The following is a 54,687-nucleotide window of genomic DNA, read 5'->3' as shown; positions in this document are numbered from 1 at the left end:
ATGCTATGCCTGGGCTGGGGGGTGGCAGAGTCAAAGTTTTGCCTCTTTTCGGTGGATTTTTCCTGTAAGGTGTAGCTGTAGTGACTCTCCAAGATTTTACTTTAGGAAGCATGCTTTCTGCTTCCTCCCTCTAGCCACCATCTTGGAATCTCCTTCCAGACGTGCTTTTTTACTGACAACTAGGTACTTTAAATTCTGCCCTAGTCTGGCCCTCTTACCTCCTTCAGAGCAGAGGAGGGGAGTTCTCCATCACCACCCTGCCTTGCCCTACACTGCTCCAGGAATAAGAAACGGGTGTCTGCAGTCATTGTCTTTTTGGAGATACCTATACGTAGAGCAAAAAAAATATGCAGTGGAACCAAATCAGTTTTTTTTTCTTTTTATTAAGTAGTCTCAAATTAAGCAAACAAGAACAAGAAGCAATAAAATTCAACTACTGAAATACAAGTAGTTGAGCTTACTGTTAGCTTCATCCAGCGTATTTGTGTATCAAGCACCCAACTAGGAGGGCATCAGATGCGGCAGAATGAACAATAGATCAACTCAGAGCTTTTATTACAATACAGGAAGGAGACAATTTCAGGTTGGATAGATGCTTAAAAGTACCCAAATCAAGGTACCAAGTATTCTAAAAACTGGGGATTGAGGAGTTAAGGCTGGGACAGAGTCTATAGGACTCCTTCTGGAGGTGACAGCTGAGTTAATCTAAGGGTGCTGAACATTAAAGTGGTTCTCAGTGTGGAATATTGCAAAAGGACAGGTTGCTGTTGGCTTCATAACTGAGGACAGTAACCGGCACTGAGCAAACACAGCTAGGTGCAGAACAGGTGTCCTGCACTGTACGACTGTCTAATGTCCTGCTGGACATCTATGTAGGACCTGCAGCTCGTCTGAGAGAACAGAATGCATTGATTTCCTCTGAGACGATCTGTCATTTGTCCTGCCCTATTATCCTTATTTCAATAAGGTAATTTCGGCCTCTCCTTTAACACAGACAGGTAAGGTATATGGTTTGTTATGACTTTCCTGTTCTTCTTTACAGGAAGTAGCCCTTACTCGACTCTTAAGTTCACATTTAAGAATAAGTATCTGTTTCATGGATTATAGCATAGTCATGCCTGAGTATTTGCATATGGTAATTCATTCTATTTTCCTTTCAAAGTTCTTACCTTCTATGTCTCCATTAAAGAGTTAGGGCATAAATTAATTTTTAAAGAAATTCATGTGTAGATTGTACTCCTAAGAATCATCTTAGGACAGCAAAGGGGATGTTACAAAATTCCTACTCTGAAAAGGGTGAACAGGTCTGACAGGGCTTGTAGTTGTCAAGCTTGGGGACAGGGACAAGGGAGGGTCGCTACTGGCATTTAGCATGTGAGAGCCAAGTATGCTGGAAGTCTTGCAATACGTTGGACGCTTTCTCACAGTAAGAAATTGTTCTGCACCCTATACGACTTTTGAATGTCTCACTAGACATTCACGTAAGTAAGACCAACAGCTCGTCTGCAAGAATGTAGTATGTCTTAATTTTCTGTTTTAATAGTCTGGACATTCTCTTGCATAGTATATTTCATGGAAGGTTACTTCGTTCTCTTATCACATATCCATAAGTACTATCATATGCAAATAAATCACATCACTACTTTTTATTCTAATGTCCACTCACAGCTCTGCTTTCCATTTTCTTGTACACAATAGCTTCTGATCTCCTACTTTCTTTTAAGGTCATATTTACCCACTGTAAGTAGGTGTAGGCATCTGACGACTTATGTCATTTAGTACTATAAAGTTGTGCCCAAGTTATGTGCCTTTCAGATCTTCTTAGTTTTATTTAATTTTATTTCTACAATTGTGTTGTAGTTAGTATATTACCTCTGAATTGCATTTTAACAATAACAAAAAAGGTAGAAGTGGCCACTGAGAACCATCAAACTAGGATTAAGCAAGGCAAGAAGGATACCAGAAACTGCAAGGCAACTGGAGTGGCTTGTGTGGAAGAACGTAAGTGCCAAGGGGAGGAAAGAAGAGTCACGTGGGGCCATTATGACTCTGAACTTTATCTTAAGGGTATGATCTTATTTGTGTTTTAAAAGAGCCACTAGTAAATACAACTTTAAAAATATGACCAATCTTACTGCTAAGTAATGAACAAGTTAATAGGGGGAAAAATATTTAAGAGGTAAAAACGGAACTTACAAATGATTTAGTGTATAGCGGGGAAGGAAAGCAAGGAGTCAAGGATGACTTTGGGATTTGCTTCTGTCCTTTGACAGGGAGGCAGATAGAGAGTTCCACTGTGGACGTGGTCAACCAGAGACACCCAGCAAACATCTAACTCGAGGTGTCTAATGGGCACTTGGATAAATTGCACTCTACAGTGTGAGGGTCAAGGTCAGGAAAACATTCCAAAGTGGAAGCTGCCATAAAAAAAAAAAATTGAAGTGAATGAGAATTAACTATTCATGGCAAGCCTCCCAGAAAAGAACCCTACTCTTTAAAAAAAAAAAAAAACTACATTTGTGACTGGTAGAAACCTTTAGACCAAGGAACTTTGCAACTTTTTGTATTGATCTAAAATCTGACTGATAGAAAAGTCAACTCTAATGCTAATTATTTTGAACATGTCTGCTGGAAGGAACTGTAACAGGAAATTTGGGCAACTGGAAGGGATGTTGGAAAAGGAAAACTGGGGGAAAAACTTGAATCATAATAAGGAAATATTGCTCTAAACACTGACTCTACTAAAATTCATACAATCCGTTATATTTATGAGCAGAAGCCTTGCAGACACAAGGTCTGGTTGAGACATTGTTCTCTTTGTTCTGCTTCTGTGCAGAAGGAAGAAAACAAATCCAGCCTCCTTAGGAGTCGAGTCCCATCCTTCCATAGGGATGGCCCTGCTCCTCCCCTCCGGCTGAGCCTCATCTACCCCAAAACGACTAAAATAGCACTCAGGTTTATCAGTCATGCTTGTATGCATCTGGTTACTGCAACTCAGTCCTCCTAAAATACCACTCTTTCATGAAAGACTGACCTGAAGAAAGCTTTCTCTATAATCACACTAACCAGATCATAAATGTCTATCTTTCCGTGATTCCATGAAAAACCCAAATGGGCCATTAACTCCAGTTGGTTGTTTCTGCCTGGGCCATAAGTGGAGGCTCTTACTCCATTCAATCTGTCTTCTAAATAAACGTAGAGCTAGAGAAATGCGTGCCCCAAATAAGCTGCGTTACATGACAGGTTCAGCCCTGCAGTTATGTTTGGAATGCCACGGAAATTTAATGCTTAACTTTTTCTCAGCTAATCTTTCACCTTAGGTTGTAATGTCTCACGTTCTTATTTCAATGGGTGTTATTAGATTTCTCTCAAATTTCCCAAATTAATTTTCTTTCAATTTAACCAAAACGAAAACATGCTGTACAATAAACTCAAGAGTAGATAAAAGAAAGGTTGATGTCATTACAGAAAATTTAGAAATCAGCCTTCACCAGGTACCTCTAAGACAATAAAAACATTCCAAAACACTGGATTCACTGGGTGGGCGCTAATAAACAGCACTGTGGGATTCTCATGCCTAGGAGTGACTTACTGGGGAAGGGATGCTACCTGGGCATTGGAATTTTTGTGCAGCAAAGTTCAGGAGCCACTGATTTAAGGCATTAGATAACCTGACCAGGGAATGTAAAACTCTTAACTATTGTCTGGGGTGATTTGGTCCTATAGGTGCACAGGAGGATCCCTGCATGGCTTCTGGCATTCGTGATACTCATCATTTCTAACTAATCACACAGGCGGCTTTATCTGTTTCTGAATATTCAATCACATATGCCGGGTAAATCTGATCTTTGTGGAAGATGACAAAGACAGAAGGATTCATTCTCCTGTCCACACAGCTGTCGTACTGTAGAGGGGGGCTCGTGTACATCATATTTCCTTCGATAAAATCTCCAGTCAGGACACGGGCAACAAACATAACGGTGTTTTTGGCATCACACGAGTAACTTTTGTGGGAATAGATGGCTTCTTTTGCAAAGTAGTGTCCTAGAAATAATAGAAGAAGGTTGAGAATACTACAAAAAAAGGGCACGTAGTGTCTAAGTCTATTTACAGACAATCAGATGATGGTGTGAACTACGTATATGTCACAATACCTTACCAGTACTTAAGAAGCCTTCCTTTGCACTTTTATGTTTGTGACACGAATGCACTTGAATATCGTATGGAATCCCCACTGAAGTGACAGAGAAACATTTGCTGGATTGTGGGGTTCACAGCCATGGCGGGAGCCACTGGGTACAACAACACATGTGACATCACAGGGGCCCCATCCATGCAGCTCACGAAAGGAGAGCTGAGTGGGAAGTGATGGGCCAAAGATCCTTCAGAGAAGATTTTATGCCACATACATCTGAAGGAGCAAAGGTCGTTTACTACCGATGGGAGGGGCTTGGAGAAGATCAGAGAGAAGCACGGGCAAGGAGTTGGGCCAGACAGCTGATGCACTGTCTTCAACATGAACGCACCCCAGGTAACCACAGAGATCTACACACCCAGCAGGCCAACAACTTCCTGATCTACGAAATGGTCCTGTTTATTCCTCTCATTGCCAAGTGCGTCTCTGCCATTTTAAAGAAAAATGCATATGTACTTGCAAAAGCTGATTTCCATGCAAAAATCAATACATAATATGAGTGTTTGACTTCTGGTAAAAAAAATATTTAATATGTTATTCATATATTATATTTGTTATTATTTTTATAGTAAGATGTTTGAACTCCAGGAACATTGTTTATCTGATCAGATATTGAATATTCTGGTAAAAAATGCTCTACTGTATTTAAAGTTAAAAAAAAAAAACCCAAAAAAAACCCCTCACCTGTAGCCAGGCAGTGGTGACACATGACTATAATTAATTCTAGTTACTTGGGAAGCTGAGATCTGGAGGATTTTGGTTTGAAGCCAGACCTGGCAAAAAGTTTGTGAGACCTCATCTCAGCCACTACTGGGCATGGTGACACATGCCTGTCATCTCATCTACACAATCGGTTGAGATCAGAAAGTTCAGTGTTCTAGGCCAGGTCAGCCCAGGCAAAAGAGTTGGAAAGACCTCATCTCAGAAGAAAAAAAGCTGTTATACTGTGGGAAATGTAAAATAAGATGACTGTAGTCCAGGTCATCCTGAGCGAAAAAAGCAAGACTCTGTCTTCAAAACAACCAGAGCACAAAGAGCTGGAGGCATGGCTCAAGCCATAGAGCGCCTGCCTAGCAAGTGCAACATGCTGCTTTTCTGAAATCTACTTTTAAAAAAAAATTCAATGTAATTGATGTAATGAGAAAATATTATTAAAAATGTTGAGCTCCTGGTGTAGTGGTTCACACCTGTAATTCCAGGACTCCGGAGTAGGATCACAACTTTAAGGCCAGCCAGGGCTACATAATGAGATCCTGTCTCAAAAAACAATTCCTTATTTATAACTACTTATATATAAAACCATCCTTTTATTTGGCCAGACACATTCTTGCCTCAGGGAGAGTTAAAATTATCAGAATGAATGCAAAGAGAAAGAAAGAATCCTGGTCAACTTGTATTGACCAAAACAGGATTTAGAAATCCACTGCAAAAAAAAAAAAAAATAGGTTTTGCTAACTAGAAAAAACTCTGAATCAGGCCCTGAGAAGGAACCACCATTTCCAGGTTGAGTCAGAAAGGGCCAACCTGACTCTAACCCAGCCATTCAGGGACCCTGGGCCCAGAGTGTATGAAGAGGAAAGAAGTCAGAGAGGAAGGCACCCAGAGAGGAAAACTAAGTCCCACTCCCTGTGTAAAATCAAGGTGGGATGCAGTGACTCATCCCTGTTATCCTAGCTACATGGAAGGCAGAGATTGGGAGGATCACAATTTGAGGACAGCTAAGGCAAAAGCACAAGTCCCTATCTGAAAAATAACCTACAACAAAAAAGTCTGGAAATGCAGTATCTGCAGAATGTAGGGAGAGGGTAGAGATGGGATCCCACAGTGTCCTTGGTGTTAAATGTCCCCTGGCCTCCATGCTTCCCACGTGGCTCCTAGAATCCAGTATGAACCAGACCAGGGCAGGTCCTAGTTCCTTAGCTGCCATTCTCACGCACACTCCCTCCTCTAATTTCACCTTGCTTTACTGTGCTGTCCAAACCTGCACTGAGTTCACACTCTCCTCTGGTTGTTGAGTTGAGGGATTTCCCCTAATGGCTACAATTCCTGTCTCTAGTCTAGACCCATGATCGATTCTGGCCCAGCTTCCTTGCTCTGGTGGACTCTTATGAACCTGCCTTCTACTATCATATTCCCTCTTCCTTCAGATTCCTAGCCTCCTCCCCCAGTTTATTTGGGTTCTGTCTTCTCAGGCATGCCTTACGCTCTCATTCCCCTTAAACACCCTCAAATACCAAACAACAGCCTAATGGACTAGCTTCACATACTCACTAGTAGCTTTTCTTCCCTCCAGAGAACAGAAGCATCTTTGCGTGTAGATAACTATAACTGGCCTCTTTTAGGAAAACTACCTGACCTTTAAGATTATGGGCCCAGGTCCCATACCAGTTCATGTAGTCCATACTAAAAGCGTCATGAGAGATGGGGATGAACACTGACACTAAAGTAAACACAAAACAAAGCAAGACACCTCCTAACTCTACAACGGGAGACAGGCCAAGATGAACAATCCATCACCTGTTGACCTTCACAAGAAGGGCGGCATGGGGAAAGAGGGAAAGGGTTCAGAGAGACACCTCATCTGTCCTGTGAGAACTATGAAGTGGGCTGCTCTCTCTTTTCTTCACACAGCACAAGGGATGTTACACGGGCTGCCAACAACTCTCTCCTTTTATCAAGTGCTGTGGTTTAAAAATGGTTTGAGTGTATCCCACCAAGGATTCAAGCTGGAAGCTTGGTTCAGTATTAAGAGGTGTGGACCCTTTTAAGAGGTGGCCTAGTGGTGGGGGGCATCTTCTCCCATCCTTCACTAGAGCCCACCAGTGGCTACTTTGAATGACTTTGCAGCAACCTGGGACAGGAAGAGCCATCTCTGGTGAGTAGTAAGGGCAGTAGGCCAGCCAACAGATGGAGCAGATCTCAAGCAAGTGTCACTCTGAGAAGAAAACAGGAGACAAGAGCAGGGCTAAGGCCCCACACTAGAGCCCCAAGTCAATGGAACCATGTTAACACAGGCATTGATGTTCACTGTGAGCTTATTTTCTTTCCATGCCTGCTAAAGCCTGGACATGCTAGTGAACACAAAATCGTTCCATCTACCTCTTCACAGAAGCATGTGTAGACCTGGAAATGGAGTGTGACCCTACTAGTTAGCACAAACCTTTCCCGTATTTGCTTTCATGAGCTCCATGTAGGAGCCAGTCGAAATTATTTGCACAGATAGAATCCACATGGGCACGGCTTGTCGCATAGAACAGGAGTTTCTCCTCTTGGTTCTTCATCATCTTTTTCCTCCTAAAATAGGGAAATGTGAGACTTAGCACCAAGGACATTTCCAAAGTTAAGAACACTCCCCAAATTGCATCCTCTTTCAAAATGGAAAACTTAGGGCAACCACTCTAGAGATTGGCGGGGTGGTTCATGCCATAGAGCATCTGCCTGGCAAGCGTGAGGCCCTGAGTTCAAACTCCAGTACTCCCCTCCCCAAAAAGAAGGCAACCACTATAAAATAATAAATCTATGAAACTTTTAAATGATAAAGAGATAAAATCATTGAATTGTTAAACCAGAAAGCTAAAAGAGGGACGCTCAAGTTTCCACAATGAAAGAACAATTAGAGACAGAAGAAATTGTTGGCTACTAAAAGAAACCAGTAAATATAAACCTTGAAGGACACATCTGAAGTCATCCAGCTTTTATGGAAGGAAACCCGACAAGATGGCCACCAACCTTTGGAAAGTGTCCAGAAGTTTGGGGTTCTCGATCTTCTTTATCTTTTCAATCTTGAAATTTTTCATGGATAATTTAAAATAATTGCTTATTATGTCATAATCCTGACACTGGCTATTGAGCTCCAACAACTAAAAAAAAAATTAAATATACAAATGTGAAACAGGAAACCCTGAAAGCATGCTGCACCCACATGTGTGGCCTCCCACTCTGGGAGAATCACTGTCAGTCTTAGGCAGCAGATGGGACAGGCTGTCTTAGCATATCCACATCTGGCTATTTGTTCAATCCAGTGGTAAACAGTTAGGCAGTGGGCCTGTCAGCTCAGGCTGACTCAAAATTAACAAAACATATGCCTAAGGACAAATGGAGGTACCTTGTGGGGTCTGATTTAGTCCAGAGATCTGGCAAGTTCTTTGCTGAAAGCTCCAAAACCAGCATGGTGACATAGGAATTAGAGGAGCTCATATGGTCAGGAATGGCCTTGCACCAGCCAGGCAAGGTGACAAAGTGAGATGCCCTAAACTGAGTGACTGTTACTCTCTGGGTTCCAGTTTTCTTATCTGTAAAACAGATACTATGATCTACCCTACAGGATTGTCGTAAGGATCTGCCAGGATGAGATCACGTGTGACTGAACCCTGAAAATGATGACAAGTCCTAAAGGTCAACTGTTCTCAGAGGAAGCAACTCAATCACACTTTAAAGTCTGCCTTTGAACCTGAATTCCAGAATTTTGGAGAAGCAATTCATTCATTCAAATAAACAAGTGTACACTTGTAACAAAATTCTTCATCCCACCATTAAAGGATCCACCCACCAATCAAGTAACAACTAAATACCTCATATCCATTCCAAGAGTTGGTGCTAAGGCCCGACTGAGAAACAAATTTTGATGTTAGAGCCTCTGGCCGCGTCTGCACAGGCTGATGGCTACAAATAAAGAGAGGAAGAGAGAAAATTTACTTAGGAAATTCCAGTGTTGAAATTGCCCAGTTTCTTTAAAAAAATAAATAAATAAATCATATGAAAAAAAAAGTGGAGCAGGGGAAACTGTAATAGATTAAAGGAAGCTTAAGAAGCCAGTGCATCAAATGCAATGTACAGACCAGTCTGGATACTGACGGAAACAAGTCAACTATAAAAGGTCACTTACAAGACAATGGGAAAACAGAATGCGAACCGCTTTATTAGTGATAGTAAGGAATTGCTGTAATTTCACTAGGTGGGTTAATTGTGGTACACAGTATTTTTAAAAAACCCTTATCTGTTAGACACACCTGAAATATTTACCAGAAGATACAACCTGTGTGGGATTCACATTAAGATATTCCAGCAATAGAAAAAACTATGAGAGACGATGGTGAAGCTGGATGAAACAAGACGGTTGACGGTCGTTGAAGTTGGGTGTTGAGTACATGCACTTTCTATTTAGTGTCACTATGTGCCATACACGATACCATAGGATATTTCAAGAGCTCTGGGGAGACAATAATTAGCTGTGAAAGGGGAGTAATGGGGATACAGAGGAAAGGTTTGGCCAGGGATGTCATCTATACGAATAACTACTACAGACATGCATTGCTTAGTGACAGGCTAATTTTGAGAAATGCAGTTAGGTGACTTTGGTGTGCACAATTCTTGGACTGGACTTACACAGTCTATATGGTGTAGCTTACAACATGCCTAGGCTGTATGAGATCACCAGCACATGCATGTCCACGGTGGACCAAAACAACACGCAGCATGTGACTGGATTACAAGGTACTAGGGTGCGGTAAGTGCTGTAAAGGAATTGCATTCCTGGAGGGCAAAGGAGAGAACGAGAAGAGTTCAAATCAGGTTTGTACAAAACAAACCTACTTGAACTAGGTCAGAAAGAATGCTGGATTACTAAGAATGATGGAAAGGAATGTTCCCGAGAGAGGAAGAACAAGTGGGAGAGCAGGAGGCAACTGTGACATAGTGAAATGATAGAGACAGACAGAGGATTGACTACAGGCTGTATGTGGTAATACGTCACAGCAATTTGCTCCCTTGGAAGTAAAGGTGCATAAAAAGAACTGCTTAGCTTGGAGACGGGAAGGGCTGCCATACTTTAACAGTTGCTGCTGTCCAGAAAGGCAAGGTAAGTCTAAAGGGATGGGCAGATTGGAACCTGGAGTGTAAAATTCAGTCTTCTTAGTTAGCAGTCCCATCTCATCTGCGGGGGATGTGTTCCAAGACCCCCAGGGGACTGCCTAAATTGTAGCTAGTACTGAACCCATATTTGCTATGGGTTTTTCCTACACATCCATATAACAGTTTAATTTATAAATTGGGCACATTACCAACAATAATAGGAGAATTGTAACAACATACCATAATAAAAGTTATGTGAATATGATTCTCTCTCTTAATATCAATAAGCCAGTAAATCGGTATCCTTTTGTACTGTACTATATTTTCAGACTGGTTGACAGAAGGTAACTGAAATTGCAATAAGTGAAACTGAGTAATGGAGACTGCTTTGTGTATGTGTGTGTGCTTGTGCAATGTGTACAAATGCACACACACACAGAGTCACGACTGTTAATGCCAGGGGAATAAAACAACGACCAGAGAAGGTACCATTTACTGAACACACTGATGAGTTAATCACTGTTCTTAAGGAGGGGGTGGGGGCAGGGGGGAGAAATGACCCAAGCCTTGTATGCACATATGAATAATAAAACAATAAAAAAAAAAATCACTATTCTTAGTACTATTATCAAGCCCATTTTACAGAAGAGAAGTGCAGAGGGACTGACTTGATCAAATCCCCACAGCTAATGAGCAGAGGGCAGAACCTGAACTTAGGTGACCTAGAGCCAGAGTCAGCTCTCTGCTCCGTCCCAGGCCAGTGTATCAGAAGTGGAACTGACTCTCATGCCGAAATAGCTCACTTCCTCTGCTTGTTCCAGAATTCTTGTGAGCTGTTGTTTTCCAAATTTCCTCAGGTTTATCCTTTTAGTAACGTCCTTTTTCATGAAACACCTTGAATTCTTACAACCAAAAGAATGCAGAACAACTTGATTTTTCACTGCGTTGAAACTTGTTTTACTCAATCACATATTAACCGCTCAGGGGAAAAAAAAAGTCCAACTCCAAGAATTTTTAAGAACAATGTAGGTTTTACTGAGTTTCATGAGCAGACAGTAACATTACAATGAATCTCCCACAGCAAAATTACTTTTAAAAAATCCCCCTTTACTACAAATGGGTACAAACATTATAAGTCAATTAAAATAAAACTTAAAAAAAAAAAGCCACCTCCATTAGACAAGGTGACCTTTCTCCCTTATCAAGTGGCACTTCTACCCATTTTTCTCAGGCTCCCATCCTCGCTAAATCACACGACACAGCCAAAGACACACCAAAGGACTCACAGCAAAACAAAAACCTAGCACACTGATTAGTCCTTAGGCCCACCTATTCATCCAGCCATTCAGCCACAAGTGGAGGCCCAAGGACTAAAGGACTTGCCAAAAATCCCCGGGAGTCAGGTGGAAAGCCTGGCTTCCTGCTCTACTGCTTCCTTCTTTTCCAGTGTGGGGATGGGACCTGATGCACACCACAAACACACAACCCCACTAAGCCGCTGTTCTAGCCCCTCTGTCTGGTCTTCTTTCAGTCACTCCAAGCTGCTGCACAATCTCTGTGCAATCATAGGCAACGTCAAAGGAAAGTGCAGTGTGACACAAGCAGGAACTTTCCAAAGACAGGGTCCAGATGCACAAGCGACTGCATAAGCTCAAGGCACCAACGCCTCAGACCTCTGCCAGCTAGCAAGGCTTCAGAACACTTACTCTGGCCCTCTCTTCATCCGCTCCACGTCCCGCAGGGAAACAAATGTCGGCCTTCTGATGACATCCTTTTGAGTCTTGGAAGCTACATTTGTCTGAATCATCCCTTTAGACAGGAAAAAAAAATCAGACAAACAAAAATCAACAGTCCTAGATAATGACTCATTTTTCAGAGGCTATTAACACTGGATTGTTCAGAGACAATCCTTCTGAATGAAAACTGCTCAGGATAAAAAGCAAAACAAACAAAACAAAAACACCCTCTATCCTTCTCTGTCCTTATTAAAAAGATTCAGAATGGAAAGTGGTGAATGACATTTAGGAATTAATCTATTTTTCTTTTTGCTATACTGAGGTTTGAACTCAGCTCCTACACTTGAGCCACTCCACCAGCCCTCTATTGAGAAGGCTTTTTTTCAAGACTGGGTCTCATGAACTATTTGCCTGGGCTGGCTTCAAACCACGATCCTCGTGATCTCTGCCTCCTGAGTAGCTAGGATTACAGGCCTGAGCCACCAGCACCCGGCTAATCTTTAAATCAAAGTCAGATAGTAAAAGAGGTGATGGAGGGCAGCCAGATAACAAGGTTATCATCCGTTTGAGCTGCCCTAAACCAGACATCCGTGATTATGAGATGGAAAGTGGGACCTTTATCATGAAGATTTTTTTTCTTTTTTACATCAAATGATGAAATGTCATTTGAATGGGCTCCAAACTGTTATGAGTGATCCTTTTTTAAAAAAGTAAGTCATCATGCATTGCTAGTAAGAGTATAAAAGAGTATAAAGTGGGCAAACTATTTAATACCATAATATATAATGTAACAATATCTCTTTCCAAAATAGTTGGTATAATGATCCTTGACAGCTACATTAGCACACACTAAGTGGTACAGGACTCAGATCTCAGGCACCACTTGGGAAGCTCAAGGACCTGATAAAATCTCACTTCTCTCAAAACACCTTCAAGGCTGGGCCTGAAAGTACAAGTGTTTGACCACACGCAAGGAGCGTCCCAACAGTGTGTGAAAGGGACAGTACTTGCAGAGCGAGGACAGTTCTTGCCCTGAGTTCTTAGTAAACACAGCAGATAGGCTGGAAGATGCTAACCAGGAGACCTTTCTAGAACGGTCCAAATAAACATGGCGGAAGGCAAGTACTTCAATCAATGTGATGGCTGAAATCATTGACCTAGGAGACAGTGCCTGAAAGGATCAGCAAGTTTCTAAAACTCTGAAGGTGCCCACCTCCCACTGTAGTCATCAGTCCCTAAAACTTCAGCTGCCCCCCCAAATGGGCAGAGCTTGAGGTATCCCTGGAGACTACTTGGTCCAATCCTCTGATTTCCAGATGAGGGAAGTGGTCCTAGAGAGGCCAGGTGCTCTTCCTGGGGTGGGACAGCAGGTGTTTGTCAGCCAGGATTCGGGACTACCAGTCTGACAGCCGGCAGCTGCCACTTCCCAAGACTGCTCGCTTTGCTTCTTAAAAACAACCTTGACCCTGGGTGTGGCAGTGTATACCCATTGTCCCCACTCCCACATATACATAATGCACTGGACTGCAACAGCACACAACACTGCCAAACACAAGCACTCACCTTGGAAACTCAGCTCGTAGTTCCGTGGGCCTGCCTGAAATGTCACAACTCCCCTGGGACAGGACTGAAACAGAGACTCCAGGTATGATGAGTCGATGTTTGAACTGGGCTGATTGTTGTGCTAATTAAATAAAATTGAAAATACAGAATGGGTCATACTCCAGGGAAATCTCTTCTATCTTGCTTCCCAAGTCAGACTATAAGGTTGGCCAAGGAGGGACCCAAAAAGTTATCAGGAGCCATCATGGGATCTGAGAAAAAGCACTCCATCCTGCAGAAACTGACTACACACTTGGTGGATGCCTGAAAAATGCAGGTCTTTGCAATATTCTTTTTCCTCCTTCCATAAAATAAGGGTGCCACCTCTCTTGCGGTGCCTGTCTGCACCTATGATCTAGCAGAACCTGACAATGAACTCTTGTGTGAAATGAAACATCGGGGCAGTTCAAGTCCAGCATGATGCAGGGCTGTGGTGAAGGCAAGTAAAGAAGGCCAGCTGCTCCAAAAGGTGTACCGGTGACCAAATGTAAATGATCCAATCTCTTCTGTGCCCTCAACCAGAGTAAGCCTCCAGCCAGGCAACAACACTGAGAACAGACTTAGACTTGCCACCAACTGAGGCCATAATAAAAGGTGAAGGAATACTCAAAGCTATGAAGATCTACTCTCAAGGCAGATATGAAGGCTTTGAATGCCAGAATGGGTAGGTAAGGGGGAGGGGCATGGAGGCTAAGCCTCCATTCAGCTGTCCCCGCACTGTGACCAGTAGAGCAGACCAAGGTAGACTGGATCCAAGGTCCTCATAACAGGGGTTCCCAATAAAATGGTGGTGAAACACTTGTTCCTTGTGAACCACAACAGAGGATTGGAGGCATGGCTCAAGTGGTAGAGCACTTGCCTAGCAAACACAACACCTTGAGTTCAATCCCCAATATTACCCAAAAAAAAAAAAAACATGAAAAGAGACAAAAGGTCAGAATGATGTTCTTGTACCTGCTATTTTTCAAGTGCTTTTTAACTCAAATAGTCAACATGCCAGAGTGGCGTGTGTGTGTGTGTGTGTGTGTGTGTGTGTGTGTGTGTGTGTGTGTGTAGGACTGGGGTTGAACTTAGGGCTTTATGCTTGCTAAGCAAGAGCTCTACCACTTGAGTCACACCTGTTCTGGTTCTGGTTGTTTTGGAGATGGGGGTCTCACAAACTATTTGCCCAGACTGGCAACAAACCTCCATCCTCCCAATTTCAGTCTCCCAAATCACTAGGATTACAGGCATGAGCCACAGGTATCTAACATAGTCTATTTTTATTTTAACCAATTTAATTAATTTGGGTTTGTAATTCTTTTCCCAGAGGCACGTGACAAAATCACCTCATAGAACTACACTTTGACAACACCCTTGACTTGAACAGAAAAAGAACCCGTACGAGGTTCAAAACCATCTGAGTCTTCACACACCGGTGTGCAGGATCTGTCCCCAGAGATGCTACCTGGGCCACCATGGGAGAGCAGAGAGGACCTGACATCAGGCACCAGGCCCCTTTCGTATCTCACAAGGAAGCTCTTGCTTGTTTAGCTTCTATGAAAGATGACTTGAAAAAAATTGCACCTGCTGCTGAACACTTTGGAAACTACGGTCTACTGAACTGATGGTAAGACCCCGCTTCCCTAGTACCCACTGTCCCCTCTGAGGTCCTGGAGGGGACACTGCCTCCCTGACAGAAAGTAGTGGCACCTGTCCCAAGCAGCTGGAGTGTATCCACAGAGGTGCTGGGGATGGAGTAACGCGTGCTGTTTCTCTGCCTGCGCTACTCATCTCGGTGGCCCACTGACTCACAGTGGGAACCTGACTTTTCCCTTTCCCTTTTCAGCTCTGGCTTCATTTTACCTCTCGCTTTTATTTTCTCGTTCTACTACTCTGATTTCATTACCTACTCAATATCTTGCTCTCCCTCTTTTCTCTCTCTTTGTTTTTTATTTATGAATCAGAAAAAGAGACACAGAGCAGAAGCCTGGCTTACCCACACTTCTAGAGCTTAATACTATGTCACCTTTGTGGGTCAGCCTGGAATCTCCTCATCCCGGGCCTCCTAACCCCTCTGGATCCAAACTCTGAAGTGACTTTCTATACGATGTGGTTTCGTTGCTTGAGTAAACTGTCACATCCCCTAGTCCAATGAACCATCCCACCATCTCCATCGTCTTCTGACTTCTCCCACCCATCCTCTTGCTGTGTGGCGTCTGCATTAATGCACAAGCCATCTCAAGGCTCCCCCATCCCTGAGAACAAGGATAGAGGGATGTGTGGCTGACTCATGCTTCATGAAGTGCCTTAGAGAATTAATATACGCTGTTTCCGGTTCCTCCTGGAACACAGAGTAAAAATGCAAACATGGCTATAAATGAAGTAAAAGAGAAACCACCACTTCCTCCTCTGTGCCCACTCTCCATGGATAGGCATGTAGACTAGACTTCAAATACTTTGCTAACAGTTTGTTTGTTTTCTTTACCTTTTCCTTAGTTGGCCAGGATAAAAAGGAGTCTCCTAGCAGGAGGGATGGGACTCACCTCTACGCCGTATTGAATCCATCTGCCTGACTCACTCTTCCAATACCAAAGCCACGTGGTGGTGAAGACAGAGTTGGCCGGCTTTGTGCCAGACAGAGTGGGAGGAGTGGAGAGGCGCCGGATAGGGTTAACATCACAAGTCATCTTCTGTACATTGATTTCATGGTATCCAACCAAAATGCTGAGAAAGAGAAATCTAGAGGTAACAAATGTTTCACTGACCTCTGGTTCCTACGTTCAATGGAACCATAGAGCACTGAGTTATGAGAAAGAAAGGATCTTTGCATTCTTTTACTTCTTTTCTTTCTTTCTGCTTTTGATGCTGGGGATCAAACCTACATTTTCTTTCTACAACTCCAGGTCTTCCACATAAAAGAAAAACTGAACCAGGTGCTGGTGGCTCATGCCTGTAATCCCAGCTACTCCAGAGACAGAGATCAGAAGGATCAAGGTTCAAAGCCAGCCCTGGCAACTAGTTCTCGAGACCCCATCTTGAAAAAAATCCATCACAAAAAAAAGGACTGGTGGAGTGGCTCAAGGTAAAGGCCCTGAGTTTAAGCCCCAACACTGCAAAAAAGAAAAAGAAAAACTGAAGTACAGAAAGGGAAAGTAAGTTGCCTACACTGTACATTTAATGGTGTCACAAGAGACATTCTTCCTCAAAAATACCGCAAAATAAAACTGTCCACAATGCTTGCCTAGCATGCGTGAGGCCCTGGGTTCGATCCCAGCATCAAAAAAAAAAAAAAAAACTAATATAAAACTGTCCACAAAACAGTTGATGGGCTCAAGGTTAGAAAAGTGAGTTAGAAACTTGCAGTAGTTCAGAGGTTTTTTTTTTTAAATCATTTATTGTTTCTTAAATAGCTATTAACGTGCAGGCTGAGACCCTTTGAAAGAGTTAGCACAAAGTTCTTTTCAACATTAAGACATTATTTGCCTTTTTCACTCTCAAGAGTACACAGTGGAGTTGACTGAGGCTTCGAAATCTATGATTCGTAACAGATTGAATAAAGCACCGGAGGTGAGGGTTGGGGCTGTGGTTCAGGGAACACAGCACTTGCCTAGCATGCATGGGAGGAGGAGGGGAAAGGAGGAGGGGGAGAAGAAGAGGAAGAGGAGGAAGAGGAAGAAAGGAAAGAAAATAAAAAGAAGTAGACAAGATGATCCAGTCATCTTCCGTTAGGCTAGACGTGAAAGAGATTTACAAAAATATAGAACAATGTGACTATTCTCAATAAATTTTTTGTTTTGGAAAACAGTCATTGTTATAGTTATCTACATGTAGCTTTTTGTAAATATATAACTATGTCATTACATATAGTTTTATAGAAATGTTATTTATGTTAACGTAATTATACATAGTTTTATGGAAATGCTACTTACGTAAACATGTAATGAGTATTGTTATTTAATAGATCAATAAATATTTAATTTTTCTGTTTTAATTTTTAGTATGATAAACAGAAATTCTTTGGGATCTGCAGTACATTTTCAGAGTATTGAGAATTACAGTTGTAAACCTGTAACCCCAGCACTTTGGAGGCTGAGGCACAGGAAGATCACAAGTTCAAGGTCAACCTGGGCTACATACAGAAATCATGTCTCAAAAACAAAACAAGGGGAGAAAAAAGAAATGACGAAAATGTTTGGGACCTTCTGCTGGAGCAAAAACCTCTTAGATCAGGGGCTCTCATTTAGAAATGATTTTGATCCCCAGGGACATTTGGCAATATCAGTATCATTTGGCAATTTTGGTTATCACAACGGGAGTGTAGATGGTGCTCCCCAGAATCAAGACAAAGGCCAAGATGCTGCTAAACAGTCCCTCCATAAATAATTGTCAATCGTTCCAAGGTTGAGAAACTCAAGGATGTATTATCTACAAAGGAGGGGCTGGTGCTGCCCTCTAGTGGCAAAATGCAGCACCACAGAATCACTACCAAAAGCTCCTAAAATCTGCATAGGATGAGAAGGATGAACCTATGTGTAGATTTCCCCCAAAAGAATTCCCTTGTAAAAGCTGATACATCTTACATCCCTGCACATCATAGGTAAATATGGTCATGTGGGTGTCATCCATTTCAGCCCAGGCAGAAGCAGGGCTAGAGTAGAAAAAACAGCACATATAAAGAAAGCAGTGGGGCAGGAAGCAAAGGCAGGAGTGTGGTTAAGTTCTAGATCAGCCCCGACAAAGTAAGAAACACAATACAAACACAAGGGCTGGGGAGGAGGGGCTGGAATACGAGGGCTCGGGTTCAATGGCCAGTGCCAAGGTGGGGGGTGGGGAGGGAGGGAAGACAGTAGAAAATGTAAAGTATACAACAAATTTTTGCACTGAAACCACATGAAATTACTCAAATCATGTTTTAAAAATGTGAAATTAAGCCACTTGAATCATGTAGTACTTTTAATAGCTGTTAAGAAGGCCGGCAGAGTGGCTCAAGTGGTGAAGTGCCTGCCTAGCAAGTGTGAGGCCCTGAGTTCAGCCCCAGTACCATCAAAAAAAAAAAAAAGTTCTTAAGTCTCTGACTGTGTTTTTCTACAGGTCCCACTGACAGATACCAATTAAACAAATGACTTCGTCACTGAGTTGCTAATATTTCCAGAATCCCCAGCACCAGCCAGGTTTAGGCAGGGCACCACAAGCTTAGCATAAGCTTGCCTTGGATGATGCTGTGGATCCAGCCACCAACTTACATGTGAGTTTGGGGATCACAATAGGCCTCTTCAATCTTCTCCATGGCCTGGAGGTCCATCCAGGTGTCTGAAATTAATACCTGCCACCGGTAGGGCAGGTGGAAGTGGATTTTATTGCAGCTGCCTACAAAGACAGAAAGGAGGGCTGAAGGTCCGGGCAGGATGCTAACCAGTTCAACTAAGTTCACTGCTGACTTTCCCCATCAAGGCCTGCTGCTCACACTCTGCCAGTTATGTTCTGTCTATATTTTTATTCCCGTAGGCTCCTACTGGCATTGGCCCACATCCACTATTTGGGTTCCATTATTACTCATGGAAACTCATCAGAAAGCAGTCACTTTACCCACATGGAAATCTGAGATGCTTATAAATTTAGCTACCCTTTCTATATCTTCCCCCACTCCAAATGAATATATTAATATAGGAAACCCCTTGTATTTCCTCAAAGCCGGGGCTAAACTTTGTCTCTTCCAGAAAGATTCTTCCAATTGATCCTGCTCTTGTATTTTTAAGTGCCATAGTCAGTATCCAAAACCCAGATTGGGTTTCGATAGCATGTATTTACTTATTTTATGCAGTTTCTTCTCTGTGACTGTTTTGATGCCCCACCTTAATTATACACGTTAAAGAAAAGGTTGCATCATCGCTTGGTTTATGTCCCCTTTGCAGAGTGGCATGGGGCTGGTGATGCAAAAGATGGCCACTAAATGAGTGCTTGCTGAATAAAGAATTGTTAGAAGCCTATAATATAGGAATTCAGAAAATAGTTCTTTTTCAAATGTTTCATTATGTTATGCTAAGTCACTTTTGAAATGTCCAAAAGATGTGTGACTTCTTTAAAACAACAAAAAAAGCACTACAGGGAAACTCATAGAGTGGGTTTGAGGCTTGGCTGGTTTTCAAAAGTACATAAGCATTCATTATCATCCTTGCCTGACTTCTGTTAGAATGGCTACAAGAAGGAAGGAAGGGACAGAGGGAGGGAAGGAGGAAAGAAAGGAAAAGGAAGAGAAAAAGTAAATGAAGAGAGAAGGGACAGAGGGAGAGAAGTAGGAGGAAGGGAAGGAAGGAGGAAGGAGAAAAAAAAGAAAAAGAAAGAAATCAAAGCGAGACGGATGGAGGGAGGGAGGGGAAAGGAAGGAGGGAAGAGAGAATGTGCTAATAAAAAGATGTGGAGAAGTTTGAACCTCACACATTGCTGGTGGGAATGAAAAATGGTCAGCCACTGTGCAAAATGGGTTCATCAAAAATTAAATATTGAATTGCCATATGATTCACCAGTTCCACATCTGGGTATTTACCCAAAAGAAGTAAAAGAAGGGTTTTCAGCTAATATTGGTGTACCTATCCTCATCGCAGCATTTTTTTTTTTTTACAATGGCTCAAGGTAGATGCTTCTAGAAAGTCTTAGGTAACTTACTATTAAGTTGACAGCCCTTGGACAGATGGTCTGGACAAATTTCCTGTGAGTCAAGATCATCCATCCTAGAAGTGGTGTTTGTGACACCAGCTATAGAACCTGTGAAATGAAAGAAACTTCATGAATGCTGGTCTTCATATTTTAAACCAAAAAAGCAGCACCTGGTCTCACAATGAGAAAGAATATCTAAACGGGGACCACGTTCTAGAAGCTTCCTGGAATTCACAAGTTGCTCCTGAGCGCCTAGACAGCACCTCCACAGAATGACACATAGACATAGGGCCAATGAGAGTTGTGGCAGAAACTATAGCTGCACCATTCTGATTCTTGAAAGGTGAATGTATCACTTCCATACATCAGTTCCTTCCCCAGTGCCACCCCTTAAGCACAACCCTCCAACTCTAGCTGCCAGCCACAGCTGCTCAGTGTAGACTGTCTCTGTCTCTGTGTAGGGACAAGGGAGTCCCTCTGTCTAGTGGCTTACCCTGAGCAGAGCCTGGGGTCCTCCTTGAGAGTTCCCTGGTGGAGCTCACAGTGGCGTGGATGGAGCTCTGGCTGTGGGTCCCATAGGGTGCAGCTCTGTTGACTTGTGCAGGGGTGGTGACTGGGACCTGGCTTCTCAGACCCTGACTTCCAGAATAGAACGCATCTTTTCCCCCAGTGGCTGCTGTTTTTAAGCCAAAACCTGTAACGCCAGTTTTATCTCCATCAGTAGCTTCATCCACGATTTGACTGGAGTGACTTGGTGTATTCTGGGTAGATGTAGAAGCCCAGACTGGGTTCCCTCTGTATGTACTATTCGGAAATGTCGCTTCCGGGTCACGATGGGTAAGGAGATCCTGGGGAGTAGCCTCCTTGCTCTGATGGTTCCTAGACAATGCCATCTCTCTCTGACCATTGGTGGTGGGTCTGTAATTTAAAGATCTTATGGAAGGTATATTCGCAGCCACTTCATCAACATTATTATTGAAAAGAGGGACATGCTGGATGTCTTGAGTCCCACTCTTGCCCTTGACATTCATAGGGTCTGAAGAAAGCATGCCAGGGCCCTTCCTGGCAGTCATGGCTTCAACTGTATGTGCAGAACCAAGAGGAGATTTGACAGCAGCTTGACCTGGTGTTGAGGCAGAATGATTCTTATGAAAGAGGCTATCTTGACCACCGTTCTCTGAAAACCTCTGGCTTGCTCCCACTTGACCTGACCTTCCAAGACCAGCAGCCTTAGGTGGCACTGAGGAAGGCTTGGCCAGGTCCTCACTCCCCAGATACTTGAACTGGTGGGTGAGGTCGTCCAGAGGTTCATCCTCCAGGGAATCCTCCAGGACAATGATGTCAGGGCTGGACGTGCAGGACCTCTGATCAGAAGCTGAGGCAGACGAGAGAACTTCCTGACTGTTCTGCAAGAGTCGGTCTCTACTTCTGCTTCTCCCTCTAGCTGTCACAACCCTACGATTCATGGCAGGACCTGGGAAGAGAAAACCAAAACAAAGCCAAATCATGAAAGTTACAGTTCATGTTGTTGAGTTCCTAGCTCTATTCCTCCTCTTTGCTTTTCCAGCCTTGCTACCCAAGTTCTGTTAAGTCACTTGTCCTAATCTGGTGCATAAAGACCTTATGAGAAAGCAGGAATCCTGACATTCTGCAATCACAGTGGGTAACAGTGGGTAATCACAGTGGACAAGAGATGCACCCTGGTGGTCTTCTGTTTCTCTCCTGGGACTCAGAAGGAGCCCCCCTCTCCTCAAGCCCCTTAGGCGGGGCTGCTTCTATGTCCTGGTTCTGAGCCAACTTTCACTGCATGGTGAATGGAGGGTCTGAGGACAAATTTGAGAGCATTTTCCAAAACTCATTTAGACTTTTCCCATTGCAGCATGGGTGTACTTGACCATCTGAGGATTCAGCATACTCAAGCAGAAAATGGAACCATGCACTCAAGGTATGGTTTCAATTGAGTCAGAAATATTCCCATTATTTCTTCATCTAGTCCCCCAGTGCCCAAGTTTACCACCAAAATTGATATGGCAATGGCCTCTCTTCATGAGTCATAAGGAGGAAGGAAGGGGCAAAGGGCAAGTGTGCGGAGTGTGTGTGGTGTGTGCATGTATGTGACGTCTATGTGGGGAAGGTGTGAAAGATGTGCAGGTATATGTGTGAGGTATGCTGGTGTGCTCATTGAGGGAGAGAGAGAAAGAGAGAGAGAGAGATCCAACTGTGTGAGAAGGAGGGAGCAACAGTAACACAGCAGAAGAAAATATCCTCCTCCCGTCAACAAAACAGTTAACTCGGCAAACTAACTAGACGTGATAACAAGTATGGCTCTCTCACACAACAAACTGAGGGAAACCTCACCGCACCCCCTCTCCTCCACATGCTCCCCTGTGCAGAGCCCTACGGTGGGGGAGAAGAGGTGAGAGGTGGAGTTGGGACACGGGTATAAGTTCTGCTGCTCTCCAGGGGTGTGAGGTGTGAAAACATGACTTTTTATTCATTCATTACAATACCCCACATTCTGATGTAACACCACTTGCAATAAAAGTTGCTTAAAATTTCTAAGCCCTGGAAAAATGAGACCTGTTGAAACTGCCAAGAATGGGGAGAAAGGAGATAAAGGAGAAAGATGGAGAGGCTATATTTAACTAATATATATTGTAAGCACTTTTGGAAATGTCACAATGTGCCCCAGTATGACAATACTGCAATCATTTAAAAAATTTCTAAGCTTCATTTCCCTCACCCCTTTCGTGGGGTTAATATATCTGCCTTTCTTCATGGTTTTACTGTGAGGAACAACCATGAGGTATTTTGGGTAAAAGTTCCTTATAACCTATAAACCATTTCCAAAAAAGAAAAAAAAAATCAGTTTCAGAAAAATAACATGCATTTTTTTTTTAAATCTGGGGAACCAGTGCTAAGCACTAAGAGGGAGTTGTAACATCACATCTGTGCCGTGGTTGCAAGTGTATTAAAATGGTGCGTGCGTGTGGTCAGGGTTTAGAAGGGAGAGCGGTTACAGGTGCAAGTGACACAATCAGAGCAGGGAAGAGCGCACCTCTGGCCCCGGGAGGGTTCCTCCGCTGGTGCTTGTTGTTACAGATGTCCTGGATGTTCTGCACGACGTCTGGGCTCAGGCCATGCTCCTGCATGATGACCAACACTTTTCTGTCCATCAGATTGTGAGACCTGATGCAGTTGAGGTAACTACAGTTTCCTCTGGTGAAGTGCTCGCAGACATGGAGTCTCTCGCAGGGCAACTGCTGGCTGCAGAGCTGCTTCCGACCTTCTCCTTTGTAGCTCTTGCAGATCTACGGAAGGGAGAGTGAGCAGCCAGAAACAAGACACCTTCGGGTAGCTGCCACACGCTCATTAACGAAAGGTCAACCACAAACATTTCTTTCTTTTTTGGTGGTACTGGGATTTGAACTCAAGGCCCCAAGCTTGCCAGGCAGGCGCTCTACCACTTGAACCACACCTCCAGCCCCCACAAATGTTTCTGAAGACAGCAGAGGCATACCAAGCAGGAGGGGGGAGAAATACAGGCATATTCCAGTCTTTAATGAAGTGCAATCATGATTTATTTGAGGCAGAAAAGGTCTGCAGACTAGTTAAAAGACAGCAATTCTGGGTGTGGTGAGACACACCTATAAGCCCAGCACTCAGAGGCTGAGACAAGACAATTGAGAATTTGAGGCCAGTATAGTGAGTTTGAGTCCAGTCTGGCTACATAGTAAAACCCTGTCTTAATAAATTTTAAAAAGATATTTATGAATTTGATAATCTTTAGGAGAATCAAGATCAGATGGCCAGCAACAAACAAGACCCAAAGTGAGGCCTACATCATAAAAGGAGTCTGAAAAGAAAAGTCTAGGGCTGGAAGCACGGCTCAAGCAGTAGAGTGCCTGCCTGGCAAGCGTGAGGCTCTGAGTTCAAAACCCAGTACCATCAAAAGCAGAAGTCTAGATTTGGATATCAACTTACTTTGCAAACTAAAAGTATATGTGTTTTACCTGCAACTGTTTGAAATTTGATCTCTGCTAGGTAGAAAGTTTCTCAAATGCTCAATTAAAGAAAATTATCTTGTTTCTTTTTTCTTTCTAACGATAGAGCCTGACTGGGCTGGAAGTTGCTATGCAACTCAGGCTGACCTCCAATTAGAAATCTTCCTGCCTCTGCCTCAGATTCAAATTCTTAAAACTCCTCAAATAGGATGGCAATTTCCGGAGCCTTTCAGGTCACTAAGGGCTTTGACTGCCACCTGAAGAGCCCTGGTGCTGACTTTGAGTTTTCTCTGTGCCTACTCCAACTTATCCATGATACAACACTGATCACCACACTCTTCCCACTGTCCCTGAGGAGGTATCATCATAACTTACCTCGGGCATAAAAAAGGGGTCACTTTGGACAAGGAGCACTGCTAATTCCTCTTGGTTAAGCCCAGAGAGCTCATGTTTTTTCAGCACTTGGAAATTATCTTCTGAAAGAATCTCATGAGAATATTTGCATAATTTCCTAGAAGAAAAGGTGACAATAGTCAGTGTTTCCACATCACAGAACAAAGCAAAAGAAATATCTATAAGCCAGGTGCTAGCGGCTCACACCTGTAATCCTAGCTGATCAGGAGGCAGAGATCAGGAGAATTGAAGTTTGAGGCCAGCCTGGGCAGTTGATGAGACCACGTCTCAAAAATACCCAATGTAATAAAGGACTGGCAGACAGGCTCAAGTGGTAGAGCACCTGGCTAGGTAAGTGTAAGGCTCTGAGTTCAAACTCCAGTACTGCCAAAAAAAGAAATGTCCATTTTCACTTAGCCACGATCAATCCTTTCATCCTGTAATGCTGCATAAAGAATACAACTTAAAAGGACGAAGTTTTAAAGATAAAACAGCTAGGTCAGGATTGGGGGAGTATATTTTGTTCACAAATTATCCACATCCACCTCATAAAGCTAAAAAGCTTCTGTTCATCAAAAGAAATGGTCTCTAAACTGAAGAGAACACCCACAGAGTGGGAGAAAATATTTGCCAGCTACACATCAGACAAAGGACTGATAACCAGAATATATAGGGAACTTAAAAAACTAAATTCTCCCAAAACTAATGAACCAATAAAGAAATGGGCAAGTGAACTAAACAGAACTTTCTCAAAAGAAGAAATTCAAATGGCCAAAAAAACACATGAAAAAATGCTCACCATCTCTAGCAATAAAGGAAATGCAAATTAAAACCACGCTAAGATTCCACCTCACCCCTGTTAGAATAGCCATCATCAGCAACACCACCAACAACAGTTGTTGGCGAGGATGGGGGGAAAAAGGAACCCTCTTACACTGTTGGTGGGAATGTAAACTAGTACAACCACTCTGGAAAAAAATTTGGAGACTACTTAAAAAGCTAAACATCTACCATTTGATCCAGCAATACCACTCTTGGGGATATACCCAAAAGACTGTGACACAGGTTACTCCAGAGGCACCTGCACACCCATGTTTATTGCAGCACTATTCACAATAGCTAAGTTATGGAAACAGCCAAGATGCCCCACCACTGACGAATGGATTAAGAAAATGTGGTATCTACACCCAATGGAATTTTATGCAGCCATGAAGAAGAACGAAATGTTATCATTCGCTGGTAAATGGATAGAACTGGAGAACATCATTCTGAGTGAGGTTAGCCTGGCCCAAAAGACCAAAAATCATATGTTCTCCCTCATATGTGGACATTAGATCAAGGGCAAACACAACAATGGGATTGGACTTTGAGCACATGATAAAAGCGAGAGCACACAAGGAAGGGGTGAGGATAGGTAAGACACCTAAAAAATTAGCTAGCATTTGTTGCCCTTAACGCAGAGAAACTAAAGCAGATACCTTAAAAGCAACTGAGGCCAATAGGAAAAGGGGACCAGGAACTAGAGAAAAGATTAAATCAAAAAGAATTAACCTAGAAGGTAACATACACGCACAGGAAATCAGTGTGAATCAACTCCCTGTATAGCTATCCTTATCTCAACCAGCAAAACCCTTGTTCCTTCCTATTATTGCTTATACTCTCTCTACAACAAAATTAGAAATAAGGGCAAAATAGTTTCTGCTGGGTATTGAGGGGGTGGGGGGAGAGGGAGGAGGCGGGGTGGGTGGTAAGGGAGGAGGTGGGAGCAGGGGGGAGAAATGACCCAAACCTTGTATGCACATACGAATAATAATAAAAAAAATTATCCACATCCATCCATCTGACTTTAATTATTGCAGTACTTCTTGGAACGGTAACTCTCCTAGTATACATTATCATTTGTATATACCTCTGTAAGGTGAGAAGAGGAAAAATTGGCAAAGAAATGGAAATTAATCTGGTAAGAAACCATTGTGTGATGCATGCCTGTAATCCCAGCACTCAGGAGGCCCAGGCTACATAGTGAAACCCTGCCTGCCTCAAAACATACACACAAAAAAAAACCCCAGAAATCGATGTCCACTGAGAAAGAGAGACAAAAAAGTCAAAGAGATACAAAAAAGTCAGTAAGATAACTCAATGTACCTACCATTTTAATTACATGAATCGCTCACCATTGCATCAGCTCTGACTTACATACCAATGTGCACCTATGCTACTTGTGACAGCATAGGAACGAAATTGTCTATCCAAACTGCTCTATAGGAAATGACAGAAAATTTCTTTTACTTGAGGACGTTAATAATTCCGGTTAACACTGTGCAATAGAACTTTCTGTGCTGTAATCTGAACTTTGCCACATAGAAGCCATGGACGGCAGTTGAGCGCTTGACTTAGTCCCACGGACGTCTGAGAGGCACTGATTTGATCACTGAGGAACTTGAATAGCAGGGAGCGCCCATTAGACAAGCCTAATCTGACAGTTGTCAGTTCCGAGGAACAGACTCAGTCTACTCTTACGTTTACACATCCTGCACAGCATCGCCAAAGCCCTCAGATTGGTGGCTTTCACATCATTGATATATGGCATATTAATGTCCTCCAACTCCATAACCATGATCAAATCCGCAGGCTGTTAGGGATGGGGCAAATTTTCACCATGTCAATAGTGTGGCTACAATTAAGTCTCCCATACAAATCTCCTGTCTTCTTGTACTTTCTTGAAATTATCCCATTGGGAGCTACCTCAAAGGGCCTGGTGATTTTTTTTTGGCAGGGGCGGTGCAGAGGGAGCTTCTGTTTCATTTTGATCCATTGCTTTTCAGAAAACATACCAGCAATCTTGGTGTCTGTTTCCCCCACAAGCACACGAACACTGAACTTTGTCACTTTTGCTACTTCAATAGGTGTAAAATAAACTTACACTTTTTTTCCTTTTTTTTTCAACATAGTGGGATTTGAACTCAGGTCTCACACTGGCTAGGCAGGCACTCTACCACTTGAGGCACTCCACCTGCCCTTTTCTCTGTTGGGTATTTCTGAGATAGAATTTCACAAACTATTTGCCCAGGCTGGCTTCAAACCACTGTCCTGCTAATCTCTGTCCCCTGAGTAGCTGGGATTACAGGCAAGAGCCACTGACCAGTGCCTGGCTAAATTTACCCTTTTCTTAACTCACATTTTTATTATTAGCAAGTCTAAATAGTCCCAAATGTTAGCTTGCTGCGTGTATTAACTTTTATTACTATTTATCTGTGTCCTTCAACTGTTTATCTCATGGAGAATACTAACCTACAAATTTGTAATTGTTCTTTTACTTTTAAAAATATTAGTCTTACCACTTTGGTTTATTTCAAATAGTTTTACCCTCTCCCCTTTCTTTCAAGAATTGATTAAGGTGAAGCTGAGCCTTCCAGCACTGGGGAGGCTAAGTCAGGAGGATCCTGAGTCTGAGGCCAGCCTGGGTCACATATCAGGACCCTGTCTCAAAACAAAACAAAAGCAAACAAGAAAGAATTAAGGTTTTTATTGCTGAATTTTTATTTGATTGGGTCTTTTCAATTCCCCATTTTAATCAGTTGACTGCTCAAATACTAGCAAAAATTCATCCACCACAGCTGGATAACTGCACCATTTTGTTACATTTTAAAGAGCTATTTTCAACATTAAGTCTTTAAAATATCTAGAGCTTATTACAACAAATGATGTCAGGGGGACATCAGTGTTTTTTTATCAACTTTTGTTAATGACATTTATCAAATGATCCCTTTCTTCTTTTTGACCACTGCACCAAGTTTAGAGCTACTGAAATCCCTACTGTGTTTTTGTTAATGTACTGGTTTCCTTTAAATCCAGTACCTTCTAAGTTAAATGCTCTTTAGAGCATATTTTAAATATCAACAGCATGATTTATATCTTTGGTCTATTCCTTCTCAAAAAACCCGTTAGTCTGCCTATTATTTTTGCACAGAGATGTTACTAGGGCTTTCTCAATTCCCATATTGAGAAAATGTTTCCACAATGGAAACCCTATTACTGCTAACTCCCTAAATTACACTGTATATTAAGTATGTCATCTTCACTACTTAAATATCTTGGTTCTGGGGATATAAGATAGCTCTCTATTCAAGCCTTGTTGTTTTTCCTGTTTTTATAAAATTTTCTTTTACTAGCTGTCATTCACTTCCCAAGTAGTGCATATGATCTATGGCCACCATTATTTTTTAGTTCTTTGTCACTGATAAACAGAAATACAGTAATTATAGTGAAATCAGTGATTTTTCAAAAATGTAAACAGAAGGCAGAATTAAAAGTCACTTCTGTAAATGCTATTGGCCGTGTGTAAAACATCTCTGAAACCCTCTGGAATTGTCTTCAGATCTAACAGTAGAATCTCATAAGGAAAAAAATAATAAATCACAGAATCAACCACTGGGTCAACTACAAGCTGAGCCCTTGAACCCTGGCCAGCCCTGGCAACAGTGTCTATTCTAGCCATTTTCCCAGGCGAGCCCTGTCCTTGCTTTCTCCACTGGCGACCTTGGCTTTTAGCCTGTTTCTGGAGCTCCTTGATAAAGCTGACCTTGGCTCGCTAGTAACTTTTGGATTCTGCTTTGTGGTTTCAGATTAACTGCTCCCCTCAGCAGCTGGGCAAAGATCCCACCTTATCACTGACCCCCCACCCAGCTCATGGGGGTGGGGTTGGGGTGTCTGAAGAGCCTCCTATGGCAGGAGCAGCCTTCTAAAGGTAATCTTATCAACCTCCAGCAGAAATCCCCACGACAGTTTGACCAGATGTGCGAGAGGCATCTGGCTCCACTGTTGCCATGGCTACTGCCACTAATGTTCTTGTTACTGATCTGGAAATGACCTGGCTAAATCACCCCCACAAACAGACAGGTTCTGTCCTTGGCTTTGAGACGTTTGACAACTGTTAGAAAGAATAAGCAACCTTGGCTTTCCCTTTGGCTCCAGGCCAGGCATCTTGAACATGGAACCAACCTAGTGGTGTCTCTGCAGGTCACAGGGAGAATGCAGGATTGGTTGGGGTTGTCTTAGCCAAGAAACATGTCACTTCCAAAGTCCCTGAAGTCAGTACCTCCTCTAAATAACTAAAGACAGTCAGGCGGCCTACTAGAAATCCCTCTGCTTGGAACCAAGCATGTCCAGGCTTTTCCAAGTTCACCCAAGCCACTCAGGTCTTGGGGAAGTGTCACATGTAGCCACACTCCATGCCTATCTGATGGCCCTGGTTTTACTTCTCGTTCTCATCTCAATCCTCAGGCAAACTACCTACTCTTCTGGATTCTATTACACTCACCTTGAGCCCAGCCTCAATCTGTGATGTCTATGTCTGGCCTGCTGCTAGCCTGTGGCCAATCCTGGGCTGGCTGTATGTGTCCCCATGCCCCCAACTGCTTCTTAGAGGCTTTATCTTTGTCTTAATGTCAGGGTCAGCCTTTGTGGTCAGCCACAAAGGTGAGACACTTTGCACTCACCTTCTATTTGAGGTGAGGTACAAACACTAACATCTATTACAAGTTTACTGAGTGATAGGAACTTTATCTATTACTTAATAGTAGTCACAATAATTCTACTTTGGGAAACTGAGGCCCAATAGAATGAGAAATAAAGGATGACTCAGATAAGAGGAAGTTCTGACCCATGAACCCAGATCTCAGAAAAGCAAGCAAAAATCTAATCTGGAAATATAAAAACAAACCGATCTGAGACTTTTTCAAACAAAAAAAAAAGGAACAACCATTGTGAGTTTTCAAAGCCACCATTCCCATTACTAAAAAAGAAAACTGAGAGCAGTGTACAATCAGAGAGAAGGGGCATAAGTGTCGCACATTTATTGTATGCAGAAGACACACAATAAATGATATAAACCGATCCGATCATTGTGATTAGCATGGAGGAGACAAGCTCAAAACTATGGGTGTGATTCGAGTCTGGTGGAAGATTGTTGAGGATGAAGGAGCCGAAGCCTCCTTCCCCTCTCTTCTGGTCATCCTTTTCCTGCTCCACTGCCTGATAATACTGACTGGCAGGCTAACACCAGGAAACGGACTGAAAGTCTCCCATGACCTCTTGGCCGTGGGTTCACTAAGCCAGTGCTTCTCAAAGTGTGTTCCTCGGACCACCATCAACAGAGAGGCTGCCAGAAATGCAAACTCGGCCCCCACTTCAGCAAGCTTCAAGATCACCTAGAGATCTGGTTAGAACCCTGCTAGCTGGGCCCCAGCCCCAGAGTTTCTGAGTCAGCAGGGTTGGAAGCTGAGAATAAGTATTTCTGACAAACTCCCAGGTGGCACCCACACACACTGAGAGTATAGGACTCAAGGCTGCCTCCCCCAAAGGGAACAATGGGAAGAGCAGAAGGTTCATCAGAAGCCTAAGGAACCCTCCACTTGCCAGTCCAAAGAAAAGAGCTTGCCTGCAAACATCTAAGGATTGCCCAGGACAAAGCAAACATTTGCAGAGCACCGCCTCCACTTGCAGCTGATAAACTGAAGCAAACAGCTGCACTAGGGATAGGAGACGGTCACTTTTTACAAAGTTCGGAGAAAAGGAGGCCTTCAAAGAGGCAGAACTGTCTCTTTCCGGAATTCCAGGCCCAAAGCCTTAAACAAATGAGCTTTCCCACTTTTGCATCCTCAGCCACAGAAACAAACGTTGTCTTAACCAGGGGTGAGCACTCTCCCCACTGAGGGCACGGGCTAAAGAGCAAGTCTGCATGGTGTTCTTACCCCTGCCAACACCTTATAATCAGCTGGAGAGTGTTTAAAAATACCTGAACCCAGCCGCACCCTGGGAGACTGGCTGAGTTTGATGGGAGTGGAACCCTAAGTGGTCTAATGTGTAGTCATGGCTGAGACTCACTGGTTGGCCTTGTCACATTGATTCTGGGTTGGGCCCCTGAACTGTGCGTCCATCTCAGAGCTCGTGAGCTCAGCGTCAGTAAACACAGGGTCACCAAACAGCACTCCAAAGAGAAAGATAATAACCTGAGCAAGCCTGGGGTTGACAGTCATTTGTATGAAAATACCTTTTCCCTTCCGCCCCTCAACCCTCCTGGGCCCCCACACCTCCTGGGGTTGATAAAAACAAGGAGACAGTTGATTTGTATAGAAAACAGGAAACAGCTCACCATTACATAGGCTAGGTAGAAAAGGAACCAGGATGTGTGAATGATAAAAATCTAGAGCAGTGGTCTGAAGAATAAAACATTATCAAACAACCCTAATAAAGTACCATTTTAAAGTTGCAGACTTTGCATTTGTACTTCTGAGGTTCAAGGTTGAATCTCCAGGCCATGAGAGGGTGGGATGGTTCTGAATCTAGCAAGATGGGAAGAGAGAACAGTCGATATGCAGAGAGAGAGAGAGAGAGAGAGGGTGGAGGTAAAAGAACAAGCTGGCTTTTACCATAGCTGTGTTAAGAGAGAGAGAGAGAGGGTGGAGGTAAAAGAACGGGCTGGCTTTTACCACAGCTGCATTAAGAGAGAGAGAAAGAGAGAGAGAGAGGGTGGAGGTAAAAGAACGGGCTGGCTTTTACCACAGCTGCATTAAGAGAGAGAGAGAGAGAGAGAGGGTGGAGGTAAAAGAACGGGCTGGCTTTTACCACAGCTGCGTTAACCTGAACACACTAGGCACAAAGAAGGAAGCCCAGATGACTGTGGCAACATAGTGGATCCTGGGCTGTAGGGGCTGCAGGCCCCCTGGGACAGAGGAACACACACACCAAATCAACTGTAAGACTGCAGAGGGCAACAGAAGGAGACCCAGGCCCACACAGGATATTCTACAGCTCTATAAGAGTGGGATAAATTCATGCCCATTAGAATCATTTAGGGACATTTTTAAACCCCATGCCCAGCCAGGGGATACAGCTCAGTGATAGAGTGATTGCCTAACATATGTGAGGTCCTGGGTTCAATCCCTAGCACTACAGCAACAACAAAAAAGTTCCCTGTGCCCAATGTATACCCTTGTTAACTCTTTAAAAAACACCAAGCGGGAGGAGCCAGGGATGAGCACCTTTTAAAGACTCCTCATGGGATTCCACCGTACAGCAAACTGTGGGACTCATCACCGTAAGTGTACAGCGGGAAGTGAAGGAAGTAAAAGACAGGTGATATTACCAAAACCCAATGACTACAGACAGTAGGCCACCCACCCAAGCCACCTCTTCTCCTCCTCTAGACTTCCCAACATAAATTCCTTTGAAAGCTAGGATGAGCCAGGCATGGTGGCATAGGCCTGTAATCTCAACTACTTTGGAAGTACAGACAGGAGGAAAGAGGTTCGAGGCCAGTCCAGGCGAAAATCAGCGAGACACTATCTCAAAAATAAGCCAGGTGTGATGGCCCCAAGCTACTCGGAGGCCTAAATAGGAGGATCACCATCTGAGGTCAGCCTGAACAAAGTTAGTGCCGAGACCCCATCTGAAAAACTTAAAAAACAAATGAATAAGTAAATAAGTGGCGGGGAGGTGGGGAGAGAAGGACTGGGGACATGGCTCAAGTGGTAGAGTGCTTGCCTACCAAGTGCAAGGTCCTGAGTTCAGTGCGACTACCTCAAAAAAATAAAGGAAAAGAAAAAAATTAAGGTGAATATTAAAATAAAGAGATAAAGAGTAAGATTAGTAAGCTAACAGTATCCTAGAGTCCCTTTTTTAGTGAGAGAAGAATAAAAACCACGTGTTTGTTGGTGAGTGACTAGAGACACAAATGTTCCCGATGTGTCTCTTGATTGTGTCAGCCAAAAACAACAGGCATGCCACCTTAACTTTGAGAAAGCAAGACTTTTTTTAACCTTGTATTCACTCTGTCTCTTTTACTCCTTCAAGCTCGGAAGCCACATGAAACCCTGCACTTGTATTTGTGATCAGCCAGGAAACACATCTCTGGGGGCTGTTTGTTTCTCAAAATGTGGTTTGAACCCCTGCGAAAGAATCCTTCATCTTTGCCTTGTAAAAAAAAAATAATAATAATAAAAATAAAGATTCCACACATAAGTGAAAAAAAAAAAAGGAATCCTTCAGGGAGAGCCTCACTCCGCAGGCTCCCATGGCCAAATCCGCCCCTTCTCAACCAGAATTTCCAGTGTGTGACTCAGGGACCTGCATTTTACTAAGCTCCCTGTGTCATTCCAAGGCACGTCCACATCCAAGTTTAAGAGTACAGTCCCAAAGCTGAGTGCCTATGCTGCCAGAACAACCTACCTGGGTATAGGGCAAAATGTTGCATGGAGTTTATTTTTTACCTAAGAATGTAGGAAAAAATCACGGTCTGGACTGAGAGGACTGAAGGAGAGGCGTGGTGGATTAGCTGGTTAACTGGAAAGGGACACAAGAAAACCTTTTAGGGCTGAGGAAAATGTTCTACATCTTTTGACTACGCTCTTAGTTGTACAAGTGCGTCTGTTGATCGAGACTTTGCAGAACTGGGGTTTGTTAGGCAGGTGTTCTACGGCTTCGGCCATGCCTCCAGCCTTTTTTTCCTCTGTGTATTTTGGAGGTAAGGTCTTGCTTTTTGGGCAAGCCAGTCTGGACTGCAATCCTTTTATTTTACATTCCCCACCTTAGCTGGGATGACAGGCATGCACCATCATGTCCAGCTTTTTTTCTGTTAAGATGGGATCTCATTCCAGGCTGGCCTAGAATGGTACTCCTCCTGATCTCGACCTCCTAAGTAGCTAGGACTACAGGCGTGAACCATCAGCGCCTGGTTTATCAAGACTCTTTGCACACTCTTTTAAATGAGTATGTGTTATTGTATACAAACATACCTTGAAAATTTTGATTTATAAAATCCCAGGTTAAAAAAAAAACTAGCAAATGGCAAATTAAGAGTCATATATCATATGAATATAAAATAAATGTACACATATTCAGAGTAGAGCCAGCCCTCTGTATCTGCGGGTTTCACAACTGTGGACTCAATTGAGGAGCAGATGGACAATATTTGGGGGAAAAAACAACTGCATCTGTACTGAGCAAGCACAGACTTTTTTGTGTTCACCATGATTTCCTAAACGAATCAGCGTACACAAGTATTCCCACAGCATCCATGTTGCGTTAGGTGGCATTCATAATCTAGAGACGGTTAAAAGTATATGGGAGTAGGTCTGGGTGCGTGGCTCAAGCGGTACAGTGCCTGCCTAGAAAGCACAAGGCACTGAGTTGGAACTCCAGTACCCCGAAAAATGAGTAAATATACAGGAGGATGTCACAGGCTATAGGCAAAATCTACACCAATTTGTATGAGAGACTTGAGCATCAGAGGGCTCCCCAAAGGGTACCAAAGGATGACTGTTCATGCTGAAAATGTTCTGTCCTGACAAGAGGGAAGTGGCAAAATGTTTGGGAACTATTTCCCTAGCTGGCTTCTCATAGCCTGCTGTCAGGAGTTGGTGGGAAGCATATTAAATTCTCTCCTCGGGGTAGAAAACAGAGAGGACCATGAACTGGGCCTCTTCCTTCTTCCCCCTACCTGAGTTCAGCTCCCCTGCTCCAACTTGATTAAACTGATTTATGAGCCGGGTATCTGTGGCTCACGTCTGCAATCCTAGCTACTCAGGAGGCAGAGATCAGAAGTATCGTGGTTCAAAGCCAACCCAGGCAAAGAGTTCGCAAGACCCTATCTCAAAAAAAACCTATCACAAAAAAAGGGTTGATGGAGTAGCTAAAGGTGAAGGCCCTGAGTTCAAATCCCAGTACCAGAAAAAAAAAACTGATTTATGATTTTTCTCATTGACCTAAAATCCTACAATCCTTTAGAATCATTTTTACTCCTCTCTCCTGCTCCCAATCCTGGGGCTTTGCCTATTCCAAAATAACCTGCATGAAAAGAAAGTAAACACCATCAGACACTGAAAGAAATTAGAACTATTTTGTGGAACACAAATCTACATTTATTTTAAATGTTTATTTTTGCTAGCTCTACATTCTGCAAAATATAAAGTGGTTTTTTTCTTTTTCTTTTTTTTGATGATGCTGGGATTTGAACTCAGAGCTTGCTTACTAGGCAAGTATACTCTACCACTGGAGCCATGCTTCCAGCCCAAGAAATTTTTTTTAATTATCATATTTTTGTTGCACTAAGGGCACATTGTGACATTTATAAAGTTCTTAGATATCTCACAGTTGAATTCGCCCTCCATCACTCTCTTTCCTGAGAGTATTTTCTTGCTCTCAGAAAGAAAATAGTGACACTTATTTGTCACTATTTAAGATTTTTATCATAGTTCACAGTGTCCCTTTATAAGGTCATCCAGTTTCTAAGCTTAATTTCTGCAGAACACTGCCAACTTTGAAAATCAAATTTGATCAAACTAAAATGAAAACAAAAATGGAGCAAATCCAAAAAGAGGACACAAATTCCCAAACAATTTTTATGGGTGCATCTCTTTGTGTCACAATGTTGCAGAAAATAGCATGGACTCTAGGGCCCCAGCCTGACAACAGGACTCTGTGGACAGAGCACAAATGAGTAACAGAAGGAAGATGCCTCCTGGGTAAATCCCCACTCACAAACTCCGTGACCCCTGCACAAGGAAAGCCCAAATGTTGAAAACACCATGCAGTGTGAAAGAAGACCCCTAATGCCATGTCATATGATTCCACATAGAGGAAATGTCCACAACAGGCCAATCCACACGGACAGAAAGTTCATTAAAGGTTGCCAGGAGCTGGGGAAAGCAAGGAGTGATTGCTGATGGGCGTGGGGATTCTTTTCGGATGATGAAAATGTTCTGGATTTCACTGGGTAACTGTGTGTTGTATAACTGTGTGTGTGTGTGTGTAACTGACAGTTACCCATCATAAAGGAGCTTACAACACTGATTACACACTTGAAAGTGAGATTTCGGTTTTTTTGTTGGTAGGACTGGGGAATGAACTCAGGGCTTCACACTTAAAAAACAGGCACACCATGGCTTGAGCCACACCTCTGGTACATTTTGATCTGGTTATTTTTGAGGTTGGGTCTCTGGAGCTATTTGCCCAGGGCTGACTTTGAACCACGCGCCTTGTGATCTCAGGCTCCCAAGGAGCCACTGGTGCCCGGCTGGCTTTAGTTATTTTTTTTTAAATGGCAAAATAAAATTAAATTAAAATTAAGGGTATTACAAACAAAAATAAATAGGACACTAAGATGACCAAAAGAGTGAAAATGTTAACAAAAAGCATCAAGAAGGGAAAACTTTAAAAGTGAGAAACATGGAGCAGTGGAGTGGCTGAAGTGGTAGAGCACCTGCCTAGCAAGTATGAGTCCCCGATTTCAAGCCCCAGTACTGCCAAAAAAAGAGTAATGACTCAAAAGGCCTAGAGACCCATAATAGGTGAAGAATTAAAACCACACTGAGGGCTTAGTACGCTAGCTCATGCCTGTAATCCCAGCTGTTCAAGAGATGGAGTTAGAAGCATCTCAGTCAAAGGCCAGCAGGAGCAAAATCGAGAAACCCTACCAAAAAGTACAATAAAACAAAAAGGACCGGGGATATGGCTCAAGTGGTAGAGCGTTCACCTAATGAGCTCAAGGCCCTGAGTTCAAACCCCAGTACTGTCAAAAACAATAATAATAAATACCACAATGAAAGCTGGGTCTGACAGCACACTGCTGTAATTCCAGAACATGAGGATGGCAAATTAGAGGCCAGTCTAGGCTACACAGAAAGACCCTGTCTCAAAAACCTAAAACAGCCCAGCCTTAGTGGCCCAAGCCTATAATTCTAGCTATTTGGGAGGATGACATTGGGAGGACCAAGGTCTGAAGCCAGTCTGGGCAAATAATTCTTGAGACCCCCCCTCTCCAAAATACCTAGAGCAAAGTGGACTGGAGGTGTGGCTCAGCTGTAGAGCACCTGTTTTGTAAGCTTAAAGTTCAAACCCCCATCCTCCATCACACACAAAAATCTAAAACAAAACAAACAAAAAGGACTGGAGGCATGGCTCAAGCAGTAGAGCACCTATTTAGCAAGCATGAAGCCCTGAGTTCAAGTCCCAGTACCATAAAAAAGAAAAAGAGAGAGAGATACAATTCCACATACCTGGTGTTGGCACAAATTTCCAAAAGGTCATGATTCCTTCCACTTGGCAAGGAGGAAGCAAGGGAATGTTTCACTCTTTAGAAAGCAATGTGGTATTATCATCTCATAACGCTTAAGGTAAGTATAAGAATTTCTGTTAGATCCCTTGAAAAACTCTTGTACATATATACAAAGAAACATACACCAAACTATTCAAAGCATGCTGGTTTAACAGCAATTTTTTTTAATTTAAAAATTTTAAAAATTTTTTAATTTTTTTAAAATTTTAAAAAAGATCTCAACTTTAATAATGAGAAGATGGGTAAGTTGTGTACATTCATACAAAAGAAAGTACACATCTATAATAAATCAGAGTAGTCCGTCTCTAAAATTTGTGGGGCCCTGAGCAAAGCTATAAATTGAGGCCCATGTAGACGTTTCTATATGTGACAGTAATAAGTCAAGCAAAAAACATTACATAAAATACGTTCTTTCCTTCTACGGTAGCTATACTTCCACAATGACCATAATCATCAAGTTTGGCTTTGGAACCCACGAACTGCTAGAATATAGCAGATTGGAAGAAGCCAGCCCTGGCTCTCACCTCCAGTTCACCTCTTCTTCCTCCTCCCACCTGGGCTCTGTCCTATCCCATTGGTGCTGTCATCCAGAGACAGTGGCCGTGCCAGCCTGCACAGGTAAACTCCTTCCCTGTGTGTAAGTCCCATCAAGAAGCATACTCGGGCCCTGGAAGAAGCCTCGAGAATTCCAGGGGCCCAGGAAGTTGGAGCATGGTGTAGACTCAGAGTGGGGGGCCACAGATTTGAAACGGACAGAATGCCTTGCCACTACAGATTACTCAAACGTAGGCAGGGCTATAACTGGACAAAAACCAAAGTAAGAGCTGTAAATTGCAGGGCCTGGGGCAGACACGGTGGAATGAAAACAGAGCACTCAGTATTATAATCTCAGAAGTTTCACGTTGAGCAGAAAAGAGAAGATAAGACAGGTCCACTCATCCTTTGGCATCCAAAGGTCTGGCTCCGAGACCGCCCCAATACCAAAGCCCATGGATGCCCACTTCCCCATACAGAATGGCCCAGTATATACGCTTATGACTACGCTCACCCTCGTGCACACTTTAATTCATCTCCGGAGGACTTGCGGTAACTCCTACCACAGAAATGCTATGTAAATAGCTGTTATCCTGGAATGTTTGGGGAATAACGACAAGAAAGCAGTCTGTACGTGCTCGGTGTCAACCAAAAGTTCTCCAGCTGCAGTCGGATGAATCCATAGATGGGGAACCTGCGAACGCTTGGGGCCAACTGTATTTGCAACTTAACTTCAGTATGATATCATCTGTAGGTTTGTAGATTTGAAAATAGACAAAACTCAGCTGGGCACAGGGGGCTCACACCTGTAATCCTAGCTACTCAGGAGGAAGAGATCAGGAGGATCAAGGTTCAAAGCCAAGCTGGGCAAATAGTTTGTGAGATCCTATCTTGAAAAAACCAGCACAAAAAAAAAAGGACTGGTGGAGTGGCTCAAGGTATATGCCCTGAGTTCAAACCCCAGTACTGCAAAAAAAGAAAAAGAAAATAGACAAAACTCCTAAATATTGCTTAAAATACTCAAACACAGAAAAATAATACCTATGTGGGAAAAGGATCACCAAATTCAGAAGAGCACTAATCTCTAGTTCCCAGCTCTAGAAAAGAAGTAATAATCAAGAAAGATAATTCAGGAAGATTTAAATACAGAATATTCTATTTCTTTGATCGATGCTATTCGTTATATATTTTCCTAAAACTCAAATATATAATTAAAAACCTAAATGAAAAAAAAAATGATCTTGGCATGGCGGTACACACCTATAATCCTGACTCTCAGGAGGTACAGGCAGGAAGATCACGAGTTGGAGGCCAGCCTAAGCTACACAGTGAGAGCCTGTCTCAAAAACAACAACAAAAAAACTCTAATGAGAAAATTTCTTGGGGGGGGCCAGTGCTGAGAATCAAACCCAGGACCTTGCACCTACTAAGCCTGTGCTCTACCACTGAACAGCACCGCTGCACCTGAGAAAATTCTCCTTCCTAAGGAGCTACCCTCTTGCCATGAGCACCAAGACACACAGGTATATTCTTGGCAGGATGGTTTGTTATAGCAGAGGAAGGGGCAACTGAATTGTGAGCTTAGGCATGTGATAACTGCTATGCAGCTGTTAAAATTAATAAACTGGGTTGGTGTGTACCCCAATGATGGGAGCTTCAATCCAGAGAGAGAGGGGCAGGGGGAGGAGAAAGGAGAGAGGAGAAAATAAAGGGGAAAAAAAAAAAAAAAAGAAGAAGAAGAAAGTAGGCCCTGGTACCAACACGAACAGATTTCCAAAACATAACTTGAGTAAAAATTCTGAAATACATTAAGCAGACCTACATTTTGTATCTGGATCCAAGCATGTATGTGAGGGAATTGCAAAGTCCTGATTAAAGTTGCTTCTGGGGAGGGAAGAATGAGAATGGAGGGGAAGAAAAAAATAACTCAAAGACTGTTATGACTGTTTCTTACTTACGTTTCTTTCTTCTTTGTTTTTGTTTTTGTTTTGGTGGGACTGGGGTTTCATTTTAAAAGAAGCAAAAATGGAAAATGAAAACGAAAGCCTTCATTCTGAGAGGTGAGTTATAAACTTACAATATTATATAATTTTCCCGTTCTACATTCAGAGTACACAACTATGATGCTTATATTATCTTTGTGCAGTTCAGTATTTAGCTCTCAATTTACGAAATGGTCAACCATCCCTACCCAAAGGCACACAAACAGGAAAGAGCCCTAGAGGAAACACCCACCATGGTAGAAACCACAGAGCAAGTCAATGTTCTCAGTCTGCTTTAAACAATCACATCATGCTTGCAAAAAGAATAACCTGAGTTTGTGAAAGACCGTACTTCATACAGCTACCGGTTACAGAGGTGGCTAATTAGGAAGCCATGCAAATCGGGATCCAAAATCGACTATGTAGCCTTCAGTAAATTTCTCAAGACTTAGGTTTGATTTGATTAAGATGGGACTTACAGTTGAGGGATGGTGGCTCACACCTGGAATCCTAGCTACTTGGACCACAGTTCAAGACCACCCTGCGAAAAAGTTAGCAAGGCCCAATCTCAACCAAGTATAGGAGCATGGTGGTGCGTACCTGTCATCCCAAGCTACTCAAGAGGCTGAGATAGGGAGGATAGCAGCTCCATGACAGCCTGGGCAAAAAAGGGAGACCCTCTCTCAAAAATAACCTAAGCAAAAAGAGCTGGAGGCATGGTTCAAGTACAAGAGTGCCTGCCTGGCAAGTGTGAAGCCCTGAGGTCAAACCCCAATACCATCAAAAAAAGATGCACCTTACAATACCTGTTCTCAGGAACTACAGTAAAGACAAACTTCAATATCATCGCTAATGAGCTGAACCCAGAATTTGGTACATATTTTTTGTCCAATAAGTGGTAGTTACTGCGTCGGAACTGGGATCCGAACCCAGTGTGAGGGAATACTATTGCACCAAAGTAAATATTAATATCCAAACTGTTGTGCCAAAACAAATGATTATACAACACCTAAACAAGTCTTGTTGTCAACTAAAACGTATAGCTGAAAGCACGGTGCAAGGAAGGACAGAAACTGCAGGACAGAAGTCCTCTCTGTTAGTACTGCGGAGGAAATTTTATAAGCTCAGCAAAAATACAAGTTGTCTCCGTGTATTTACTGAACTGAATTAAGGTTATTAATAGTAACTTTAGTATGCTTATTGATTGGCTGTCAGATCCCATTCACTAGTGATCCACAAAAACCATAGACTTGAAAGTGTTAAGTTTTAGAAGACGAAGTTTTATAAAAATTGTTAAGGGAACAGTATTAAAAAGCAAGCATGGGAGAAGAATGATCTCTAGGCTCTGAGGCAAAAGAAATAAAAAACAGAAACAAAAATTATTCCAGAGATACTTATTAAGATACTCTATACTAGTGGATTAAGCGTTTAATTCTCAAATTCAAATGCGCAGTAAAAAGGAAATTCAAAATATAGCTAAACTAATAAATGTAAGAAATATTTTTATTACTCCACTAAAAAAAGACTTTAATGAATTCTTTGAAGTATCCATCCAAACTTGTACAAAATAATCCTGTATTATTTGTAATTTTTTTAAATGCAGAAAAGCGCAGGTTCCCAACCCATATTATAAGCTTAAGATGGTTGCTTCAAACAAAATAATAAACTAAAAATTCTAAACATACTGTGTCAAAGTTTCTAAAAACACTGGATATGTAAAATAGCAACACAATTATGGATTATATCCGCATAGGTGTTTTTCTTCCTGAAAATGCAAGTTGGGGTCGTAAGAGGGAAATTTGAATACGGACTGCTTTAGGTGATAAGAAAATTGTAATTTTTTTTTAAAAAAATGTAATCACTGTGCTGTGATTATCTTAATAAAATAGTCTTTACCTGATACGGACGTAATTATGACCCAAATGATGGCTGGATAAGCTGGGGACAGATACAGAGAAGGCAAAAAAACAAGACTGGTCATATTTTGAAAACTGCTGAATCAAAATGGTGATGACGCGTCTCTCCACTTTCCAGTGTCTCTTTAAAATAAAAGTTAACACTAGTTGGTGAAGAATTTTTTCTAACAAAACAGATAACAGAAAAAAAAAAAATCAAAGTCCTTCAACCCTGTTATTCAGTATAGTGCTAGAATGTTCTTCCCTTCTCTGTCCTCTACCACTTATTTAGTGTAGTGCTAGAATGTGCTAGAATGTTCTTCCCTTCTCTGCCCTCTATCCACTTGTTATTTAGTATAGTGCTAGAATGTGCTAGAATGTTCTTCCCCCTCTGCCCTCTACCCACTTATTTAGTATAGTGCTAGAATGTGCTAGAATGTTCTTCCCTTCTCTGCCCTCTATCCACTTGTTATTTAGTGTAGTGCTAGAATGTGCTAGAATGTTCTTCCCCTCTCTGCCCTCTACCCACTTGTTATTTAGTATAGTGCTAGAATGTGCTAGAATGTTCTTCCCCTCTCTGCCCTCTACCCACTTGTTATTTAGTATAGTGCTAGAATGTGCTAGAATGTTCTTCCCTTCTCTGTCCTCTACCACTTCCTCCTTGCCTGCTCAGTGATTTCTTCATTTGCAGGTGGACACCGCTTCCAATCAGTCAGAGACAGATTTTCAAACTGTTGCCTCACAGGCATATTAAATAGATATTTTAAAAGAGAGCGCACTCAAGCAATTAAAAAAAAATTAGAGTGAGATGAAAGGGTTCTTTCTCTAAACAAATGATTTTTTGAAAAAAGTTACCTCACCTACTCTGTCCATTTAAAGCACTCCTCCTTCATCTGTCTTTATGTCACATGACTGGGGCAAATCTTTTCTGCTAGTAACTGCAGGACGGAAAGTTTGATGACCACCGTTTGGGTACTGGGCATCACTTAGAGTTTTTAAGGATAGGCAAAGTGAAAAGTACTCTAATGGGGAAAAAATTGAACAGAAACAGTTAAGGACAGAAAAGATGGGAAGAGATCCCTGAAAAGCCCATGGCGGCCTAAGGCCAGAGAGAACCATTAATTCAACAAGGCAATGGTTGGGAAGAGGACCAGAGCAGAGGGGAAATGAGGCCTCCCAAACAGGACCGGGTGATAGGCAATTAAGACATTGTGAGGGAGGAGGTGGAGGATTAAGAGCTGGAGGGAAGCTCACACCCTGCCTGGAGGGACAATCCTAGGTACTCCGTCACCAGGAGGGCGATGGACAACCTGGATCCAGGGTACAGGCCTGAGCAGCGGGTGTCTTGGAAGCCATCTTGGTAGACGTGACAGGTGAACTGGAGATCTGGTCTGATTTTCATTTCCTTTTTTTTTTCTCTTGCGGTGCTGGAGATGAGCCCAGGACCTGGCGTGTGCCCTCCCACTGAGCTGCATCCCAGCACCTTACAGAAGATTCGGAAGATGGTTACCCTAAACCTTGAGGAGCACCTACATTTAGAAAGCAAAAAGGAGCGAGTGGGAACACAGACTGCAGCCGCTGCTCGGGAAGTAACCCGCATTATTTCAAACCGAATTGAGAGAGTGGGTCCCAAGAAGGGGTGGCCAAACGGTGCGGGCCGCCACGCAGACCACCGGACGGTGCAGCCTGGCGCCAGATAGGAGAAAAGTGGAAATGAGGAGGATGGAAGCGGCTTAGGAATGAAATGAAGGGCCGACAAGATCTGGGGGCCTATCCGGGTGTGCAGCGCGGCTGGAGTTCTGAGAAAAGAGCGGAGAGGAAAAGACTCAAGCTACCCAGGGCGCAGGCACTTTCCTTGTTCGCAATCTGCCTCCAACTTCTCTAGGCCTTGCTTGCGCAATAGTGCTTAATTCTTAGGATTCTTGCGGACGGATGGAAAGGGTAGAGGGCGACCCTAGTCTTTGCTGGGTAATGTCGCCTTGGCCATATTGAGGAAAGGACCGGGGAAGGGGGCGCGATCCCGGGCGCAGCAGGGACTCTCCAACCAGGGGAGCGGAGGAGCGCGCGGCTGTGGGGTGCGGGGCCCCGAGAGGGCGCGACCTCCCGGGAGCAGCAACTCCCTCCGCGGTCCTCCCACCCAGGGCCGCGGGGAGCCACCCCTCCTCGGTGCACTCACCGATCCGACTGCGTATAGTGGCACCGGCCCAGCAGGTTGAGCTTGCAGAGGTGCAAGTTGTCGCAGGCTCTCTCGCAGTACTTGCGACGGCAAACCCGGGCTCGAGTGGTGGCCACCACCGAAGGGGTGACCCCGGCCCTGCCGCCTGTCCCCAACATCACGAAGCGATCGGGCCCGGCGGCCGCCAGCACCTCGCAGAGCTGCGCCTCGGAGAGCGCGATCTCGGCCAGCAGCGCGTCCAGGGTCATGCGGCCCCCGTGGGCGCACAGGAGCTTGGTGAGGAAGCAGCACACCTCCGGGTCGGTCATGGCGCGCTCGCTGCGTGGGCCTGGCCGCTCGCTGCACTGGACTCGGCTCTGCGGAGAATCGAAACTTATAAGTGCCCCGGGGGCGGACGCGGGCGGTGCCGTTTGCAGAGACCAGCGGTTTCGGTTTCCAACTCGTCTCTAGCGTCCAGAGGCCAGATGTCACCCGCACGGTCCTGGGGTCCGATTTAAAGTCAGTAGCGATGGCGAGCGAGGAAAAAGAAAGTCAACCAGCGCGGGCAAATCCTGCCGGCCACCGCAGCACTACCCCGCAGCCCCCGGATCGGTTCTGGGCTCGACGAGACCGAGGCTCCCCAGCTGGGCACCGCGGAGAGAAGAGGAAGTAAAAAAGTGATGTTGGGACTCCGGAGGAGCTTTTGATAAGCCAGCCCTGGAAAGGAGTGACGCCTCTTGGGGGCCCACTTGAGGCGACCTCTAGCTCTGCGCCCCACCCATCCCCGGAAAGAGCTGACCCCTGTGCGCGCTTCCTTCGGGCGGGGCGCTGCGCCTCCCTCCCGGGTTAGTGACTCTCCCCGCCACTCCACCACGTAGATGTTGTTATCGTCACTCTGCACTTGAGGAAGTAACTTGAGCTAATACATACTGCCATCAGGTGGAACCCAGGTGCCACTGAGGCTCCCAAAACCTGGCCCTCCGGGGCACAGATCGCGAAGCGCTGGCCCTAGGACCCATCTGCATTTTTTCCCACACCACCGAGCCCTCTTTAAAGAACAGCGCCCAGTATTGGTTCCCCAGACCACTGCTTGATCAATCCCCTGATAGCGACCAGTAACAAGCGGACATGTTTAGGGTAGCCCCAAGGTTTCGGATTGGTTCCTTCCGCCCATCCTTCCAGATGTGGCATAAAGATTATTTTTAAGTGAAAACTTTTAAAAGTTGCAGAAGATAGGGGTAAAAAAAAAATCTTACTTAAATTTCCTTGTCTGACTAAAGCAGAACCTTCCAAAAATACACCTCCATTAACACCCCTTCCCGCCAAGGGAGTTTCCTGCAGTATTCAGCTGAAGGGCAGAGCACTACCCTTGCCATTAGCATCAAAAAGCCCAATGATACCTTCCAGACTCTCTTATTGAAACCCTAAAAACTTCACCACCACCCTTTTGTTAAGTTGAAATATATAAAGCTTTATTTTATTTCAGGCTGTTCCCTGAATTTTCACTCACGGGAAGCTGTTGTGTGCAGATAAACCTTGTCTTTCCCACTGGTAACCTGTCTATTCTCAGCGCCCCCAAGCACTGTACCCAACTAGAAAAAGGAATAAGGTTTTCCTTCCAACTCCAAAACAAAACAAATGGGTCATTAATCAGACACGAAATAAAGTTTTTTGTTTGTTTGTTTTTGTGGGACTGGGGTTTGAACTCAGAGTTTCCTGCTCAGGCATACTACAGCTTGAACCACACCTCCAGTCCATTTTGCTCTGGTTATTTTGGAGATAGGGTCTTGAGAACATCTTACCCTTGCTGGCCTGGAACATCAGTCCTCCCAATCTCAGCCTCCAAAGTAGCTAGGATTACAGGTGTGAACCACAATAACCTACCGTCTTCCAGAATTTTTAAGGTTTTACCCCATCACCAAAATCCTATTAAAATCCCAAACTGGGTTTGGTGTTGTATAATAGTAATAATAGTAATAGTAATAATAATATAATAGTAATCCCAAATACTTGGGAAGCAGAGGCAGGAGGATGGTCAATTTGAGGCCAGCCTGGACTACATAGGGAGACCCTGTCACAAAAAAACAAAACAAAAGTAATGTGATGTTTATGGCAATTCCTAATAGAAGAATCACAATACAGACCCCCTAGGATTATAGAACAAATTCATGAAGGATTGCACTCCTTTTGAAAAAATAGCTCCCAGCTTCTGGTGGGCCCTTGGCAGAGACATTAATGACCACAGATTTAGCCATCATGAGCTAGGTCCAATTGGATACCTCAAGTCACAAAGTCAAGCAGAATTAGTATCAAAATCATGATGGTATAAAACTGGTACATCTGGGACTGAGCACTATTGACAGGTAGCAGGTAGGTGGCCACAAGAGGAAGAAAGAAAAAAAAAATCATTATAATTCAACTTCCCAACTCCACTCTTCTCTATTTGAGATCAGGTAGCCAGAACCCAGGGGCTGTCACAGGATGCTTTGAAGTTAGCTACTATCTTAAAGCCTAATTCACTCTTTACCCAAGAGCAATCCATATTCTAAATATCAACTATGTCAGTGCAGGGAGGTTTTCACAAGTGAATTTCACAAAACAAAGACCCAAACCTAAGAGCTAGATAGAGCACAGGTTAGGATTTTCAAACAGAAATTCTCTATCAATTAGAGCAGAGTAGATTACTCAATGTCTCTCTTAACAAGACAATGACCCAAACTCAAGAAATCATCCTGAAGCCAAAAGGACCCAAAGCTAAAAGTTTCTCAATAAATATTCCAACCTTAAAACCTAACCCGTTATTCTCACTCTACAGACAACTCACTTTCAGTCTGTTGAAAGTATGTTCCTTTTCTAATAAACTTTACTACCACTTTTACTAGTTCTTTTGTGTCTTGCTTGAATTACCAAGGTAATTATCATGGGTGACACTACCAGGAGCAGAGGGAACAACTGAGCTGCATGAGTATAACTTCCATGCCCAGGTCATTCACCACAGTTGTTCCAGAGCCCCTTCCCCAGTTTCACCTATGCCATGAAAAAAGACCCAGCTTGGGTTATGGATGGGTCAGCTTAGTAGGTGGACACAGCTAAACGTGGATAGCAGATATATTTAAGTCTCACCAGGGAAGGTCTTAAAAAAGAGCGGGAAAGATAATCTCCCCCCATTTTGTATGGAAGGAGAATGGCCCAAGGTTAGAACATAGTAGATTTATGGGCAGTGACCATGGCCTGGCTGGGGGAGGGGGAGCCTCAGAGGAAAAGACTGGAAAATCAGAAACCAGAAGGTCTGGGGTAGAGGCACGTGGTTGGACTTTTGGGAGGGAACCCAAAGTGGGAAGTTGTTGTACCACATGTGAAGGCGCTTGGCTAAAAGTCTACCACACAAAATGTGCCAATTAGACAAACCACTGGCTGGTTAATATTAGTCTTTATAAGAGGCCCCTCCCCCACTGCTGCTTGATGGATACCTAAGCAAAGAGGCCCCCGGTGATAGAGGTGGAGGCGATGTGAGAACCTGACAGCTTAGATTGCCATTTGCCAAGGTGAATATAGACAGCTACAGCCACCTCTGAAGATCCAATCTGCCATCCATAGGTACTGAGACCAGTAAGCTGCCTGGTGACCCATAAACTAAACTGGGTTCCTTTTGTCTTCAAAAGGTAAGTGGTTTGCCCTCACTTCTGTGGTCATGTGGCTGCCTTTCCTATCTGCAGAACATCAATAGCCTTACTATCAGGGGCCTGCAAGATTCAAAGACCAAATCCAACATTACATGGCATCTGACCAGATGACTCTCTTCCTGGCACAGGAAGTGACGGTGGGAGTGGGGGAGTAGTAAACCTATGAACTTGGGATCCACTGGTCATATCAGGTACCTCCCCAGCCAGAAGTTACTGGATAGATGAAAGAATTGTAATGCCAACTGGAGATTCAGCAGAAATGGCAGCATGGAGGTGACACAAAACAATGATGACATCCTCTAGGACATAATGGTACATGCTTTTTTCTTTTCTTTCCTTTTTGCAGTACTGGGGCTTGAACTTGGCCTACACCTTGAGCACTCCACCAGCCCTTTTTGTGATGGGTTGTTTTCCTCCTGATCTCTGCCTTCTGAGTAGCTAGGATTAGAGGTGTGAGCCACCAGCAACCGGCCATAGTATACACTTTGAATCAGATATTATTTTATCATGAGCCTGGGTCCCCAGAAGAAAGATTACCAGGATCTCGAGAGAATATATGGACGTACAGTGGTTCCACTTAGCAACTTTCTCATGACCCATTAGGCTTTTCTGTTCCCACAACTCAGGACTCTACAGAGCTAGAAGTCCTTGTTTCCCAAACAGACATATTTTTGCTCACAGACACAACAAAGATCCCATTGGACTACACGTGATGGCAGCTATTACATACTTGACCTCCTGAGGATCTAGAGACTAGCAGGTAAGACAAGAAAGGCCATCTTATGAGAGGTGATTGACGCTGGTCAGCAAAGGGAGGTAGGGCTGCTGTCATGCACTAGGAGAAGGGGTGGCATATGTGTGGAACTCCAGTGTCCTGTTTGGGTATCTCTTGATTCTGCCTTGCCCAACTGTGACTGTGAACAAGTAAGACAAGCAGCAACCCTGGCTTAGACCCTTTAGGAATGAGGATGCAGCCTTTGAGTTGGAGGCGTGCACCTCCACACCAGGCCATACTACATATTTTTTGTATTTTTTATCATGAAAACCACTGACACTGTAGACTAGGCCAAATTGTATGTTCCACGCAGAAGGGGTGTTTGCATCATATCCTGGTTCTACTGCAGAGTTCTTTCCTGTGTAGCTGGGTTGACAGACGTGCTCCATCACACCCAGCTTTTTATTGGTGGAGATGGGGTCCTGCTAACTTTTTGCACACTGGTCTCAAACTGCGATCTTCCCAATCTTCACCTCCCAAGTAGCTAGGATTTCAGGTATGAGCCACGGGCCCACTTTTTTTTTCCTTTTGTGATACTGGGGTTAAACTCAGGGCCTTCACTTTGAGCTGCTCTACCAGCCCTATTTTTGTGGATTTTTCTAGATAGGGTCTTGCAAACTATTTGCCTGGGCTGGCTTTGAAACACAATCCTCCTGATCTCTGCCTCCTGAGTAGCTAGGATTACAGGCATGAGCCACCGTTGCCCTACTCTGTTAATAATATTATTGAGATAGAAGTCTTTGCTATGTTGCCCAGGCTGCTCTCAAACTCACATTCCTCCCTCCTCAGCCTTCTGAGTAGCTGGGTTTACAGACGTTCACCACCACCCCCATATCTCAGTGGTGTCCCTCTCACCAGCATGTTCCTGATGGTTTTGGTGGCTATTGTTCCTCTGAGCCAACACTATAGGATCCAATCCTCTGGTAGCTGCTGTGGTCAAACACGATACATGTATTTCAGTTTGAGCACAATTTTGATCCTTCTTTTCCTTACTTCTGCCATCTGACATAGCAATTTAGGTATTTCAACCTTGCTCTTCATGAGCCACCACTTTTCCAGGCTTTGGGAAGCCATCCTAGCAGCAATCTTTACCATCCCTCGGTCCTTGCCAGGATGCTAAACCTGGTATCCTGAGAGTGGACCCTTAAGTCAATAAACTCAACTGTATCTATGATACATGATAGAGCCTACAAGGTAGAGCAGCTTTCACAGATAGTAAGGTTGGAAATCAAAGTGTGTATGTAAAGACATAGAAGAATTGAGCACAGATCACTCATTTAGAGAGTTGGCAAGGGAAAGGAAAGGAAAAGAAGGGATCATTCAAGTAACCAGAAGGAGAATTTTTGTCTTTGTTTGCTTATTAATTGCTTTTGTTTATTCTTTAATGCTCTTTGCTTTTGTTGTTTATTATTTATTACTGCTGATTTACTGGAGGATCTGGGCACATGTGAGAGTCTCAAAGAAATAACCTAGAGGAGAGTGCAGCCCTAGAGTCACTAGGGCACACTGGCATGGCAGCAAGCTATATGAATCAGTCAAACCACCAATCGGAGGGAAGCAAAACAAACACAGGCTATGATGAGTCAGCTCTTCCAAGTCATAAAAATTATAAGTACATAAACATAGAGAGCTGAGTCAGATGGAATGTGCAAAGTCCATATCAAGCAGGTGTTCTACGGGAGATAGGGAGGGGAGAGAGGCATGAGTCAGGGATGAAAAAAGGAGAGAAAAGGAAAGGGGGAGGCACAGTGGTTTTTCCTAGATTGAACCTTCCCTGAGAAGCCTTGCCCTGGGATGGGATGGAGTTGTAAGAGGAGATGGAGAGTGGAGAATGGCCTTCTCCCTCTTTAAGAAAACATTTAGACTTTGCTTTGGTGATACTGAAATGAGCTTGAGACTACTAACTTTTCTACCAGTAACGCTAGTCAGAGAGCAGAGGAAATAGGGTGTAGGAATCCAGAGGTGGGTTAACTTGGTGATGATTGCCTGATCTGTATGATCAGGAAGATGTATAATACAAAAGACCATGTGACTTCCAAGCTTAGATCATGAAACATGGTGGCTCTCTCCTCACTCTCTCTTGGATCCCTCACTCTGAGGAAGCCAGGGTGAGTGTGGACACCCACTGTGCCCTGTGGTGAGGTTCACGTGGCAAATAGCCAAGCCCTGCCCCCAACAGCCAGCAGGAGCTTGTCCAGCAAGTGGGTGAGCCACTTGGAAAGGGACCTTTCGGCCCAGGTCAGAACATCACGTGACGGCAGCCTGACTTCGAACTCTCTCAGGAGACTCTGAACCAGAAACACCCAGCTCAGCCCTCCACAGAGTGTTGATTCCTTCAAGCCCCTCAGTGTGTGGTCTAAGGGCAACGCTGGGTAGGTAAACATCTCCAGAGGAGGACTGGACTAACTAAGTGCAGAGCACATATGGATGGAGTGGGAACAGCCCTAGGGACCAGGCTGTGTGAGCTCCACAAAGCTAACAGGAAACCCAGCATCCCTGAGACCAGTGTGCCGAAAGTCAGGGAAGGACTGGACCTGGCAGACAAAGACAGGGACAGCAGCAGGCTGCATCTGGATGGCTTTTTGTGGCTTGATTTCTTCCTTCAATTTCATTCTACTCAGGCTGGGTGGTGATCGCTCACGCCTATAATCCTAGTTATTCAGTAGGCAGCTATCAGGAAGGTCGTGGTTCGAAGCCAGTCCTGACAAATAGTTCATGAGACTCTATCTCAAATGATACCCCAACACAATGAAGGGATGGCAAGTGACTCAAGTGGAAGAGCATTTGCCTAGCAAGCATGAGGCCCTGAGTTCAATCCCCAGTATCACCCCCCCCAAAAAAATACATTCCTTCCAGGTAGAATAGGATGGATGTGCTGTGTCCCGAACTCTGGTGCAGTGAGTGTGAGGCTAACAGGAGGGACTACCAGGTCTTGGACACTTATTATGCATTAATTGCTTTAAATAATATGGAGACTTAAACACAGTGTGGCAGGTCCGCACGATGGAATATTATTCAGCCATAAAAGGAATGAGGAGCTGATGATGCCTGCTACAATATGAGTGAACTTGAAAACATGAGTGAAAGAAGTCAAACATAAGAGTCACTTGTTCCACTGATTGGAAATGTCCAGAATAGGCAAATCCAAAGAAACATAAAATAGATTAACAGTTGCCAGGGCAAGTGGGGAATGGAGAGTGACTGTTAAAAGGCACAAGCTTTTCTGAGGAGTGATGAATATGTTCTAAAATTAGACGTCGGTGATAACTGTACAATCTTGTGACTGTACTAAAACCATTGCATTGTACACATTATTTTTTAAAATATTTTTGTTGTGCACTTTAAAATGCTGAATTTTAAGCCAGGCATATTGGTACATGCTTATAATCCCACACTTGAGAGACATAAGCGAGATCATTATGATTTGAGGCTAGCCTGAGCTACACGGTGAGACTTTGTCTCAAAACAAACAAAAAACCCCCTGAATTTTGTGGTATGTAAATTATATTTCTGTGAAAATAATATGAAAAACTGAAACACATGTACTAATACTTACCAGGTGCCCAGCACTATTCTAAATGCCTTCTGCGTATATTCACTTAACTTGGACAACCAATGGTTCTAGAAGGTAGGTATTTTTTAATTTTCTTTTTACTAATGAGAAAACTGAGGTTCAGAAAGGTTAAGTGACTTGCTGAGGTCACACAGCTACACCAGGTGGGAGTGAAAAACTGAGCAGGGGGAGTCTATCTTCAGAGGCTGTGTGCTTCCACCCTGTGATACACTGCTGCTCGGTTATAATTTATTTCAGGTCCCTCTTAAGTAAATCAGTGAGGGGAGTTTTATTACCTCCATTTACAAAAAAATAAAACACAAGCATGAAGCAGAGGCAGGAATCCAACTCCGAAGCACTCAGCCCATTTTGAGATGGGGTCACCTTCAGGTCTTGCTGGCAGCTGCCTCTGGCACGAGGAGATGAAGTGAACTCGGCCATCAGGGCTCTGCACCTCAGCACTGAGCTGACATAAGGTGTCCTCACTCAGGGCACACAAGCTTGGAAGCCCGACGTGTTTCCTCTTGACATCTTATGTTTATACTGCTTTTTGACTTCTCAAATAAGCAATTACATTAAGCAATCAAAAGTTGAAAAATTATTTTTCACAGTATCCTCACATAGACAAAATGACTTTGTTTCAACTATTATAAATATCGACTCCCATGTCTTTAATTCATTTTAGGTTTAAAAAAATAGCCATAAAGAAGAAGTGGGAGTCACGGTGGTTCATGCCTGTAATCCTAGCTACTCAGGAGGCAGAGCTCAGGAGGATTGGGGCTTGAGGCCAGCACAAATAGTTCCTGAGACCCCATCTCAAAAAGAACCCAACACAAAAAAGGGCTGGAGGAGTGGCTCAAGTGGTAGAGCACCTGCCTAGCAAGTGTGAGGCCCTGAGTTCAAACCCAGAACCACACATATACATACACACACACACACACACACACACACACACACACACACACACACACAGAGAATTGGGGAGTTTTCAAATGGATTTCTCTATTTTTATTTTATTCTATAAAAAATGTCTATAGAAAAATAAAATGATATAATAAATGCCTACATACTCCTTACTTAGCTCCAACAAGAAGCCTAGGTTTCTACTTTCATAACTTATTAGTTTGGGGTTTTATCTGTTAGTACTTGTTAATCATTTTCTAAAAAGAACCAGAATATTCGTAGATTTGTTTCTTGATTATACATTTATAGACAGTTTACATTTTAGTCACTGTAATTCTCAATATTTTCTAAACTTTCCACAGTGAAAATGTAGCAGTTTTGCAATAGGAAACAACAACATTTTTGAATAATAGAAAAGTGTATTTCTTTAAGGGATCTATTCTTCCACTTGCTTGAAACTGCCTGTCACTCATCCTCCGGTATGGCATAAAATTAAGTTTTGGAGACATTCTTTTTGATGATAACATAGAATGTTTGTAAACCTAGGGAACAAAAGAAGGAAAAAACTAATAGCAGTGAAACAGAGCTGCTGAATAGAATTACTGTGGTCTATAGCAATCAGGAGAGTTTTTTTCATGAGATTTTTACTGGGTTTTGAACTCAGGGCCTACACCTTGAGCCACCCCACCAGCCCTCCCCTCCACTTTTTTGTATGGGTTTTTTTTTTTTTTTTTTTTTGAGATAGGGTCTTGTGAACTATTTGTCCAGGGCTGCCTTTGAACCTTGATCCTCCTGATCTCTGCCTCCTAAGTAACTAGGATTACAGGTGTGGGTCAGCAGTGCCCAGCTGCTTATTTTTATTAAGGAAGACTCAACCTTACTGAGAAATGCCGAAACTTTTTTTTCTGTGCTGGGGATAGAACCCTGGACCTCACACATACAGGAACATGACACACCACTGAGCTACATCCCCACTAAGGCTTCTTGTCTGGCCTTCCCTCAGCAGCTCATGGACCTGGTGAAGGGCAAGAACGTGACTTCACAGTGGTTTGTAAGGACCGGGAGTCAATATCACTGTGCATCAGGACAAAGCTGGCTAAACAGAAACTTAAGAACATCAGCCTGAGCTCAAAGATGATTATCTTCAGACCAAGATACAAACAAAACCAGATTTACGGAGATGAAGTTTACATATCATAAAACTCGTAACTCAATAATTTTTAGTAAACTTACATAGTTTTTTCAGTTCCTCAGAAACTACTCTTTCACACCTGCAATAACATTGCAAGTTCTAAGTTTACCAACAACCAGCTTTTGTGTGTCTGTGTTATGACATGTTTTATAACACCAGGTTGATTCTTAGAGCTGCAGTGGGAAGAATGACTTCTCAATTCCACTCAGTGCCATGTTCTGCCTTTGTAACGATAGCTTTGGCTCAAACAGCCTCTGTCAAGACTCAGAGACTTAAAGCAATACTCCAAACTTCTGGAAATCAGTGATCATTTCAAATGATTTACAAATTCAGCAGGGTGGTTTACACATTGTCAGCAATACTGCCCGAGGACCCCAATGAGAGGGTCCCCTGCTCTGGGCTCCACACTGTGACTGTATCCTAAGTGGGGCCTGAAGAGTCCATGGGCTGAAGGGTTCTTGTATCCCTCTCTCCACACCCTCCCC

General features: G+C 43.4%; 1 protein-coding gene and 1 long non-coding RNA gene across 4 annotated transcripts; one reads left to right on the top strand and one right to left on the bottom strand.

Moving 5' to 3' along the window:
• Positions 1-363: 363 nt before the first annotated feature.
• On the bottom strand, positions 364-44,910 carry Zc3hav1 (zinc finger CCCH-type containing, antiviral 1). The gene is made up of 13 exons (XM_074062208.1): positions 44,118-44,910; positions 24,399-24,534; positions 23,078-23,330; positions 20,513-21,493; positions 20,029-20,127; positions 18,609-18,732; positions 15,909-16,089; positions 13,345-13,465; positions 11,752-11,854; positions 8,767-8,857; positions 7,925-8,055; positions 7,356-7,489; positions 364-4,044 (listed from the first exon to the last, which is right to left on the bottom strand). The coding sequence occupies exons 1-13, from the start codon at positions 44,423-44,425 to the stop codon at positions 3,779-3,781; spliced, it is 2,928 nt and encodes a 975-aa protein (XP_073918309.1). The 5' UTR covers positions 44,426-44,910; the 3' UTR covers positions 364-3,778.
• LOC141419418 (uncharacterized) lies at positions 9,803-17,356 on the top strand. 3 transcript variants are annotated; one of them, XR_012444173.1, is made up of 5 exons: positions 9,803-10,052; positions 13,906-14,047; positions 14,693-14,992; positions 15,862-16,110; positions 16,269-17,356. It is a non-coding gene; the product is annotated as an uncharacterized lncRNA (long non-coding RNA). The 3 variants fall into 3 exon arrangements; XR_012444171.1 differs by having other exon boundaries at positions 13,700-14,047; XR_012444172.1 differs by lacking the exon at positions 13,906-14,047.
• Positions 44,911-54,687: the final 9,777 nt, after the last annotated feature.

The sequence above is a fragment of the Castor canadensis genome, chromosome 2 (assembly GCF_047511655.1).
Source record: "Castor canadensis chromosome 2, mCasCan1.hap1v2, whole genome shotgun sequence".
NCBI classification, from domain to species: domain Eukaryota; kingdom Metazoa; phylum Chordata; class Mammalia; order Rodentia; family Castoridae; genus Castor; species Castor canadensis.
This window is presented reverse-complemented; position numbering and strand designations above follow the sequence as displayed.

Excerpts from the sequence above, each read along its gene's own strand:
- Zc3hav1 (XM_074062208.1), bottom strand. The coding sequence starts at position 44,425 with ATGACCGACCCGGAGGTGTGCTGCTTCCTCACCAAGCTCCTGTGCGCC. Across the intron at positions 16,090-18,608 it reads TGTGATCCCCAAACTCACAT|CATTTTGGTTGGATACCATG; the intron begins GTAAGTTGGTGG and ends TCTCTTTCTCAG. Across the intron at positions 8,056-8,766 it reads ACTCTTGGAATGGATATGAG|TTGTTGGAGCTCAATAGCCA; the intron begins GTATTTAGTTGT and ends TTTTTTTTTTAG.